At 34.4% G+C, this 72,089-nt stretch overlaps 3 protein-coding genes across 3 annotated transcripts; 2 read left to right on the plus strand and 1 right to left on the minus strand.

Moving 5' to 3' along the window:
- Nucleotides 1–3,986: 3,986 nt before the first annotated feature.
- On the plus strand, nucleotides 3,987–19,293 carry LOC142619557 (receptor-like serine/threonine-protein kinase ALE2). The gene is made up of 9 exons (XM_075792696.1): nucleotides 3,987–4,253; nucleotides 8,226–8,306; nucleotides 10,839–10,952; nucleotides 11,034–11,129; nucleotides 12,306–12,674; nucleotides 12,797–13,057; nucleotides 17,397–17,786; nucleotides 17,886–18,126; nucleotides 18,328–19,293. The coding sequence occupies exons 1-9, from the start codon at nucleotides 4,196–4,198 to the stop codon at nucleotides 19,037–19,039; spliced, it is 2,322 nt and encodes a 773-aa protein (XP_075648811.1). The 5' UTR covers nucleotides 3,987–4,195; the 3' UTR covers nucleotides 19,040–19,293.
- A 5,240-nt stretch (nucleotides 19,294–24,533) lies between these two features.
- On the plus strand, nucleotides 24,534–34,944 carry LOC142618826 (uncharacterized). Its single transcript, XM_075791859.1, has 13 exons — nucleotides 24,534–24,784; nucleotides 24,980–25,040; nucleotides 25,163–25,252; nucleotides 26,177–26,254; nucleotides 26,397–26,471; nucleotides 29,208–29,260; nucleotides 29,997–30,147; nucleotides 31,813–31,923; nucleotides 32,479–32,605; nucleotides 32,747–32,847; nucleotides 33,490–33,628; nucleotides 34,381–34,433; nucleotides 34,541–34,944. Exons 1-13 carry the CDS (start codon nucleotides 24,672–24,674, stop codon nucleotides 34,655–34,657), a joined length of 1,269 nt encoding a protein of 422 aa, XP_075647974.1. The 5' UTR covers nucleotides 24,534–24,671; the 3' UTR covers nucleotides 34,658–34,944.
- A 392-nt stretch (nucleotides 34,945–35,336) lies between these two features.
- LOC142619021 (multiple C2 domain and transmembrane region protein 10) lies at nucleotides 35,337–38,592 on the minus strand. Its single transcript, XM_075792093.1, has one exon. It carries the CDS (start codon nucleotides 38,548–38,550, stop codon nucleotides 35,503–35,505), a length of 3,048 nt encoding a protein of 1,015 aa, XP_075648208.1. The 5' UTR covers nucleotides 38,551–38,592; the 3' UTR covers nucleotides 35,337–35,502.
- Between the last annotated feature and the right edge of the window lie 33,497 nt (nucleotides 38,593–72,089).

The following is a 72,089-nucleotide window of genomic DNA, read 5'->3' on the forward strand; positions in this document are numbered from 1 at the left end:
AATGCCGCATTACGGTCTCCGAGGATCATCCAATTAACTCGGGATTTTAAGGCCCTTAAATCTCTCTCCTGATCCAGAGTGGCCTCAAGCTCTCTGTGTAACTTCCTTTCAAGCTCAAGGAGGAAAGAAGGACCATTCGCCAAGGCTTTCTGGATTCCATTCAATCTAGCTAAAAGAATTTTCTTCTTTACCAGGATATTACCAAAATGCAGCTTATTCCATCGTTGAGCCTCTTTAGTGAACCCATTAATAGCCTTAGGAAGCTTGCAAGGAAGAGACCACTCATTGGAAACCAGGGATGGAAAGGTAGGGTCAGACAACCAGAAACTTTGGAATTTAAACGGCCTTGGCGTGTGGATGGGACTACTAGGCAAAATTTTCAATAACACTTGGTAGTGATCTGAGTGGCAGCGGGTCAGGTGAGTGACTTTGGCCTCCAAATAAATGGCACACCAATCCAGGTTAACTAAAAAACGATCAATTCTCTCTTGAATGAACACATTGACATCTCTCCGATTTGTCCAAGTGAATCTTGGCCCAGAAAAGCCTAAGTCCAGCATGTTGCACTTGTCAAGGCACTCCTTAAACAACATAGAACGGTTGATACTGACTCATCTGCCCTTAAACTTGTCTTCATCATTAAGGGGCTCATTAAAGTCTCCTGCAATTACCCATGACAAGCTATGCATTTTCGATAGGGTGGACAGATTGTCCCATAGAATGGTTCACTCTGCAAACCTTGGGCTAGCATAGACAACAAACAATAACCAAGAGAAGTTAGAGGAACATACCTTAGCAGTAGCGTGGATTTCCTACTTCGTTTTGGGTAAGAGAGTAATTTCCACCCTATTTGAAATCCAAAGCAGCCACAATTCTTCAGCATATCCAATGGTATCAGTGTGGATATCTTTATCAAATGGAAGTCTTTCCATGATTTCTTTAGCGCGATCACCTCCAAACGAGTCTCCATAACCACAAAGATTGTCGGGTCATGATCTTGAGTAAGCTTCCTTACATGATTTTGGAAATTGGGTTTCAGAGCACCATTGTTGTTCCAAATGATGATATTCATGACGAGGCTATGATTGGGAGTAGGACACTCATCAAAAGGTGGAAGGGATTTCATCTCATCTTCCTCAACCACTCCATTGACTAAGTTTTTCTTAGAGACAGAGTTAAACAATGCTAAAGAACTCCCAATTCCATCTCCTATGCAACCGAGTGAATTTAATCCCACTGTGGGTTAGAACACTTGAATTATCTTTGTCGTATGATGGTTGCCCATGAGAAAGGTTGAGATTGGCTGGGCCTCGAGCATTCTCCTCTCCAACAGAACTTCCTAAGGATCCTCTTTGCACAGCAGTGGGGTTGACGCTACTTGAGGAATCGATCTCCAAACTAGCCTCCTTTCCTCCCCTGGGTTCAGCATGTCGATCAAGAACTGCCACCGTGGATTTCACATCACTAGCCAGGTTATGTCTAATAGTGGTAGATAACCCTTCCTCACACTCTCCTCCGTTAGAGGGAAAATAAGCTTCCATGCTTCTTTGAGTTTCGAATTTAACCAACCCATTACATGGGTTGGTCTTACTCTGATTTTTGCAATGATCACTTCAGGAATCTCCACCACCATGCCTTCTAGATTTATCGTCCACCTTTGGCCAGGCCGAGCTTGTGAACTGAAAGTCTGAACTAAAGTTGGGGAAGGTTCCATCACTCAGTTTTGATGAAGGGATGAGACTAATGGAGAACTGGCCTTTGCTGGACTCAGTAGCGCTCTTATTCAAAGCTAAGAAAACCCTATTGCTAGAAATGGCTTTTTTACCCTTAGTTGGTTGCTTCGGGCCGATGTCTTTAGCTTGAAAGTCCGCTAAAGGTTTCCTTGAGCCCTGTGATGGACCTTGCTTTGGGCTGGAATTCGTTTGGCCCACTACCTTGGGCCCATATTCCTCTCTATCCATGGGATTCTTCCTTTTTGCTTCCCCGCCCACTACCAACGTCTTGATTATCCTGGCTTCATGTAGCACTCATCTCGCTACCCGACAGCATGCTTGTGGGCCTATTCCTCCTTGGGGATTTGTTTCCATACTTCTTTTGTGTCACAACCAGTCAAGGGTCGTAGAAGTCCGCTCGTTCTTCCTCTGTATCAATTTGACACCCTTCAGAGTTATTAGTAACATGCCAATCGCGTGATGTGTCCTCCACCACCTTTGGACTAGCCACTTTTGGGCTGCCGAGGCTCCTTCCTTCCTCCTTCATATTGTTAGCCTCTCTCTGCCCACGAATGACATAAGGACAAGTCTCCTTTTTGTGGCCGATCCGACCACAGGAAAAACAGAGGCGTTGAATGCCTTCATAAACTACGGATTGTTCTAGATTGCTAATGAGAATGGCTATAATTAGAGGTTTATCCACATCAACCTGCACGCAAATCCTAGCAAAGTGACCTCTTGTCTTTGAGGCAGTGTGAGTTTCAATCCGGAGGACATTTCCAATGGACTTCCCAATCTCCTTAAGAACCTTTGCTTCATAATACTCAATTGGTAATTCATTCAATCTCACCCAAACTGCAATCGAAGTAACACTACCAATAGATGGTCTGAAGTTTGGCTCCCACAGCCTTATGGAGAGAAAGTCTTCTCTAATAAACCAAGGACCCTTCTCAAGAACAACATTATAATCCTCCTTACTCGAGAATTTGACTAGAAAGAACTCGTTTCCCAAATTGACTTAGTCAATCTTTCCAGTAGGTTTCCATAGGGAAATAATCTTGTTCTGCAAAAAGTTAAAGCCCACTGACCTACCATACACCTTCATTATCAAGGCTCTCAACCATGGGGCTCTAATCCATCACTTGACTTCAAGGGAGAGATTAACAGCAGCCACACCTCCCTTAATGCCGAGATGACATGCTCCTTCTCATGTTCATACGCTGTTTGCTCAGATAGGTTGAAAGCTTGTCTATAAGCTCCTGAGATATCACCCAAAAGATTTTCCTTAAAGGAAACCTTAGAGGAATTTTGGCCATTTCCCAAGAGGAAGGGGCCAAGAGTGTACCCTTGATTGTCATTGAAATTTGCGTGGTCGGCATCCTTGACTTTTTTGTTGCTCCTAGCTAGTTCAGCTTCTTCCTCTTCAGATAGAAAATGAGAGCTTCCATGAAGAGCCATTTGTTATTTTATTTTTTATTTTTTTGTATCTTTTATAAGATGACCAAAAGGCCAAAGAAGTCTTAAAAAAAAAAAAAAAAAAAAAAGGCCAAAGAAAAAAAATGCTATGTTCACAATATTTTCACAAAAAACTTAAGTGATAGGTTATTATGGATAGACAAAGAAGTAATTTAAGTTATGAATTAAAATTTGAATCAATAACAACTAACCACATATAATTTGTTATAAAAATTTTGTAACAATTTTGTAGACAGTAGAACTTTCCGCCAAAGATTCGTTATCATTCACCGAGTTTATTAAAAAAAAAAAAAGATTTAGCTTGTCTCCATGATTTTTAGAGTCGACTTTAACATGACACGTGTTTTACAAAATATATAAGTATTTTCATAAAATCATCATTAAAAAAAAGAAAAAACACACACACTTTTCAATCAATTTTACAAAAAGAAGCAACGGCAAGACCACGCGACAAGACCACGCGCGAAGCAGACAGCCATCATGAATTGACAAAAAGCAGTGTTTGTGTATACACTGAAGCAAAGCAACACACTGTTACAAAGCAATAAATTCTCTCTCTCTCTTCCGCTCTGCTACACTGTCCAACTTCTTCTTCTTCTTCAAGATCTCTCTCTCTCTCTCTCTCTGTTTTCACTTTCTCTCTCTAGGTCTATAGATACATACATACAAAGTGTAAGTGTTGGTGGGGTTGTGTTTGCCTATGGCTTTACGCTAAGATCTTCAACCGCATTTCATGGATCTACTTCCACTACAACCCCACCCACCCACATTGTCTTCTTCTCTCTCCTAGGGTTTTTTCTTCTTTCTCTTCACTCTCCTCTGTCAAGAAAAGAAAAAAGCTTCAGCTTTCTCTGAAAAAAAAGCGATGCACACTTTCGTGGCCGAACAGCTTCGCCGCCGGCGAGTTCTTCACTGGAAACCCAGCAACTCTTCGAGACTCTCCGGCGAGGCTACTGAGCTTGGTTACTGACCATGGTTTTTGTGGAGTTTTGGTTCCGCCTGAGAAAATGCCAGCTCTGATTCTGATTCTGCTTCCTCTACTCAACTTCGTTTTCTCTTGCTCAGGTTTTTTCCATTATTTTTTTTTAAAGTTTGCTTTTTTTTTTTATAAATCTTTTTGGGTTTTCTTTCGGTGTATTGTCACTGTTTGGTTGCTGAGAAAAGTTATGGATACTACTTTTGTTGTGTTGTTTGGTTTTTTTCAATTATTAATGGTGACTAGTGAGTGAGCTCAAGTAAGTCAAATTTGTCTTTATTAGGGTCTACTTAGTGGACTACTTTGTTTTTTGTACATTTTCTTTTCTGGGTTGATCTGCTTTGCCCAATTATGAATAGGATATGGTAAAAAAGTAGTATCTTTTAACGATTTTGTGAGATGCTTTTGTTGATTTTGATAGAAAAACTTGCACTTGGTAAAGCTGTTAAAAGAAACATGTGGCCCTTAAAAGTATACAAGGGTTACATCATCTGGTGGTGTCTCTTTTGGGTAGTATTTTTTGAAAGGGTCATATTTGGGGCTGTTGATGTTGAAAAAATTGAGAAGGAGCTGGAATGGTAGCTCTGTTTGGCTTACATGAGAACAATTTCCTTCTTGTAGTGTTTACTTTTTAGCTCAAAAGATAACCATATGCTGTGGAAGTGGAAATTTTCATTTCGAATGCAAGGTGTTTGTTACACGTGTCATTTTGGCCTTTGAAGTTTTCAATCCTTATCCAGGTTGATTCTAGCATTTAGGAAGTAGTTGCCTCAAAATGTGCCTCTTGTTTTAAGTCTTTAAGTCCAAGTTTGTTACTTACCCCTATTTTCCGGTTGACGCGTTGACGTGATCCTTGTTTTAGCATGGAAATTTGGAAGAATTTGTATAAATAAAGGAGGAAGCTCAATAAAAAAAGACATCATTTACTTGATTGATCTTTAACGCCTTGGTGATTGGTGGCCGGATTCCCTCAAAGAAATCCATTAGTAAATATTTGTTTCCTTCTAAAGATGCCCTCGTTAAACCATTCCAAAATGGATAAAATTACTACCTTGTAGTTATCAAGTGGTATCAGGGCTTGGGAATGGACCAGCAAGTGGAGCAGTTGGAGCAAAAAGTTACGTCCCTCATCTCGGGTTAGCAACAAATCATGGAAAAAATCACTGAGCTATTCAAAATGCTAAGCGTGTCTCCATCGTATTGTCATACAGTGAAGAAGGAAAGTTTGCAAGATTATGGGCCAACCATGAAAAGCACAGTGGCAATGGAAGGTCACAAAATGCTGACACTCATTGATCATATGATTCTATATTGATTTGAGTTGGATTTTTCCGTTCTAATGGCATGGAAGACACTACCCATTGTTGTGTGGGGTTGATATTTTTTCCAAACTTCATGAAATGACCATGTAGCCTTGGCATTGTTTTATCTTGAGGGAGACATATCTTCCCACTGATCAAGTTTCCAAAAATTGGAATGTGCAGCTATCTTTAGAATGGTTTGTTGTGTATTTGCAGAGCACAAGGGTCTACCCCCTCCTTAGGCACATGATCATAAAGTTTCACTTATACCAGGAAATAATCCTGTGTATGTGAAGCTGTATCGATATCCTTATACATCCCATACTTATCTTTGTTCATGTTGGTCAAGAAGCTACTTTGGAGGACTTGGAACAAATGCAATGATAAATCCTGTAGTAGACCCTTGAGGACAAGGATTGACTTCGAGGCAGAAGGAATGTTGTGTGTCATTCTTGTCTTTGAAGTTGTCAATCCTTGTTTGGTTTGGTTCTAGTTTTTAAGAAGTAGTTGCCTTGTGTGAAGTCTCTTGTTCAAGTCTTTGAGTCCAAGTTTGTTACTTACCCATATTTTCTTGTTCACACATTGAAGTGGTCCTTGTTTTAAGCATGTATATGTTGCAAACATGTGTATAAATAAAGAAGGAAACTCAATATAAAAGGCATGATTTCCTTGATTGATCTTTTAACACCTTGGTGTTTGGAGGTTGGGTTCCCTCAAATATTTCCATAAATTTTTATATATATCTTTCCTTATAAAAATGCTCTCATTAACCCATTCTAAAATAGATAAGGATGCTACTGTGTATGTATCAAGTGGTATCAATGCCTAAGCATGGACCAGTGAGTGGAGCAATCGGAGTAAAAAGTTACCTCTTATCTCTGGTTAGCCGGAAATCTTGAAAAGAATCATTGAGCTGTTCAACAAGCTCAACAGGTCTCCATCATATAGTCATATGGAGAAGAAAGAGTTTGCAAAGCTTATGCAAGGGCTAACAATGAAAGGCATAGTGGCAATGGATGGTCACAAAATTACTAACACTCATCCATCATACGCTTCTAAATTTGTTGAGTTGGATTTTCCTTTTTTAATGGCGAGGAAGACCCTACCTATTGAATGTGTAGTGCTGAAAAAAATTTCCAACTCCATGTAGCGCCCATGGAAGACCATGTGCCCTTGGCATCGCTCTATCTTGACAAAGACATGTCCTTCCAACTGCTACTAAAGTTTCAACAAACCGGAGCACGCTGCAGCCCTTGGAACAATTTTGATGACATATTTGGAAGCCTAATGGTCTAGCACATCCTCAAGCACATGGTCACAAATTTCCATATCAGGAAATGGTCTTGTGTGTGTGAAGCTGTATTGATATCCTTATTATAAAATAAAAAAACATAGCCTGAACGTTTAGTGACTATAAATCTTCATATGTAGTCCATCCAACCAAAAACCCATACTTATCTTCAGTCATCTTGGTCAAGAAGCTACTTGAAAGGAATTGAAGTGAATAAAACATAGTGAGTATACGCTTGAGGACAAGGGCCAACTTTAAGGGGGGAGGAATGTTACATGTGTTATTGTTTTCTTTTGAAGTTGTCTATCTTTATACAGGTTGGTTCTAGTTTCTAGGAAGTAGTTGCTAACCTCAAGCGATTGGCCTAGTGGTTCCTTAGGCCTCTTAAGATCCGTGAGATCCTGAGTCCAAAACCTGTAGCCAACAGCTTGGGCCACCCCTATGGTTTTCTCCCTATAATCGTACACCTGGGACAATGGTTAAGTGCTTGAAAAGGACACCCTCATTGAAATGGTCTTCGTTTTTAGCATGTGAACATTACAAACATTTGTAAACATAAGGAAGGAAACCCAATAAAAAGGGCATGATTTCCTTGATTGATCTTTAACTCCTTGGTGTTTAAAGGTCAGATTCCCGCAAAAAAAAAAAATATATATATATATATATATATATATCCATCAATTCACATTTTTTTCCCTTCTAAAGCTGCTCTCATTAAACTATTCCAAAATAAATAAAGATATACCTTGTATGTATTGGTTTAAGTGAACTGACTGAGTTGCTGATATGAAAAAACATATTTAAGTGTAATTTGTAAATATAGTTGTTTACATTAACTGAACCAATAAATGATATTTGATAGGTGAAATCTCTTAAACATTAATATCCACCATCACATTAGAGCATGAGAGTTTCCATAATTATTGTTATCTGATATGTGTAGAATAATTTTCACTTAACGTGTGATACTGTTCTGAAACAAACTTTTTATTTAAATAAAAAACCTATGTCATGTATCAAAGTTTAAAACTAAATTGGATCTCAGCCTAGATTGATACATGTAGAGTGATATGTGTAGTTACAAGCTTATAGATGGATCAAAATATTTGGGTGAGGCATTTGGAATACAATGTTTTGTTCTGAGTAAGACTTATTAGTTATCTATTCACTAGACCTTTGCCTGGAAATGAGTCATCCAGAGCACATTTTGACCGACCACTTGAATGATCTGCAAACTATGCTTAGATACATTTATGATGTGATAAAATTCCTTTTATGAAATGAAGAGAAATTTAGAATAATTTATTTTCTGGCAAATGTCAATAAAAATTTTGTTGTTTATAGACGCTTGACAAGATAAATTTATGATGTGGTGTGATATACAATTTATAGGAATTGACTTTCAAGTATGAAAAGCAATAAATTATGGTTCTTGAATAGAAGATTAACACATTTGTTTTATATTTCAGGCCATCCTTTGTTGCACGTATTTTTGTCTCCTCTTCTACCAACCCGGCCGTTCTCTATGAAAGAAACCTTACTGGAACACGGTAAGGGTGCAAATTTTTATTAGTCAATGTAGATAATTTTTTTTCTTAATCCAAGCCAAGTAACTTGTATGTGAAGTGAATTCTGGATATGATTATGAACCCTTGATAAGCATATTGACATCTATTCAAGGCTTTTGATATTTGAACCTGAGAAAACCTGTAACAGTATGTTATTATGGCCACACTAGTGTCAAATATATTTTGAAATTAGAAAAAATATTGCCAATTTATCCTGTGCTTTCCGCATCTAATATCAGTATTTCCAATGTGTTCTTTTTAAAAGAGAACCACAGCCAGTGTAGTGAAAGGCAAAAGGCAATCTTAAGGCACCAGGGTCTTGTATCGCCTTAGGCAAGGCATGAGGCACCAAAAAAGTGCTCGCCTGTGTGAAACAAGACACCAAATTCTAAAATTCTTATTATACATATAGAACTAAAATCATTGTATCTAATTCATTGGAATATTATAGTGAAGCATGTTTAAATAAAATGAATCAAAATTCAAAAGAGACAAAAAAAATCTACCAAATGTGTGGTGCATGAAGAAATTAGGTCCTAATTAAAGAGGACTTATGTTATTTATCCAAAAAAAGTTTTTTTTTAAAGAAGATAAAACAGAAAACAAATACCTAAGTTTGAAAGATTATGAGATTGAATTTTTTATGGTCTATTTGTAAATTGATGAGGAAGGAAAGAAAGAGAGGGGGAGCACTTTGTGGTGATGCATTGAAGAAGATGTTTATGGTGATACAAGAGAGCTGAAATTTTTTTTTTTTTAAGAAAAAGAATAAAAGGAAAGGGAAAGAGGGCTGTCCAAGAGGTGAGACAATGAATGAAAAATTAGAGAGCTAAATTAAAAAAAAAAAAAAAAAAAGAATAAGTGACTTTACAACATTCTTATCCCAAGACAAAGGAGAGAAACTGTCAAAAATAAAAGATTATTTGATTAAAAAAAAAAGAAACAGGAAAGTGAGAGAACTGCCGAAGAGGTGAGACAGAGAAGGGGAGGAAATAAGAGAGCTGAAATTAGGGGGGGGAGGGGCAGAGCTTAGAGTGAGAAAAAAAAATGAATAATAAGAAAAAAAGAAAGAAAGAGAAAGGGAGCTGCCGAAGAGTTGAGAAAGAGAAAGCAAAAACAAGTGCTGCCTGAGAAGTTAGAGAAGTATAGAATAATGAGGGGGGAAAAAACCCCACATGCCTGACTTGTAGATGTGTCCCCCCCCCCCCCCCCTCCCCCTTCATTAGGTAAGATTTTGACTGCTGAAAATTTGTGGTATAAGGGTGTCGCAGTTGTTGATCGGTGCTATATGTGTAAAAAGAGTGGGGAATCGGTGAATCACCTTCTCCTTCATTGTCCTATTGCTTATGATATATGGTCTATGGTGTGGGCTCTTTTTGGTCTTCAATGGGTTATGCCGCATGGTGTCTCTAATTTATTTTCGAGTTGGCAAGGTTCCTTCGGTGGGCATCGGAGCGTTGATTTATGGAGGGCTGTCCCTCAATTGTGTCCTATGGTGTATTTGGCGAGAGAACTCAAGATGTTTCGAAGGGAAGGAGTGGTCTACTTCAGATTTCAAATCTCTTCTTTTTCATACCTTGCTAGAGTGGAGTTCTTCCTTTAATCTTTTCCCTTGTTCTAATTTTTTAGAAATGCTTGATCTTTGTAATTTATGTGTTTGATGTTCTGTTTTCCATGTTCACCCCCGGTGTACCTGGGCTTCTTTTTAATACAATTCGGTTATTTATCAACAAAAAAAAAATGTTTGTGGTGGCTAGCTCAACCCCCACTTTAATAAAATAAAGACTACCTGCTTTTACTTTGGGATTATGCAGAATATATATATATATATGTGTGCGTGTGCGCGCACGCACGCGTGTGCAGAATTGTTTTTAGGCGTCGCTTCATGCGCCTTAAACATTGCTTGAGGCACTTGCCCAAGCACTAAATGGTGCGTAGGTTTATATGTGTGTGTGTATTTGGAATTTGTTTTATTGCCTCATGTGTTTTAAAGGGCGCCTAGGTGCCTAGGCATTAGGTAACATCTCACTAAAGGTGCCTTGCCTAGACTCTGAAGGTGAGCACCTCACTAAAGCCTCCTAGCTTCAGAGCTTTTGGAGGAGACCTTAGTGGCAGCTCATCTCACCCGAGCACATAGCTTACTTTGGACCACACTGACTTTAGCTACCAAATCAAGTTATATTGCCCAAGCCCAACATAATACACCAATTAGAAGACATTTGTTGCTCATTTGCTTATCCTGATACAAAGAAACACTTTATAAGCTTTTTTTTTTTTCATCTGCTTATCAGCTGAATGCCTTACATATCTCCTTTTGTTAACATCTCTTGAGAACATATAATTCAAATTTATTTACCCTCTCTTTCCTTGAGTGCCTCACTAGTGCATTCAATGTGGCCACTTAATGCAATGCGTCATTTAGTAATAGTTTAGATCCATTCCAGCTTTTATTGATAACTGTCCATGAATATCTTCAGTTGTGCTCAACATATGATGTTCCTTTACTTCTTGCAGAAAGGTCAATTTCGATGGGTGTGTCATATGCTGCATCAAAACCGCCCAAAACATGGGTGGTTAAGCCCTCTTTGGGACCATCCACTGCCCCTGCACCTTCTCCACTTTACCAAGGTATTACTGTGCTCATAATATTAACAGCTTGACATTACGTTGTTGTTAATAGTTTTCTCTATCTTTACTTATATATGTCAGGTCCTAGCAGTAATCCCTCACCAATACGCGGTCATCATCATCATCATCAGCATGTTAAACCTGATGCAATTGCTCCATCCCCTTCAAAAAACCATGGTAATATCCATCTGTCAAATTGAATCTGTCTATTTGAGAGTCCGTGTTGCTCACACGCACATTTGTATTATAAAAAAAAGATATTGAGATATCTACAATGAAATAGGGCCATACCATTGTTTATAGTGCTTCACAACTTTACAAGTGAGAATGCATACCTAATATAAGAATCAAGACATTTCAATTTTGGACATGATATGTTCAGTGGTAACTAGGAGAAGTAGATGATTTTTTATATTGATCAATAGTATTAACTTGTGGTATGCGTCTCTCGTGTGCCCAAATGTCTGTAAATAACCCTTATGCAAAAAGCATAAGTATCAAGATATCAAGAACACTTAAAATATGTATGACATATATTTGATAAGTAACCCGTGAATAACATTGTTTTTAATTTCTGAGTGTCTGCTGTCAAAATTTTTGCTTGTTGGTAAGGTCTCTGATGGTTGTATAAGAGATCTGGAGTTCAATCTCCGCCTACACCAAAAACTTATTGGTGTCTTGGTCTGATGATAAAGAGCTATCATCAGGAGCAGACGTTATAAGATGAAACTCTCTCAAAAAAAAAATCAATTTCTTTGCCTTGAAATTTGCTAGATTAAAAAGTTACCACCCTAAAAGGTTAAGCTGGCACTCATGCCTTTTCTTTTTTGTTTCAGATGTTATAATAGGCTTTTTTTTTTAATTTATAAATTCAAATAAAGCCAGTGCATATTAGGAAAGTCAATCAGTGGCCTTTATCTTTTAAAAGAGGAGCATGTTTTGGGTGGAATACAGGATCAACAAAATGTTAGAGAAAAAAGTCTTTAAAAGCTGAAGTCAAAGTGTTCTTATGGTAAAATAGAAACTATCACTTAACAAAATTGGTAATTGTACCATCGCTCTCTCTCTCTCTCTCTCTCTTAATGCCTTAAGTGTGTGTTTATACTAGGGAAAATGGTTTTTTTTTTTTTTTTTTTGCTTGGGAAAGTGACTCACCCTATGGAATAGAAATCGCGTAACATTAATGCCTTAAGGCTAAACACAGTTGGTAGTTTGAAATTTTGAACATTAGTTGAAAGATCGATCATTATATCTTATTCATCTCAAAAGCTACAATGAAAGTTAAAGGTCTTTTTCTGTTGCTCGTTTTGAGTTTTTTAACCACTCATGACTTGTTAATGGATTTGTTGGCAGCTTGTGATCAAATTTGTATAGAGCCACTTACTGCAACTCCCATTGGTTCACCTTGTGGTTGTGTGTTTCCCATGCAAGTCAGACTTCTTCTTGATGTAGCCACTTTATCTGTTTTTCCTGTAATGAGGGAGCTAGAGATTGAGATCGCGGAAGGCACCTATTTGGAGCAAAGCCAAGTTAAAATTATGGGTGTTATTGCCAACAGTCAAAATCAGGAAAGTACTGTTGTGGATATTAACTTGGTTCCACTGGGAGAGAAGTTTGATAATACTACTGCAGTACTGACATCTGACAGATTTTGGCATAAGAAAGTGCCTCTAAATACAACTCTTTTTGGTAACTATGAAGTGCTATACATTCGTTATCCAGGTACCTACCCCGATTAACTTTAAATTTCTAGCAAAAGGGGAAAATAACAAAAAGGAGTCCTTCAAGTATCCTTCTTTTTTATTTTATTATCATGTTTTAGTCACTGAAATAGTTTTCATCAGGGATTCCTTCTTCACCACCTTATGGGAGTTACAGTGGCAATGGACCAACAGGAAGTGTTGGAGACCTCCCAATCACAGCAAATTTTATCAACAAGAACCAGCGGATGAACCTCAAAACCATTGCCATAATATCTTTGTCTGCATTTGTGCTCCTATTAGTTTTCATTGGAGCAGTCTCTATCTTTTTGAAGTGGAGGAAGGTTAGAAGACCGTCAAATGCCGTTGGTCCAGCATTTACACCCTCTGCAAACAAAAGATCTGGTAAGTTTATGAATTATTATGTAGATGCTTTTACTCAAATGCAATGTCATCAAATGTTTTGTAACTTTTTATGTTGTACAATGCTCCATCATGACTGTATATGTGTTAGTTCCCCCTAGCTTGAAAAGTTTGGTCCCCTTGCAGCCACCATTTATTTTATATGCCTGCCTAGTGCCTAATTATTATATATAAATAAAATATCATGAATATTTTATCATAATATGTCATTTTTGGTTGCGCAAAATCTAGTCATGCCTGGTGAATTATTACTCAAAAGTATGGATGTTGGTCTTGTGGCTTGTGGTCATGATTTAATTCCACATTTGCATTATATTTCCTAGATATTCCATTTGTTTTAAATCATGCTTCTTCTAAAAAATTTGATAATAATATTCTTATTTTTTTGTTAATAATGTCTGAAGCAAAGAGGAAAACTCTTTCAAACACTAATAATTTACCAGATCAGTAATATGAACTTTGATGTGGTGAGGAGAACTTAGGTCTAGTGTAGTAGAAGGGTTTAAGAAGAAATTCCAATAAGAATAAGGCAAAGAAAAAGGATAATAGGAATGAGGTTGGATCTGAATTGCTTTTTCTAAGTAAAGAAATCATTGCAAAAAATAAAATAAAAAACGAAGCAAAGGGCAGCAAACCAAGTACATGATATGTAGGAGCAAAGAACAAAAAAAGGAGGGGTAAAAAAAAGCCTTCAAAAGCATGCTATAGAAGAGATAGGATATGTCAAAGTCCATTCATATAAGATCTTCAAATGCAAAGCATAATCTCAAGGGAGTTCATGAACTTCGGCACTTTGGCCCCTCAAAGTAACATGCATTCCTTTTTCTCACAAGACACCACATTAGACACGGAGGAACCACTCTCCAAATCCTCCCATTACTTCCCTTGCCAAAGAGCCTAGTACAACATGATAAACCCCCCATCACATAATAAAGCATTACCTAGGAGACACCAAAGAAGCATAATATCATAAACAACTCCCAAGTCATCACAAAATGTGGAAAGAGATCAAATCTGAAATTTCTTGAAGGCTATACAAAAAGGATGCCCACGATTTAAAAAATTCTATGTATAAAAGACTTTAGCAACTCTAGAATTCTAGTCTTTCATCTTATGTATAACAATTAAATCTCTTCTTCACTCTCTTCTGGATTGGCGTGCTTCTGTTAACTCTTTTCCCTGATCTAATTTATTAGATATGTTAGAGCTTTGTAATTTGAGTGTTTGATGTACTGCTACTCAAATACACCACCAGTGTACCTGGGTTTTCTTTTCTTTTTTTAATCAATAAAGTTTTGGTACTTATCAAAAATAAAGAAATAAATCTTAACCTACCAACTTCATTAAAAGTCACATGCTAGTCAAATGACCTTTTAGTATACTCAAGACATAAAAATAAATGAAACATGAAATATAAAAATAAAAGACAATGGACTGATGGGCCTTTTTTGGGGGGCCTTAAATTTTCCTACATCAGTTCTCCTTGGGTTGGAGAAAATTCATCCTTAGTTGGGCTTCAATTCTCCACAATTTATTGGAGTCCCAAATAATATTTTCTATCTTTTCATTCTTTGTCTTCTTAAATGCATCAAGAAATAGTACTTATCCAAAAAAAAATAATAATCAAGAAATAGCTACTTAGCCTTAATATGCCAATAAGAACTTCTGCATAACAAGGTTTGGAGCATTTCTTCAATTTGTAACATGAACAAGTCACGTAGAACAAAGTACACCATACAACTTTGTTCTAAAATTGGCTTAACCCCATCCATGTATGTCTTAGAGCTTGTCGAATTGTGTCTTGCAGCTCTTGCTCCATAAAGTCCTCCTAAACACAATCAAATCTTGTATCTTTATCTTCATAAAAAGAAAGATTATCATGATTCAGCATTATGCCAATAGAAAAATTATTAAACATCACATCATTCCAGGTAAAAGTATCCATCTTCACTAAAAATTTTCAATTTTGAATTCCATCAAACAGTACTAGGTTTTTCAAATCGTGTGTATGCAAATCTTCCATGTCCAAAAGAACACTCTTAGGACTTGCATTGAACTCTTGATGTGCATTACTTTAATTAAATAATTTCTTTAATCTGTATCAAGTACTCTCCCCTAAACCATCATAAAGAGAATCCCAGTTTGTGGCGCAAACTCTTTCAAAAATTTTATCCTTCAATTCAACTACACGCACCAACTGATCTTCCAACCTACCTCATGCTGCATACTCTACCTGGTATCATGAAAGGAGTTTTCATCTTCTATATCATGACCACTTTCCAATATGTCCAAGGGGTTGTAGTCCTTCCAAAATCTTCATGTGAGTCTCCCACTGGTTCCCATTGCTGAAATGAACAACTTTTTTTTTTTTCATAAGTAATAAAGTTTTATTGATATCAAAAAGGAAACACCCTAGTACACAGGGAGTGTACAACGGGACAACAAATCAAATACAAAAATTACATGAATCTAGGAAATCAATAAAGAAGGGAATGATTGTTTTTGCAAAGCAAACAACCAATCCAATAAAGTTCTAAAAAAGAATAGCTTGAGGTCCGGAATAGATCTCTCAATATCTTCAAAACATCTACTATTTCTCCCTCCAAAGATACCACATTAAGCAATGAGGAACGATGGACCATATATAACCATTTCAATGATGACCAAAGCTGCCTTGCTAACACCCTAACAGCCCCAAAACAGTATGCGGCATAACCCAAGTTACTCCAAATAAACCCAAAACCATAGACCATAGATCCATAGCAACGGGACAGTGAAGGAAGAGATGGTCAACCGATTCACCATTACCCTTTGATAAATCTTCAATAATACGCCTTATCTCATTATTTTTTTCCTACTAGCCTTGATTTCCTCTATCCTCATGATCTCTACCACGGCCAGCCATAGCTTAAAGTTACTATCTTTGACTCAGATATGAATTTTTTTGGCTTAGATCTAGGATCTTTTGCTCTAATATAACTTGATGTGGTGAGGATTTACGTTTAGCATAGAAAAAGAAATTCCAGCAATAAGATTAAAAAAAGAGAAGAAAAATAGAGAGAATAATATTAAAGTTGGAACAATTAGATATCAATATCTAGGCTCGAAGCTGAAGAAATATTCAAATATGAAATTTCATAAAATGGATAAGAAAAGGTTACCCGCAACAATTAAAAAAAAAATGCTATTTATAATTAGTGACTCACCAAGAGCCTTGTAGCTCAACTAGCATCATCTGGTGTTTCCAATGGAGATGTTTAGGGCTCAAATCCCTCCATCCCCCCAGTTATCAATTTATCAGGAAAAAAAAAAGCATTTGGTGACTTTAGAAATCTTACTCTTCATCTTACATATAATTAATAAAATCCTAGTGATCCAACTTCATTGAAAGTCACATGATCTATAAAATACGCACTAATTGGCCTTTTTTTTTCTTTCTTTCTTTGGGCTTAAAATTTCCTGCCTGAGACTTTCACCACTGATGGATCCCATGAAAAGCACACATACCATGCTTTGATTCTGAAAACCTTTTTTTTTAATCTTTTTTTTTTTCACACACCATGTTGAAAATATTCATTTCTTTGCAAACTGCCCAGTAATTGACAAAAAGGGAAGAAATAACGAGTCTCTTTCTTCTGGCCCAAAAACATGGAAATTGTACTATCAAAGAGGCAATTCTGTGAAAGGGGGAAGCTAGTCCCATTTGTTTTATTTTATTTTACCTTTTTAAATAATTTGTGCATTATAAGAAAATGCCCTTTCAAACCCTAGTAATGTATCACCACCACCCAGTTGGCGAAGTTGGTACCTCCCAAAGGGGTGTGGGTTCAAGCTGACAGAGTCACAGCATCTATATCACGTAAGTGTTTCTAACCTTTAAAAAAAAATGAAAAAAAAAAAAAAAAAAAAAAAACCCTAGTAATGTATGACATCAGTAAATAGTTCTGGACATTCACCACTGATGGATGATGAATATCCTGTAAGGTCTAAGTTGTGCCATGTCAAATGCTAGCAAAAGAATCATATTACAAAATTTAGTGAAATAAATAAATATTTTATATCAATCACAATACCTTTATTAACATTTAAGTCTTGCAGAGCTATCATTTAAAACTGATACTGCATCTTCTTAATCCATGCTGGCCAGTCTTTTAAAGCTGGGTTATTAACTTTTGATGTATCAACACACTGGCCAATCATGGAAGATTCCTATTGCATGAACAATTGAATAATAAGCTTATCAATTTGAGTGTTACCTAATGAGCTGCATCAACACACTTTATTCTTAGTCAAAATAATTAGTCCTCTGCATTTAACACAGGCATAGGGTCTGTATTATCAAGTAGTATTGCAAGCTCAACATCAGTATCCCTGATGTCCACCATGGCTAACTGTGTTCTCTCTGCTAAAACATTTTCACTTGCTGAGCTTGAGAAGGCAACAGATAAGTTCAGTTCAAAGAGGATTTTGGGTGAAGGAGGATTTGGACGTGTTTACCTTGGGATTATGGAAGATGAAACTGAAGTTGCAGTTAAATTGCTTACAAGGGATAATCAAAATGGGGACCGTGAATTTATTGCAGAAGTTGAGATGCTAAGTCGATTGCATCACCGTAATCTTGTGAAACTGATTGGTATATGCATTGAAGGGCGGACACGGTGCTTGGTGTATGAGCTTGTTCACAATGGCAGTGTTGAGTCCCATTTACATGGTATATTTTCTGCATTACCTCTTATTTTATTTTGTTTGTAATTATTTAATGGAATATAAGTTGGAAAACTTCCACATTGCCCCTTTATTGGTGTTTTAGGTGTTGACAAGAACAAGGGCCCTCTAGACTGGGATGCACGGATGAAGATTGCCCTTGGAGCAGCAAGAGGATTGGCCTATCTTCATGAAGATTCTAATCCTCGTGTAATACACCGTGATTTCAAGGCTAGTAATGTTTTACTAGAAGATGACTTTACCCCCAAGGTTTCAGATTTTGGGTTGGCCAGGGAAGCAACCGAAGGAAGTTGTCATATTTCTACTCGGGTCATGGGAACTTTTGGGTAATCATACTATTTTGAAGTCATTGTCTCACAATTCTATAAATTCGAGTAGGTTCTTGATTGGACATGCTCTCTCTCTCTCTCTCTCCACATATTCTGTGAAATACTTTGGATTAAGAAGTATTCACTTGTATGTATACTACTGTATTTCCAGTCAGCAATTCCAAATATTGATGAACTTTGAATATAATGGGTTTGCAGGTATGTCGCCCCAGAATATGCAATGACAGGGCATCTACTTGTCAAGAGTGATGTCTACAGTTATGGGGTTGTGCTCCTTGAGCTTCTCACTGGAAGAAAACCTGTGGACATGTCCCAACCTCCTGGACAGGAGAATCTGGTAACTTGGGCACGGCCACTACTGACCAGTAGAGAAGGTTTGGAGCAGTTGGTTGATCCTTCTTTGGCTGGAAGTTATGACTTCAATGACATGGCTAAGGTGGCAGCCATTGCTTCCATGTGTGTTCACCCAGAGGTGACTCACAGACCTTTTATGGGTGAAGTTGTGCAAGCTCTGAAACTAATATACAATGACACAGATGAGACTTGTGGAGATTGCTGTAGTCGAAAGGAGTCTTCTGCTCAAGAATCTGACTTTAAAGGAGACTTTGCCCCTTCTGATAGCAATTGGTGGAATGCAGGTGGGATCACCCCTCGGTTAACTTATGGGCAAGCCTCTTCCTTCATCACAATGGATTACAGTTCTGGTCCACTTGAAGAGATGGAAAACAGACCGTTTTCAGCTTCAAGTTTGTTTGGGGATGAGATGTCTTTACCGATTAGGCATGGGAACAGATCAGGTCCCTTGAGAACAGTCCGAAGCAAGGCGGCCTTGTATAGATTTACAGGAAGTAGGAGTGAGCATGGGGGACTGCTTCCAAGGCGTGCTTGGAATGATGCGTATTGGGTATAAGATTTCTTTCTAGTGTTTCGAATTGTACAGTTCCAAAGAATCAGAGCTTTTATTGAGAGGATATGATTGGTTTAGTGTAGGTATCTGGGATTTCTGCGGTTACCGTGTTTGGAGAGAGAGATTGATTGACTTCTGATTTTGGAAATATTTCATTCGTTAACAAATACAAGTTGGAGATACAAGTTGAACACTCCCTGTATCATATATGTTATAATATATTTTTGTGGTTCAATCTTCTATTGAATTTTTTGCCATTTGCCTCCCATTTGTTAGGCTGGAAATGATCTCCATTGGCAGTCCATGCTTTTCAAATGAAATTTTTTACTGAGATCATGTTTCTGCTTTGTCTGCTTCAGATTCTTCCAAATTTGAAGATCTGTTTTTCATTGAGATTGAAGTGGAGAATATGCGAAAATGTTTAAAGTAGGATATTTGTTTGTGTTATTCTTGTATTATCTTGAAATTTTCAGGTTGTCTTGATTAATTAATTGTCTAATATATAAAGTAAGAGTCCAAATCTTTTGTCTCACTTTTCCTATTCCACTTTAGAACATTTACCATATGTCAGCTATTTAATTTAGTCATCTTTGAATGCCTTTTCATTGTCACTAACCTAAAATAATAATAATAATAAATTCCCACACATCTCAGCACCAACTTCTACGGTTCTACCTACAACAGTTCCAACACCACCAATGCCAATCACTGGCATACCTGCTGCCGCCACAAACCTCTTCACCAGACCCCACAACCTCAAAATGACCCACGCAAGTCATTTTTCAAAATCATATTTTGAGCTAAAATGTTGTTGAAAGAAATGGGTTTTGTTTTAATTTGATAATGTCCAAATGAGTTAGGACTTCGCAAAAAACTTATATTTTTTTGTTACATCTCTTCATCATGTACCTGTACTATACTGATATTAGTGTTTATGCCCAAAATACCACAGCAAGCTCTGCCCCCCCCCCCCCCCCTCTCTCTCCCCTAGTTTATCCTTGTTTAATTTACTTGGATTTGTTCATTCCAATTCCATCATAACTTAGGGAATTTTTTAATAAAAAAACGATTTCTTAAAATGACTGGTGTTAGTTTTTGGAGGTTGTGGGGGTGGTGACCAAGTTTGTGATAGCCACATTGTTAATGCCGGTACTGGTGCTGGTGGAGGTCAGTGGTGGTGCTGGGATGTGTGGAATTTTTTTTTTCCCTTTAATTTTAGGGAAGTGAAATATGATAAAAGCAGTTTTTGGTGTAAGCAGAGATAGAATCTCAAATCTCTTATTCAACTGTCAGAAACTTTACCAGTTGAGCTAACTAGAACTCACAAAATAAGTTCTCTTTGGTGAAAATAAATGAGTCAATCTCGTACCATACTATATTTGCCATACCAACACCTAAACTGGTACAAAAATAGGACTGAAACATACAGCTTTGGAAACCAAAATGTACATACAGATACCTAGATTGGTACAAAAATATGGGTAAAACATATTGCTTTGGATACTAGAATCTACTGGATTGTTTCAACCATATTTTGAATTTTGGCTGGTAATTCAAAACCAAGTTAGTACAAAACTGAGGGTGATAACACAAGTGTCATGGGTTCTATTTTGTATCCTGGTCCTCAGTGTTCTCGGCTTGGCCATGTGCTTGTTGACATCCAAGCGCTTCTTGCCAATCTCTATTGGTTCTCAATCTGTAGTATTTGCCACGATGCTAACTCTGTGGCCCATGCTTTAGCCCATTATGTTAAACATTTTTTTTTTTTTTAATGTTTTTTTGGATTGAGGATTCTCCTCCCTCTGTTAGAGCATCCACAGCAGTAGAGCTAAAAATTTAACAATTTAACTCCACCAAAAGTTATTAAAAATTTAGCAATTTAACTCCACCAAAAGTTACTTTATCTATTTTACCTACACACATGCTGCAACAGTGGATCTATTTTAGCTTTCAACACAATAAAATAATATAAACATTACAATAAAATAATATATCTACCACAATAAAATAATACATCTCACTATAATAAAAATACCACAATAAAAAGGTAATGTGAACACAAAATATAAAATTAAATTTTTTTTTTAGCTCTCATGAACAGTGCACATCTATAGATAGATGTGCACTGTAGCAATGAGCTAAAAAAATATAAATTTAGCTCCACTGCTGCATGCTTCTTTTTGGTGTTTTGGTGGAGCTAAAATAGCTATATAGTTATTTAGCTCCACTGCTGCAAGTGCTCTTATGGAGACTTTGTATTTTGATTAGGCTCATTTACAATTATAAATGATAATTTGGTTCGGTTTCCAAAAAAAAAAAAAAACTAATTCAGTACAAAACTGATTGTTAAAAGTGGAGAGAACACTTTTTCTTCGTGCACAGCACCAGCAGCCCTTAAACCCATTTATTTTCTTTCTTTTATTTATTTTATTCTATTTGTTGTTTCCTCTTCCCTCAGTTTCTCTGCACAGCACCAGCAACCTCTAATTTGGTTCTTTCTTTTTACCCTTCTCCTAGCCCTACCTAACATCACTCCCCCAATTTTTATCTCACCATCTATCCATCCACATTGGTTTTTTTTTTTTTCTTACAAACTATTAAAAAATTTATATATGATAGGGGTATGAGAAGAGAATAAATTTATACAAATTACATTTTTTTATCTTCTCAACCAAAAAAAATGGTCTTTCATTCTCTCCACTTTTCTATCATTTTCAAAAAGAGATTAAATTGGGTCAGGAGCTTATGTAAAAGGTGTGTCAATCCTGACCTGACTCGTCGGCAAATAATAAAAAAATATTTTTTTTTTCTCTCCCTCTCTTCTTTTCTCATCTCCCTCACTTTGTTTCAAGCCTTTAATGTTTCTGGATCCTAACTTGACTCGTCGGCAAATAATAAAAAATATTTTTTTTTCTCTCCCTCTCTCCTCTTCCCATCTCCCTCACGTTGTTTCAAGCCTTCAATGTTTTTGGAAAAGTGAGGGAGATGGGAAGAGGAGAGAGGGAGATAAAAAAATGTTTTTTTTTTATTATTTGCTAATGTGTCAGGTTAGGATTGGCTGGAGTAAAAAGTGGCGTAAAGAACACTTTTTACGCCAACTCCTAACCCAATATAATCTCTTTCAAAAAAAATGAATCAACGTAAAAGGGATGAGGTGGACAAATCTCCTCTCCCTCTCCCATTTTCTCTCCAAATCAGGGAGACTCCAAAATCAATCAATCAATTAATATATATATATATATATATATATATATATATATATATATATATATATATAAAAGCAGACTCCAAAATCAATCAATCTCTTTGTATGAGTACTTTTTCGTTTAGTCTTTCACCTCCCATCTTCTTATTAATGATTAGTTTAAGCCATAAATGCAGAAAATTAAAAATTTTGGTTCTACTCCCTTTTCCAACTTCTTGAACTCTTTCACTTTTAATTTCATTAATTTAAAAAATGAAAGGTTTTCTCTATTCAATGTTAGTTTTCATGTTCTTTTATATATTCCAGTTTCACAAAATATCAAAAGGCCAAAAGAAAAGTAGGACTGGAGAGATAGTAAGACAAAGAGTGAGAAAATTAGTGTAAAAAAAAGTATGAAATTGGCTTTGGTTTCGGGTGCATATGATCTAAACTTCTTAACAACACAATCAAAGCTTGATACAATGTTTTAACAACATATGGGGTTTCTAAAGGTATGTGTTTTTTGTCTTTATTTATATTTTTGAAAAGTATTTAATCTTTGTAAGTGATTAAGGTACTCAGATGTAAGTAAAATCAAATGTGAGATATGAAATAATATAAGTTTATATTTCTCTGTTCAATTATTTTTTTATTTTTAATCTCTTAGCATGTATATTTAGTTTTGCGAATTAGAAATTATAAACCTTAAATCTTAAAATATTTAGCCTTCAAAATTTCACGTGTTTTCTTTTAAAAAAAAATACTTCTAAAAAAAAAGAAAAGGAAATAATAAAATATTTATATTGGAATCATCAAATGTAAGAACTAAATATACATATACACTTAATCCAACAAAAAAAGGCATATAGTGGCATTTTTAGAGTCTAATTAATTATGGTTACTTATGAATATATTGTGTTACATTTTTTTTTATTCATTATTTTAGTGACGTATAATACATAATCGAAATTAATTTTTCAAATATTATAACACATAACTATTATAAAATAACTAATAGCGAACACGCGCATCGCGCGGAACATCCACTAGTCACTCCTAATGGTGGGCCCAAGGAGAAAACTCCCAGGCCACCATCAAAATTTCTATCATTTTCCCCCTCAACTAAACACCCTCTCTCATTATTTTCTCCTCACTTTTCTTTCCCTCATTTTTCATCCCCCAATTTTTGCTCCAACCAAACGCACTCTAAACTAGGTCAATTAAAATATCACCCTGTAAGAGAAAGGCACCAAAAATTTATAGATAGATGGTTTGTTCTATTTCTCACCACAATAAAGTTCTCAATTTTTTAGGTTAATAAAAATGCCTAATTGAAATTCTAACATGTTCTAGAAAAATTGTTGTGTCAAATCATCATTGATGATTAATTTTTTGTAACAATTTAAGGCTTCATTTTAAAAAAAAAAAACAAAACAAAACAAAAAAACAAATCTCATAAACGGTAGATTATCAATTTTAGTCATCCATTATATCATGATATTGGAAAATGTTTATTGTCCAAGTCAAGTCAATTCACAAAAATATCTTGACAGTATGAAAGGAAGGATTTGAACCTTTGAATCTAATTATTGAACAACCTCGACCCCAATAAATCAAAGGAGTGTGAAAAGTAAACATTTTAGAAATGTCACCTTTCAAACAAACATGAAAAGGGGGTTCCTTTTCCAAAAAGCATATTGTGCCCTTTGAAATTCAAGACAATTTAGTTATTTTTGGGTTCCACTAGTTCTTTTGTCATTAATAGATGACCATTAGTTGTTGGCTCATTCCTCTGCATAGTAATAATACTAGAATCACAATGTTTCGACATTACAATTGGGAAAATTTGTGATTTTAGTATTTTTAATATTACATCAATATAAAAATAATACTCCAATAAACTACTCACAATTTGCCACGTCAAAGTTGTGTCCAAAAAAAAATTATGTTTGTTGATACATAGTGATAGGCTGGTTCAACATATATGAGAACTATAAATAATACTATAAATCTTACATGGTAAGAGAGAGAAAAGGATATTACTTTTTGAAATACAGACATCATCTGTAATCTTCTTTTGACCACACTTTCATATTTATGTTGTTTTTTTATTTTTGGTCATAATTACTGAGGAAAAAAAAATAATGAATCTTTGTGAAAGTGGTATTAAAGTTGGGAGGAAATTTTGGTTAAACAAGTTGTGGGGTTAAAAGAACTAAAGAATATACTTCTTGTATTGGAGAACAGGAAAATGGGACTCCTAATCTCAAACACATACATACATATGACATATATAACCATAAACTACTTCATCTTGTTCCTGTTGCTCCTGTTTCACACCCAACTACCTATGCCAAGCTTTTTGTCTTTGGGTGTCCCAATCTAATTCAACTCAGTCTCCGACTCTTCCTTTCCACGCGCCTAGGCCTCTCAATTCTCAACTTTGCAAATATGCTGGGACTCCTCTCACTCTCCACACTTCACAATAATGCTATAAAGCTAGTGAGCTCTCAGAGCTTTGTATCAACCTCGGCCACAGCAACAAAGCCCACCTGCTTCGTCAGGTCTTCTTGTCTTTTCTCTCTCTTTTTATTTTCTTTCGCCTTTTACTTTCTTTCTTTTCAATGTCTTTTTTGTTTTGAAAACCTTCTTTTCAATGACTGTTGAATGAATTATCGCAATATTTCTCTTCTTTTTTTTTTCTCTCTCTCTCTCTATATATGTAACATACACACATCTGTGTGTACGTATCATTGCAGAAATTTGAGAGTGAAAATGTCGTCTGATACTCTTCCTCCTCCTCCTGAAAAGGGCATTGTTGTAAGCTCTCTCTCTCTCTCTGTATGTATGTATATATAATGAATGCATGAAATGGAGGTTGTTTTTTATTTATGTGAATGTGAATGTGAATGTGAATGTGAATGTGAATGTGAGACGTGCAGGTGGGGTGTGGTGGGGCGTCGGTGGATTTCTTGGCGGCAGTAGCAACCTATCCTACGCCTGATGACAAGATCAGAACCACCAACTTGAAGGTTCTCTTCTTCTTCTACTACTTTTTATTCTAGTATGTTATATGACTGATGAAATGTTCAATGTTATTTGATAAATTATCAATTGTCGCAAAAGTTTTAATTAGTTAGAAAATTACGAATTAATAATTTAACCAACGTTTTAACACTCTCTCTTAATAAGTGGAACTCAATTACCCAACACATTTTAAACTTTATAAGTGACGGTTAGAGCAAGGACAAGATTCAAACTCATGATCACCATAAATTATCGATTTTTAAATAGATGGAACGGTTTGAAAATAATAAATTTAATAATTTAGTCAATATTTCAACATAATTATTAATGTTTTTAGCTGTGCCTAGATCCTTTACAGTTCCATTTTTTTTTTCTGCAAATTATCTTTATTAGTGCCTTGCTTTGTTACCCACTATTGTTATTGGCTTCTGCTCACTCGCAAATTACTCAATTTACTACTCGAGATTAACTCACTTGAATGAATGAATGTGATTGATGTCACTTCAACAACTAATAAATACTTATCTAACTTAGCTTTTTATGATAACTGACATCAGTTTGTAAGACACTGTTGAAATAGTGAATTTTAATAAACTCATTAAATGGCAGCAGAATATATTATGTTATTATATTGTTCAATGAACACTAGAATCAATTTTGAGTGGAGTTGTGGTTTGCCTTTTTGTTAGAACCCCTTTTCCTCTCCCTTGTTTGTGTGTGCGTGTGTTTGTTTCTCAACAACAACAAAAAAAAAAAATCAATTTTGATGACTCACACCAGAGTGGGGATCCAATTAGAGAATGCCCATCTATGATCAATATCAGTAGCATAGTTAATAAAGAGTATTGGCAAATGATAGATAGATAGTATGGCAACATTATCACAATATAGAGATGTTATAATTATGTTTGGATGCATTGATTTGTTAGGTTCAAGGAGGTGGAAACGCAGGGAATGCTTTGACCTGTGCTGCTCGTTTGGGCTTAAAGCCCAGGCTAATTTCCAAGGTATCACCCCTTGCATGTTTCTCTTGTTCTACATGTTCATTTTCCAAATTTGCAGGGGACTGAAAAAGTTCAAAAGTATTTTATGACTGAGTATTTAAAATAATAATTTTTTTTAACCTGTTTGTCATTTTATAACCACTAGGTTGCAAATGACACTCAAGGCAGGGATATATTGGATGAGTTCAAAGCTGATGGTGTGGATACTTCTTTTATTGTGGTAAGCTTCAGATGATAAACCTACTTCTTAATCATTTTTTCTTTCTTATGATTTTCAATGCTGAAATTTCTCTTCATTAAGTATTGCTGCATTGTGTTAATTTCTTTATATAAAAAATTTATCTCTAAATATTTTTATGAAGCTTTATGATTTGAATAATCACGCTTATGGTAAATACCAAAAAAAAAAAAATTAAGACTTAGCCCCAAAATTTTAGGGTCAGCCGCTAGATTCTCAACAAATCAGTTAGGGTTGGCCATATATATTCTTTTCAGTCATTATATTCTATTTGAAGTTGGGCTTTATGTTGCACCCTTAATAGACTTGTCTTTTTTTACTACTATTAATATTATTTTTGGTCTTCCTCTTATCTTTTTTTCGTTTGCTTTACTTAAATCGACTCTCACTTTTTCTCAATGGTTAATTAATTACTCTTCTCTAAACACGGCTTGACCATCTCAAGTGACTTTCCCTAATCTTTTCATCAATAAGGGTAATTCCTATCTTGAAGTGAATTTCCTAGTTTTGAATCCAATCTTTCTCTAAATTTTCGCTTATAAATATCTTGCTTCTTTAACAATTCAACATTCAACACCATAGAGCGTAGCTAGTTTTATAGCAATCTTCTAAAATTTGCCCTTTAACTTAATAGGTATTCTACAATCACACAATACCCCTAATGCGATTCTCCACTTTATCTACCATGTTCTTATCTTATGATTCACATTCTTTTCAGTCTCTCCATTCTTATAAATTATTGATCCAAGATATTGAAGGTTCTCACTCCTTAGTATCTCTTGACCATCAAGTCTTACAAACCCCTTACTTTGTTTCTACTTTTACTAAACATATATTCTATGTACTCTATGTTAGTCCTACTTAACTGAAAGCCTTTAGATTCTAAAGCGTCTCACTAAATTTCTAACTTGACATTTACTTCTAATTTCACCCACCAAAACTTTACCATTTGCATAAAGCATACACCAAGGGACATCCTCTTGAATCGATTTAGCGAGCACGTCCATCACTTGTGCAAACAGATATGGACTAAATGTTGATCCTTGAAGCAAACTTATAGTGATAAAGTTTTCATTGCACTTGTGTACTTGTTTATGGATAGTGTGGTAGTCTAGTTTTATGCTTTTGTTCCATCAAGACTCAAACTAAGGTTTCTAGTGCTGTTAGCATCTTTACATGATACAAACCCTTTATGCAGGGCCCAAATGGAAATGTAAATAATGCAATTAGTTGCATGAGGTTCAGAAATCAATGAACAGTAAAAACTAGTCGCCACTAGATTTTAAGTAGTGACCAAAGGAGTGGAGAAATTGAAATATATGTTGTCCATAGAATCATAAAACTATCTTTTACAAAATGGATATGAGAACAATAATAATCAAGAACAGCAACAAGGGATGAATTCATTCGTGAGAAGTTAGATGTAGCAGTCATTGAGGGCAGGCTGAAATGTGATGTTCGTCAGACACATTTTTCTCTGAATCATAATTGAAGAATCATTAGTTAAAGTGAAACTCAATCATACTTTTGTCATGAGAAATTAAAATTAGAGTAGTTGCATCCTGCATACTTTAAAGTCCACAGAACACAAAAGAGATCCGGTTCATGGTGAAAGTGCTACAAGGACAACGAAGAAGACAAGCAGAACTTAAATTGGTTTTAATAATGAATATGATATGTGTGTCTTAACAGAAAACCATAGGGGCTTGAGGCAAACTTTAATGGCAGATAATTTTATACATCTAGGAGTGAGTTGATTTGACTTTGGCAACGGGTTAATGCAAAAAATAAGATGCATTGTCTGGTTGTAATGGGGTCACATCAACTTGACAAAATTTTCTTTTCAGCAGTAAAACATTTTCAAATATTATGTTTGTTTTTCTTCAGTACTCCATTATAGTAACTTCTTTGTGTAGTTTTGCACTTCTAGTTTTATTCTCCTTTTCTCTTCGCATTGATAGTAAAAGGCAGGAGATGGTAGATACTAAAACGAAGGAAATGAAGAAGTCGTCACATTTTCAAGGGCATAATTATTTAAAGGAATTGATACAGGATTCAAACGTTCAATATTGTAATCTGTGGGAGATAAATGCTATTCTTGATCATTGCTCACTCTCTCTCTTCTTTGCTTGCTTAAAATTTTGGGAGTTCAATTGGATTTGAATGTGTTTAGAGTTATATGAACCCTTCCCAAACCAGATGAATGTTGCTTGGAAATGTGGAGTTAGCACATTTGAAGTCTAATTGTCCATACTTGTGTTAAGATTGAAGATACAAAATATTAAATAACAATCTAACACAAATTTTGATGCTGAAACAACCAAGAATAATCAAAAAATAAAAAAGCAAAATTTAAATCATTGGAGATAGGTTGCATTCATATGCTTTCAAATACTGATAACTCAGCTTCCAACTGTATAGTTTCTTCTAAATGTAGATTCTCAACCTGTCAGCCTCTGATTGGTAATTTTACAAATTTATCCCAGTTTTTACACTGCAGAATTTCATGCTTGTATCTTATAGGTACACTCAATATTCAAGTACAGGAATTAAGAAAACTTGTTTCCATTTTCACTCTATTATTTGCCAATAGCGTTGCTCCGGTAGCTATATTGCAATTCTATGGATTTTTTTTTTGGAATTTGGCTTTGACAACTAAGGTTGAATTGCTATGTGATCTTATATATTTATGTTATACTCAATTTGCCTTGTTTCCAGGTTTCAGAACAGGGCAATTCACCGTTTACGTATGTCATTGTTGACAACCAAATGTGAGGGCCTTTTCTTTTACTCCGTCCTCTCTCTCTCTCTCTCTCTCTCTCTCTCTCTCTCTCTCTCTCAGCACAAGTGACCTCCTTTCCCACTTTGTTAACAATATGAAGGAGGAATTTTAATGCCTTTTTTTAAGGTTCAAGGATGGCCTGAAGAGAAGTTCTTGTTTACAAAATGATCTTGGTGTTTATCTTTCATCTTTAAGTGCTTTAAATTTGATGTAATGTGAACAGATTTGACAATAGCATCTGCTCAAGTTTCTTTTTAGAGATAAATTTTAAGGAAAAAAAAAATTATGGTTGTACTTGTTTTGAGATATGACCACCCTATCTCTTCTCTCTATTCCCTGACTTTCATCCTATTCAAGGCATTCTCCACTGGGGAAAAATCCTGCTAGAGACCTTATTGTACTAGTACATCTACTGTTTATGAGAAGATTCTTTTAGTAAATCACGTTTATGAAACATGACTCTCTTTTACTTCTAGTTAGGTGACCACTTCACACACTACTGTTACAGTGAAGACTTTGGGAATGCCAAACAGTACAATTTTTCCATTGGCAGCACTACATCAAAACTCATTTGTTATCTTATCAATGATTTGCTTTTCATTGGCTGAAATCATATATCATAATTAGAAATTTATGCTTTGAATCAATATAAATAGTGAACATTTAGAGTCTGTTGGGATTTTTTGTTTAATTGCCAGTTAATTAATCTTAAATGATATATTCAGGAAAACCCGTACTTGTATTCACACCCCAGGAAATCCTCCCATGGTACCAGATGACCTTTCTCGAGAAAATTTATTGTCTGCATTAGATGATGCAAGAATTGCCTATTTTGATGGAAGATTGCCTGAAACTGCTTTAGTTATTGCACAAGAGGTGATTTTCAATAGTATTTCTTCTAGTTTCTTTGATACTTCTAGTATTGAGCTAATATTGATTCTGCCGTTTGAAATTGTATGACTAAGAAAGCAATTCCACATTGTAAGTTATAAAATCTTTTTTTTTTTTTACTATCTCATCTTGATGATCTAAATGTTTCTTAATAATGTGTCCTTTTGGCTATCCTCCAATTTGGCTAAAGGCATCCATATATATCTGCATGTTCTGCTTTAGAAACTCTATTGATAATGTTGATTGCTAATTTCTTCCTCTTCTACTAACTATATTTTGCAATTAATGAAGATTCTGAGTATGAAATTCAATATTACTTCAAGTCAGGCATACTGAATCATTCCCCAATATTTTGTTAAGTCTTCATCTAGGGTAAACTTTTGTTTTGATTTCATCTGAAAACTCACAGCTCCAAGAACACCAACAGACCATGGGTACACTGGCAGCAGAGGGGGTGGAGTAAAAAGGAGGGAGGTGGCAGTTTGCACTAGATTTCATTGGAAAATTGACAATCATCAATTAAAGATATCATAACATTCTATCCTTGAATTCTAACACATATTTCCCATAACCAACATCAAGTCCAAATATAATAACCTGGATTATATGGTTTGTGTGTGGATTTTAATTGTGAAGGTGTTGCGCTGGTATGTGACATTGAGCATTTATAAGGATCCCCAATTGTGACCAAATTTTAAGGTATAGTGTAGTCGTGGCTTGCACTTTTCTTGGATCATGATAAATGGTATTGGAGCCAACCTAGTAATTCCATTTGGCTTGAGTGCAATGAAGAGCAATGCAAGCCTTGACAGAATTTCAGGAATTTAAGTGAAGGAGATTGTGATATCCTAGATTATATGGATTGTGTGGATTTGGTTTTTTTTTTTTTTTTTTTTTTGATAAATTTATTGTGTGGTGTGAAAGTGTTGCTTGTGCATACATTGAGTCCCATATCAAGAAATTTCTAGGTTGATCTTGGGGCTATATAAACAATTACAAAGGGTCCCTTTTGTGATTGTGACCAATCCTTTTAAGATATACCATAGAGGTGACTAACACTTTCCTTGGATCATGACCCAAACTTACACTTCTCACACCCCTTGTATCAATCAAAGCATTTAACTCAAAAAAGGGAGAAAAGAAAAAGACTTTTCTTTTTCAAATCTTAATAGTTAATAATTCCCAAAGCTCAATCATTGAGGCTCACATTCGCACCACAAGTCATCAACATCAACAAGCTTGGATATGAGGTTGACAATGTCTATGTGGTCAAGGTTGATCAAGTTGACAAGCTCATGATTGAGAGAGCCCAAGCAGCACTAGAGCCCAAATTGGATGGAGGTTTGAAGCTTCAAGATGTAGGATTCAACCTAATAGGTAGAGGAAGAGGGAGGGTCGAACCAGAGAAGACAGGCACCAAGTACAACCTGAATACATTTCCTACTATGTTGTTGCTGTTTTTTTTTTTTTTTCTCTCTTTGACAGCTCTTGGCATTAGGTAATGCAGTGTACTTATCTTCTCATATCATTTCATGAATTAGATGTGCATAAATATTAGAAATACAATTTTTCATCATGCAAATACTCCCACTGTTTATAATATTAACTAGCAAATAAGTAATCAATATTTATTGGATCTTTCCAGTGCAGGCTGTGCAAAAAAGTATACCTATTTTAATTGATGCAGAAAGAAAGAGGGAAGGGTTGGATGATCTCCTGAAATTAGCAGATTATGTCATATGCTCAGAAAAATTTCCAAAGGCAAGTTGACTATTCTTCAGAATTATCATTGATGGGAGGAACTTATGAATGGGGAGTCTTTGCATCAGCCAATTCATTGGCGTGCATAGATTTTAAGTTATACTAGCATTGCATCTTTGCGCAGATTTTCGAATAACAATTTAAGCCAACACAGATTTCTTGCCACATACTTACCTTCTTTTTTTTATATACACATACATACTTACACTCTATTTACAAAACATCCCCAATTAGGGATCTGTTTTTTTTTATTTGTACCTAAAGCATTTTTTCTGTAACCTCTAATACCATATGTATACATTATCAAATCTATCCATCTGTGGGGAAATATTTTTTGTTCAAGTTTCATCTTGATGTGATTATTATTATTTAGTACATTTGATCAAATTCAACGTGTTTGTTCTTCATATCAGATTTAGACATTATCAGATACTTTGGCCCGTAAGGATGGACTGTTTTATTTAAGAGGCATAATACACACACACACACACTATTTGCTGCTCTAGTATCCTTGGTAATATATATGGAACAATATTGAGGCTGCCTGTGTGACAGGCATGGACAGAGGCACCATCTCTTCCAAGTGCACTAGTTTCCATTCTGTTGAGATTGCCAAACATCAATTTTGTGATTGTGACCCTGGGTGAAGATGGATGCATAATGCTTGAGAGAAGTGTAAATGGTGAGTAAGCAATTGCACATTTTTCTTGTGAAGGAGAATGAAAAGCAAGCAGAGTCAGATGCTGTGTCTTAAAAATTCAAACCCTTTTTTTCTGTTTGATTTTCTTTATATATGCTTTTCATTGAAGTGTTTCTATGGCAGAGAGTTCTGGGACAGAAGAGATTGATGTAGATGTCTTATTGGAATCATTAAAGCAGCAGCAAAAGGATGAAAGCACAACCAGCCCAACATATATTTCATCGGTAAAATATATTCTATTGAACCTGAAAACTCTATTTTACTCTCTTATTATTAAGGCCTTGTTTATTGTATACCTCTATGTCTTAGCCGTAGTTCATTATAAGAGAGAGGTACAGTTGTGCAGCGTGAACTTTAACCAATTAATTTTTGTTTTGGTTTTGAAAAACTAATCCAGTATACAGAAGCCTTTGCTCAATTTAAAAAATGCTTGCACATGTGTAGCAAGCAATGATATAGACTGAGGACTTTCACCAGCCCTTTCTTCTTGTCCACCATGCCACCAGTAAACTCAATCAAAGCGCCATAGCTGTTACTTTCAGCCTATTGAGACCAAAGAACTATGCAGTTCTATGAATGATACTGTAATCTGGACTTGAAGGATCTACCTATAGTGAGTTTGTAATGTACCCATTGGGTGCATGTGTAACTTACCAAGAAAATAAAAGTAAAAAAACAAAAAAAATTTAAAAGCATGATTATAATTATATAAGTGCTTTCTTTTTTAATCACACCCTCAGAAATTCTGATAGTATTGAATATAGAGAAGCATTAGTCAGATAGAATTCTAGCAGGGTTTAGTGGAGGTAATGTGTATATATATGATACATCTTTACTGTTACATATTTTTCCTTTCAATTTTCCAGTCAGAGACAAGATTGAGAGCGAAAGGGATAGGGACACTATGTGGGAGATTATTTCTGGGAACGGCTGAGAAGATACCGCCATCAGAACTTATCGACACAACTGGTGCTGGGGATGCATTTATTGGAGCTGTTATTTATGGTAGGTGTAACCATTCAATCCATATGTTTTTTCGCTGTAGCCTCTGTCTCTGTAAATTCTCTTGCTTTTCAAGATGGTTTTCCCAGATCATTTGTCCTGAAGATTATTATCATTTTACATTCAATATCATCCAACAAATCACATTTGCCATGTCAAATCTGCTATCGTTTCAGATTTAAGACCACATATTTTAGAGTAAACTATACTAGGACTACTCCATATAGGCGGCATCAGTTGGATTTAGTTCACATTCGCGCTAGGATAAGAGCAAGACTTGGTTGATGATTATGATTATAAGCGTAGAAAGAATTTTATGCCAATGTGGATTAACTTCTGTTCCATGGGATAAGGTGTTCATCTCCTGGACTATTAGCCATCAACTCTGCTGACAATTCAGGCTACATTTTACCTTACTCGAAATAACTAGTCCTGACTTCCTTGACTGAATAAAAATTATTAGTTGATGCCTCAGCACTATTCAATGGTGAATATAAAAATAAATAAATAAGAGAAGCAGGATTCAATGTTTTCTTGACATCTCACCACTTAAGGACTATAGGCCTGCAATTTTCTAGCAACTTTGCCATAGTATCTTAATTACTAGATTAGTTTATTCACCATTAATAATAAGTCATCACTTTACAAAATTCCTTTCCAGTTTGTCTTGCAAAGCTTCATGCCTGCTGTCTTTCGCATATTTTTTTGTGGGTGGAAACATTGATGACATTCGTAATTATTCAATTTCCTTGTAGCTATATGTGCTGACATGCCACCAGAACAAATGTTGCCATTTGCAGCTCATGTGGTAAGTGGACTTTTTTCCAAGGGCCAACTTAACTTAACTGTGTTTATCTGGATGAAATGGGGAATTGAAAGAAAATTTTTTTGTGAATTTTGATGTGGTGATTGCAGGCAGCAGCAAACTGTAGAGCTTTGGGAGCTCGAACTGGTCTCCCATACCGCACAGATCCACGCCTGGCTTCTTTTCTAAAACAAAGTTCCCAAGTGATCACATCTTTGGCAAAGTAAATAAGAAGCATGAGAATGAGCATGCAAGATGGGCTCTTTTATCCCAGCTGTTAAAAGGGCTTCTACACGGTCCCTTGTTCAGTATAGATACATCTTGTAAAGTGATAAGTCACAACAAATTTCACAACTATTTGAAGTGGCATGTTGTAAATAGTGGATAACCTATATGAGAATTAATAACAACATGCTAACTCAACAGTTGTGCAATTTATTGTAATAACTTTTGTGTCTATAACCTTACTATTTATAAAGCAGTGACGAAGTGCCACTTTTAGTAGAGAGCAGCAGATTTGATTAATTGATTGCTTGTCACTGTGTTTGTTGATATTTAGCGATTACCTGCACTTTCTTAGTAATGATGATTCATTTATGGTCTTAAGAAGTGACGTCCCGAAATTCATCTGTTTTTGGGCCTCGTGTTTAGGATATATTGGTAGGGTACTTTTGGATTTAAAATGGGTAAACATAGCTGGAGTCATAAAAATATTGTTAGGAACATACAACCCTACTGGTTCTCTAGGCCTCAGAAGGTCTTGGGTTTGGAACTCTTAGCCAACCCTTAGCTATAATCTATTGTCTGATATGGCAAGCTGAATTTTCGTTAAGGCAAGTACCAAAATAACCAAGTTAATGAACACATGGGTAGAAGTCAATAAGCGTGATTACTTTTGCACGTTACACATATATTTGCTTCTTGAATGGGCAGAGAGGCACCTTACACATAAGCAATATTACTAACCACAAAAGGAAGGCTACCCAAAAAACAAAAGAAAAGGCCTTCCACTATGATCACATGTCCATTCCAAATAACCCTAAACAAGAACCTATGCATCAATGCCTACAGCCTACAACAAACTATCAGCCCTTGTGGGCAGCCTCCTGAAGAAACTCAAAGCTGGAGAAGGCATCTTGCTCCTAAACCTTGGAGGCCTCAGGACATACAACCCCCACAAAGCCACCACAACCCGAATTGGTACTGCATAGAATCCAACAGCAGCAATCAAGCAAGAGAACACAAATATGAATGTTGCCCTGGGGTCTCGCCAACTTAGCAAGTGTTGAAGACGTTCACCTTGTGTTGCCATATCACCAACAACGGTTTGAATCCTTCCTGCCACACTTCTTAGCCTATCATACCTCAACCGAACAACCTCAGCACTTCGACTCGTTGGGAATGAATCGAATTCCTCATCCAATTCATCAGGAAAAACACTCTCAGCATGAGAGAGCCTAGTATCCATGTGGGGTGGGTGACGAGGTCGGGACCTATATCGCCAAAGTCCCAAAAAGGCCATGTAGAGCAATACGCTAGGGATAATAAGCTCCGGAAATATGACAAGCAGTAGAAACAACACCAGAAACAGGGTTGAGTACACAGGCCTGTGCCAATTGCGCATTGCCTCCACCCAACGGCCCATGGCAACAATGCCAGACACAACATTCATCAGCCTGAAAAAGTTAGCCTTGCTCCTCCTCATGCTCCACATGTGGGAGTCATGATCAAGCATATACTCTACCACCTCTCGTCCCAGTGGTGGCTCTGACCGGCTAAGCCGGGATGACACTACATTCATAGCCTGGTACCTCAAACTCTCCAATTGATTCACACCCAGTGGCTGCACATAATGCATCTTTGGCAGCAATGGCATTGTGTACATGTGCAGCATATTGGCCATGTTAGCACATGAAAATCTCACTGCCAAATGCAGCTCCCCCATTTTCTTGACACCAGAAGGGTGCAACATCAGGAGAGGGTACGAATGAGTGTAAACTCTATCCGATTCTAGTGTTGACAATCGAATTCTAACTTTCCCAATACGGTTATCACGAATTCCAGCAATGTTACTTGTGTTCTTGTCGACCCGGGAATTATCAAACACCCCAATTGTGATCACGGTGCAGGGATCAAACACTTCCCATGTGTACTGCTCATTCCATTTGGGCGACAAGCTATCAACCACAGTGCGTGTCCTCACCCATTTCTGCCCATACTTTGCAACACAATAAGAATCCGTAGACCCTCCTTTCCCTTCCTTGATTTTGGTTGGCATAAGCCCAGTCGCACCCAAAATTCCTATTTCAAGCACACCAATGTGAGGCTTCCAAAGCTGCTTAGCCGTAGGCTTAACATCACTACTATACAATGTGGCCTCATCTAGCACATGGTAACCCCCATCAAGTGAAACCCGAAGATGAATCCTAGACCCAAATCTAGTCACCATCTTAGACTCCCCTGCATTACCAAGGTGGCTATCAAGATTAAACCACCTTGAAGTCACAGGCTTTTCATCATTTCTCCTTTCAATCGCCATTACAGGAAAAAGAACTCTGCCAACAACCTCATCCCGCCCCTGCGCAACACGATCCTCTACTGAAACCAACAAGTAATCCTCAAAAGGCTCAGCCACCACAAATATCATCTCATCATTCCAGTAAGGATTTGACAAGCTCCTATTTGGGCTAGCAGCCGCGATCCTAGTCCTCAAAACCTGATTTCCCACTTGGACTTTGGAAGAAAGCTCAGGAAACCTCATCACCGAAGACCCTTTCTCCCCTAAAACAATGTCTTGTGCTTCAATAACTGATACCCTCAAATACCAGAGCTTTGGGGAGAGATAAACCTTGGATTTAATAGAACACAAGCCATCAAGATGCACATTGGCTGCCTTAGAGTGCCACGCCTCTGCAAAAGCCTCATCTGCCTGAGTCCCAAACCATATTGAAAGCATGACCTCTCCAGCCTTAGCCTTTTCACCTTTCTTGTCTTCCATTCTATACCACTGTGGAGCCAATGGACTATCTGGTGGAACCCGCCGAGGAACCTCATTCAAATCAAACCAAACACGGCCCAAGTAGTCATCTTTATTGCTCTCCTTCACTAAAATCTCCGCCATTGATGACTGAATACTATCTTTGGAGAAAGCAAACACTTGGTCCCATTCAACATTATTCAAACTCACCCTCTTCGTGATTCCTCTATAGTTTCCAAGCTTCACTTCAGCCACCAACTCAGCCCCACCAAAAGGCACTGAAATTTCTCTGCCTTTCACTACTCTCACATACAGATACTGCACTTGCTCAACAAGATCATAGGTAGAGCTGGTTTTGTCTTTCTGTAAAGACTCACCTCCAAGTTGTGGCCGAGTCTCCTTGAGAGAAAACTCGCTTAACCCATTTGAGAATAGACTCACTCCACCACTTGAAACACTAGGAATTGTTGGACCAGGTCCTGTAGTGACCACCACAGGTTTCATCTCAGGGTTTTGCTCCAAAGACTTTGAATGTTGTGTCTGACTATGACTCTGCTGCGTTGGCTTGTTTTCTTGAACCTGACAAAGTTGTTGCTGTGCCGCCATGGCTGAACCTGAACTCAGTCCCTGAAGTTTCTTAGCTTTCTTTGAAAACCCAGAAGAAGTAGCAGAAGAGGCAATAACATTTTCTACTATTCCATTAGTAGCCCTTAAATCTTTAACCTCTTCTTTGACAGAAAGATAAAGTTTCAAGCTTATTTCACCTCTGATATGTGAAAACAAGCTTCTTTTGTCAAGGGTATAGAGCTGCGCCACTTCTTCACCTTGTTTGGAAATGCTGGAACCAGAGACTCTGACTTTCCCAAGAAAGTTTCTACTGTTGCTGGACCTTCTCTCGTTGAAGACATTGATCTCTACAGTTCTGTAAGGAAGGTCAGCTACATCTTTGACATGAAACACAAGCTTTTCGTTCCAAATGGGGTTTAAGTCTTTGTATTTGACTTGGGTTCGGAGCCTTTGGTTTTCAAACTCAACCTCTACAAATGGGGATGATGAACCTTCCCCATCTTTTGGCATTAGGTTGTGAGCTGCTACAACTTCAACTACTAGCTTTTCTTTGCTGTAGTTGGTGCTGTTATTCATGGCTGTTTTGGTAACAAGAATCTGAGAAATACAGAGAGAGAGAGAGAGAGAGGACAAAGTGAGAGGCTCAAGGAGGGAGAGCTTTAAAAGGCAGTGAAAACAGAGGAGCGTGCAGCAGAGTTTTATTGTACAGAGAAAGTTTTATAAGAGAGAATGTGAGTGAGAGAGTACGTACAATACACAGTCCACAATCTCAATTCTCAAGAATGTGTGAAGAGATTGGTGTGCACGCACCAATAACTACGTGAGAAATCTCTTTCACTGTTTGGATATGCTGGGACCCAACAACATTCTTTAACGTTAACTTACCTTGTAAAAACCAGGTTTAAAATTAACTAATTTGGTTGTGTAGATTGGTTCAAGAAGAGGGGTCAACTCAGATTGCTTGACCTTTTTTTCTTTTTCTTTTTCTTTTTTTTGTATAGGGTATTAATGTCCGGTTATGTCACATTCTCAATGATATATCATTATCACACATGATCAGTATAGATTAGAAACAAAAACAATTATGGTATACAGAAGAGTACCTGTTAAAAGATGGTACTTGGAATTCCTTTTTCATTCTCTCTCTCTCTTTCTCTCTAATTCATTAATTGTTGATGACGGTTGAGTTGTTTGAGTGCACAGTTTTACTTTTGCTGCTGCTTCTTCTTCTTGCTCCTCTCGCTGACTCTCACTGTCCTCTTATATTGATTACTGTGCGCCACCATTATTATGAGTTCCCCTTCGCAAAAATATCCAAATTCTTCATTTGTCCGTGTTTAAATCCATATATAGATACATGCACGATTGCATTAATTAAACGAAAATGTTAATCAGTACCGTGTGTTAACCAGCATTGTATAAACCAGCACCGTACGATGCTAATTAACATTTTCTCTCTCGTGTTTAACTTTAAAAAAAAAAAAAAACTGTCAAAAAAAATTGTTAAAAGAGATAAAACAAATATTACCAAAAACTGAAAAATTGTCAAAAATTTGAAAAGCTATACAAAAAATTACCTAAAATGTGTTGTTAACGAGCACCTTACGGTGCTCGTTAACACAACCCTTAATTAAAAGATGGCTTCCATAACTATTTGAGACTACTTATTTTCTCAACAACTATGAGTTCTGTGACTGTCAATACTTATTTATCTAATCAGGCAAAGGATACTAATAATCAAGTTATTCATTATTAAATTGAATTTCTGAATTCCTTTTATATATATATATATTATGTTTCTCCCATCTTTTAAGTTAAATGTCTTTTAATATCCATCCTTTCTATATAATATAAAATAAAGAGATTATCTTCAACTGAATTTAGAAATTTCTCAACAAAAAGAAAAAGAATTTAGAAAAAAATTTCTTAATATGGTAAGAGATAAAATCATCAACGTATATTTTTTGTTATATAAATTAATGAATTATGTAATATATATATATAAATAATTGTATAAATTACAATGTAATGTTTACAAGATAATATTGCTAGACAAGATTCCTGATAACACAATCAAGATGTTTAAGAATATAACTATAAAGTGAGACTTCATAAATTATTATAAAATTCGTATGTTTTTATTTAGATTAACAATCGTATTAAAAGTAGCGGTTGTTGTCTTACTCGTGACCCCAGACCAGAAAACGAACAAAAAAGAAGCTAGTTAGTGTTATTGCCACACAACCTAGTACCTACTAAGGCTACTATACATATAGCATACAAGATAGTGTTGCCATGGTCTGTCTGCTTCATGACAACTCCATCTTTGTGCTTACTATAATGTTTGAAGTTTTTTTTTTTTTTTTTTTTTTTTTTTGGCTGAATTTATAGGTCATTTGGTAATATTGTTCGAATAATATTATTTCTATTTTTTAAAAATACGTGTAGGTGAAAAAGTATATTTTTTAAAAATACGTGTATGAAAATACATATAATATTATTTAAAAACTGAAAACTGTTGTTTAAGTGGATGTACCAAACAGGCCCTGTAATATTTGAGGTTGATCTCTAATAACATTATCTAATAAAAAAAGTAGTATTATAATTGTGGGAAGTAAAAGGACCCAAGCAGGCATTTGGGCCTTTGGGCTCTAGTAAGGAGGGCCGACCTGCTCTAAAATTAAAAAACCTGTTAGTACTGCAAATCGGCCCATACGCCGAGGGTCCGAGGACACATCTGAGAGTGAGTTTCTCCTCGGACAGACCCAAGAGAACTCAGAGATTCACTACGAAGGTCAAGGCAGAATTCTGAAAAGACTATTGGTTAAGAGAGGGAAACCCTAAACCTTTTAGATACACCGGTGTTAGAAAAATATCATGAGCAAAGGCTGTCACTTCCACATTAAAAACTCTGCACATAACTCCCTAGCCGCATTAATGGGAAAGTGACCCCTGAACAGTAGAAACTGAAACTTTTGGTTACTATTCAAAGGCACTAAGAGAAGAAATATCTAGAAGGGAGGGGATTTGAGTAACACGTGGATAAAGTATCAAGAGAAGAAGTATTAAGAGAAGAAGTATTTAAAGGGGGTGAAGGCCAAAGAAAAAAGGGGAGATCAGTCAAAAAAGAAGAAAGAAATTAAGAATTGTAACCTTTAAGAGAGAAAGAGAATTAATACAGAAGTGGTCCTCGGCTCACATCTGAGGAGGTCCATTTACAATTATCATTTATTATTTACAAGTGTTTTCACACCTTAGCCTGTCATCAAGTTCTCAGTACATCTAACTTAGATTTCAAACCCACACTCTACAAATTTCATTGTTTAAGGCTCATTGGGCCTGAGCCCATAATTGTTTTTGGGTCCAGGTGCAATTGTGCACTTACAATAATGATGATCAAGAAATTAAGTTATAATGTAATCTTATCACCCAACTTCTTTATTGCTTGTTCACTTAGATTTTTTTGAAGGAGGTTATTAACAGAGGTATGTTTGGGCAATGTCTTTTTATTATGAATGGTTAACAAATTTCTTTATTTTTTTGTAATAATACATATTATTAAAATGAAATTCCCAAGAAAATTATAGAGGAATGAAAACAGTCTCATTTGACTTTAGAAAGCTTGAAGCAAAATTCAGGGATGGAGAAGATTAGGATCTTTTACTCTTATTATGCAAAAGGACCAACTTAATAATAATATTGCATACAGAAAAATCAGATTTTCTATCAATATGAATATCAAACCACTCAATTAATTAGTTTAAAATTTTGTTTAGTACTCTAGTCTTCACAGTTAACTCTTCAATAGCCTAGTGTGAGGAGGTTGAGGGTCTTTGAAGCTGTGATATCATATTTAAAGTGTCACAATCACAAATTACAAATTACAAATTTATTTTAAGTTGTTAAGAGAGTTTGATTATGTTTGTGACCTTCGACCCCTATTTATGGGGTTTTGATATGAAGGTTGAATTCCCTAAATTTTCATTTTCGCATAAGGAAAAGAGATATGTAGTAGAGGACTCATGTTTGGTTAGCAATTGTTTAGAAGAGCTTATTTACATTACAATATGGGTTGAAAAATATGCTAAATAAAAATAGAACTATACCTAGCAAATTACACATAAACCTATTGAAATAATCCCTATAGCAGCTTCACTGAAGAGACTGAAGTGATGTATTTAAAGTAATTCAATAAGTTGGAGAGATAGAACTAGTTGAAAAGGAGGTGAAAAGATGGTAAATAAATAAAGGAATGAGCAGTTAAATAAATCATAAATGTAGGGAGAATTTCAGTTATTTTCAGCTGCTCCAGTTCTTCTCGGGGCTTGTGACTGATTAGTTGGTGATGCGATGGGTCTCTTGCCTCTTCTCTTCTTTCATTGTATTTTGGAAAATCGAGGTGATGCAAAACAAAGATATTTCCAACTAGTTGGACCAGAGGGAACTAGTGGATAAAAGAAAAAAAAAACATATGAGTTTGCAAGGAAAGTTTGACACATGGGAAGGAATTTAAAAAGAAAATAAAAAAATAAATTTTTTTTTTTTTTTAGATAAGTGAAAGTGGTTTTATATTAGAGGATATGCTATCAATTTTGAAATTGTAGATTTTTTGTTATTAGTTTCCACCATAAACTGTTTTTTTTTTTTTTTAAATAATAAGCTTAACTGAAGTAAAGAGTATTGTATTAGTTTTTTATTTAAAATTTACTTATTTATTTGTTGAAAACTGTATCTAACAAATAAATAAAATTCTAAAACATTAAATATACCTTGATAGCTATAAAAAAACAAAAAACAAAAATTCATACCATTAGAAAGTAAAATAAATTATTGGAGATAAATGAATACAAACATGTTTTTTTAAGTAAAAAATGTATGGCTTTAATGTTTATACTGCTCTCAGCATGCCTATTTAGTTTTAGTGTTTCTTTAAAAAATCAAGTCACTAATTATAAATCAAAACAAACTCCAAGCCCCTTAATTATCAATGAATTTAGGAACACGCTATCTTTACTTTTACTACAACTTGTTGAAAAATAGTTGATTGTATCATGAGAAATCACTTCATATGTAATGTACCTGTTACTTTTTCTTTTACAATTCATAAAGAAATACATCATAATTGTGACAAAAGTTGTAAACTTAAATTTTCTTCCTAATTAATGACACTAAGCATGACAAAGACGGTCATTAACTCATAAGCCAAAAAAATAAACCCCATATGTTCATCTGAGCAATGAATAAATCTTAGTTCCTTTTAACAAGTATTGAATTGCACACGTTAAAGTGTATATTAATAATCCAATAAAGTCAAATCACTTTTAATGGTAGAGCTACATTTGCACTAAGGGGAGTCATGTAAAATCTCCCCCTAGTCCCAATAGATTTTATTTTTTCTTGATAAATTTAAATTTTTTAGAATTTGACCTTCTAAAAAAGTGAATTGGACTACTTTAAAATAATTCTTTTAAAGGAATTTTTAAAAATGTAACATCTCCTGAAAAATAATAAGATTATAAATAGATTTTTTAAAAGCTTATAAAAGCCCTACTCAATTTTGTTAATTTTTTTTTCTTTCTCAAAAAAAAAATCGTTAATTTTATGACTATACCACATGACAATCTTTAGTGGTTTTAACACTTTTCTCCCAAAAAAAAAAGTAGTTTTAACACAATTCCATTTAAGGCATGTGATAAAGAAAAAAGCGAAATAAAGTACCTATTTAGCATGAATAATAAAATATTATCTAAGGATTTGTAGGTTTTGTCAACCTAATTTCAACAATGCACTCTCAGATTATGCGGTTAATATCTTTAGTTTTCACAATTTTCTTTGAGTACCCAATATTTTTTTCTCTAATATATTGCTCTTTTTTAGTATTTAATATGTTGATCTTTTACCATGGAAATAATGCAAAGTCACATAAAATGACAATTGAAAATGATATCGAGGTTTTCTGAGAGATTGATAGAAATGATAGTTTCTTGAAATAATTAGTGATTGGTGTATTGGTTGTTGCTTTATTATTGTGGGTCAAATAGCTGTTATATATGCTAGGCATCTAGTGTATTCCACAAGTATGCAGTATTATGAGTGGTATATAAATTAAAATATATTTTAATATAAAACTTGTAATATATGACTTACTTAATCACTGAATAATATATGGATTATTTAATTTTATAAGAAATTAATTGTTTTTATAAGTTTAGTTATCTCTAACATAATACAAATTTTTTGGGGAAAAGTATATTATTAAAAAAAAACTATAGTTTTACTCCCTTGACATATTAAACCCCCCAAAGTTCTAATTTTTAAATGGAACAACTAAAACGTTAAACCCATATTTCACTAATATACCTAAAAAAAAGCCAGAATATGGAGTTTAAAAATGTTGGGTTCGGAAGTATCCCATTAAAAATATGGGCGTGTGCCAAGTATTATAGGATTTTTGACGTACTTCTTCCCAAATTGTTGCATACCTTATCAAAAGTAATGTCAGTACCATCAAAATTGACATGATTTTGTATCATACCTCGCCACATGGTGAATTATGATTAGTAAAAAGTGTCTCCACTGACACGCTTTTATCGGTCATAACTCACTACGTAGCAGATTATAATACAAAATTATGTCAATTTTGATGGTACTAGAATTACTCCCCTATCAAGCAAAACAACAATTACATAATCATAAAAAGAGTCACAAAATTTTAATAACTTTTTTTTTTAATTTTCTCATAATTAAAAAAAATTGTACAAAAAAAATTGTAATTACTTTTCTCATTATAAAAACAAAAAAAACAAAAAAACAAATTGTTGGGTGACTCGGGTCACACACGGCGCGTGATTGACACGCATTGTTACTCAAACCCAAAACATGAGGTAATAGCGACAGGTCAGTGAGAGCATGCCGCAGAATCTACAGAAAGAATCCGAATTTTTTTTCTTCGATGATCGATCTGTTAATAAAGAGAGAGAATAGAACCACAAGCTCGAAGTCCGAGGTTTTTAGGAATCACCTATTTTTTATTATATTCTATTCTATTTTATTTTAGTTTTTTCCGTTTTTAAGAATGTTTTGTCGTTGCCGTATCGAGGCGCGTGTAACACGGTACCCATAATAGTGCAACTGTGTAATCGGCATGGCTGTCATGTGGGACCCACTCTATCTCTCACTGTAACTTGAAATTTGCACCCTGTCAATTTTGACGTTGGGTCCCACTAGATTTTTTTCTCGACTCCCCCAAGCCTTTTACACTACTTCACACGCGTGCACAAATACTGTTACATGTTTGCTTTTTTTCAATTTGATTTCTGTTGGTTCTTGTTGCTACAAAAAAGGAAGAGCAATCTGTAAAGGTTTGATTCGTTTGAATGAATACACTGCCTATTGGGTTGGTGGTTTAGTGGTAAGGTAAAGAATTAGATTTTTTTTTTTTTTTTTTTTTTGAGAATGTAAAGAATTAGATTTTGGTTCGAGATATATTTTCATTATAAATTCAACGTGATAAGTTGTTATTTCTCTGTTCCACTTAGTTTATCCTATATTTTATTTTGGGATATTCCAAAATATTGTCTTGTTTATTATAATAAAATTAATTAATTTACTAATATTCATATTAAGGGTAGTTTTAGAAACTAATACATTTTTAAAAGTTAAACAAGACAATAAATGATGTTCCTTTAAAAAATTTAACTTTTCAAACAGGACAAACTAAATAAGTCGGAGGGAGTATTTATTATTTTTAATAGAAAATAAAATAATTCCAAAGGTAGATTCAAATTAAAAACTTGTAATAATCTATCAACTATAATTTGTTGCGATGGGTTCCGATAAAATTTTTACTGGTTGTATAAAAAATTTAGGATTCAATCTCTATCTATACTAAAAACTAATTAGTGTCTTGGTTTGATGGTAAAGAACTATCATTAAGAGCGAACACTATAAATTAAAACTCTCTGAAAAAATTATGATTTGTTGTGAATATATTATAAACATAATACTTCTCTTTTGGTTGTGAGTTTGAGTTATGCACTAACAATTTGTCGGTGTTTTTTGTACTCAATAATGCATACACAACATAAGTCCAACCCAGTTAGGATGCTATTATAGTAATGGCAAAATAGGAAAATCATACTAGTCACCCCTAATCCCTCTTTTACTATAAAGAAAAGAAGAAGATTGGTTTGAATGAATAATGAAATGGGAAGTCCAAGAAGTATTTGAATAATTGAACCTTATTGCTGAGAATTCATTATGCAACATGTCACATCCACAATGCCTAAGGACCTTGATTTGGAGTAAGTGATTAGTGTGTGTGTGTTTTATTTTAATGGAAAAGTGATTAGTGCGTTATTAACACCTACCTCTTATTAATACAGCAAAAGATCTATCTCCAATTATCATGTAGCTCCTGTGTCATGTGTACTGGGGAAATGCAAAAGAAACTTTGATCCGGAAGTGAAGATATAGGACTAGGATTAGGAATATGTACGAATTATTTATGTACAATAAAGAATATAGATTCCACGAATTGTTGTCCTCTCTAATTGATTTGAGTAAGGCTACATTACTTTGCACTGCCAGCCCCACCTGAGCTTGTGTTTTGGAGGTCCTAACCTAACTTGGTCCTGGTTGGACATTACTCGTCGGCAACTTTGTGCGCATGCATGATTTTGCGGACAATAAAATAATTTTGAGTTTTGTAAATCAATTTCTAACTTTTAATGTCTTTATTTAAGATATTTATAGTTCAAAATCTGTCGGTAAAAATAACCTCATACAAAGGAATTTGGAAAGTCTCATTAATAAGAAGAAAAAAATAAATAAAATAGTCAAACAAATCTAGGAGACAGTGAGTGCCGGCTCAAGGCTTAGGATCCCAAAAATTTATTAAGAGTCCCCAAGCCCCATAATATAAACAAAGGTCATGCTAATGAATACTCTTAGGACATTGCTTAAGAATCTATATTAGGAAATTTTGACATCACTTTTATGGAGAAATGAAAAAAGTTGTCAAAATATTATTTATTTTTTTTCTTTTCCAATAAAAACTTTCTTTAAATGGATTATTAACCAATGTTCTAAGGGCATTTGTTAGCATTTCCCTATAAACAAAACAAAAAACTCCCAGAATTGTAACAAAAAGAGTTTTGTAAAATGGTGATCAGTTTATTTTGGTACCTAATCTATTTCACCCAAAAAAAAAATTTGTTAAGAGTGTGCCAAAAAATCATTGACAATTATTTTTCTTAATAACTTTGTAAAAGATATGTTAATAAAACATAAATACAAAAAATGTAAGAAGAAAAAATAAAATGAGAAAATACCAGTGTAATTGACGGGTCTTGCAGTTTTGCCATGTGAATCAAACATGAATAGGTCTCCTCCGGGCCATCAGTAGAAAGGGAGGAAGCCACAACAGTAAGATTGGCAACCGATTGAATGGATGCCATTGCCAAAGAGATGGTGGCTAGCTTTTCATAGCCACCACCTTAAAAGCTCTGTTTCAACTCTTCTTTTGTCACTTTCCAAAACACTAAATTCTCTCTATTTACTCCGATGGTAACACACCCTCTATTCACTGTAGTAGAGGTCTATACGGATACTTCAAGTCCATGGAGGAAATGAAGTATTCCGTGCACAGCGCCGGCGGAGTGAGAAGAGAATCTTTTCATTTTTCTAGGTTAAGGTTAAGAATGCAGGAGAAGCTAATGTTTTCAGGGTTTCAGCTTTTGGTGTTTGTAAGATTTGATCTAAGGGTATCAACTAAGAAAGCAAAATGAGAGAGTAAGAGAGAAAAATAAGGGAGAAGTTGATAGACTTAAAGCTTACAGAGAGCAAGAAAATGAGAGAGAATGTGATAGAATTAACAGAGAGCAAGATAAGAGAGAGTATGAATATAAAAGATGTTTAAGTGAGGAATAGAAAAGAGAGAGTATAAGCATAAAAGATGTTTAAGTGAGGAATAGAAAAGAGAGAGTATAAGCATAAAAGATGTTTATGTGAGGAATAGAATGTGGGACTTTCAAAAAGGGAATATTGACACCCAAACTGCTACGCTGAGCACCTTCAAAAAAATTTTATGGTATCTATATTTTATTTATTTTGAGTTTAGAGTATAATTTTTGAATTTATCATAATACCTCTCAACATCAACTCCATTCGGGCTCATTTCAAAACTTACTAAGCCTAACAGTCCTAATAAGCTATTTTTTTTTTTTTTTTGAAAACCATGTGAGTCGCAAAGGTTTTCTGAGGAATAGAGGTACGTATATGTGCTTTAAAATCTTTTGGGCTTATTTCAAAACTTACTAAACCCAATAATTTTTTTTTTTTTTGAAAACCATGTGAGTCGCAGAGGTTTTTTGAGGAATAGGGATGCATATATTTGCTTTAAAATCTTTTGTGCTCATTTCAAAACTTACTAAGCCCAGTAGTCCCAATTATTATTATTATTTTTTTAAATCATGTGAGTCGCAGAGGTTTTCTGAGAAATAATGTAAGAAATTATTCAAACTACAAGCTAGCTTCTTCCAAAACTTTGGGCAAATCTAGTAGGGTAATTACCTCGGCTAACAACACCAAAAATTTAATGATTAATAGGAAAGCATTTAGTAAGGTTAAGGTTGTGGAGCTGCTAAAATAGCATTAGGACTGATCCAAATATAACCATACATTTCCAAGAAATCAAATTACAGATTTGCTCATATTGAAGTATCCAAGCAGGAAAACGACTTTCACAAAATTAATAAGTATCCAAGGGACTTTATCTGCAAGAGCTTTAAAAGCATCTATGCACACTTTTAAGTTGCTTTCTACCACAAAATGAAGAGCATAGATAGAAGCGGAAGACAACTATTCATGCTCTTAGAATGCCTAAACTTTTGATTGATTTAAAGTAGAGTAGTTAAAAGAAAAATAGAAAGGCCAATGTATTCTTAAAAAATTCCTTAACAGATTCCCAAATACCCCATATGATCGAGCTACAATCGCCATTTCCATTGTCGTTTCCAACTTCATTGTTCTCATCCCCACCTCCAACTCTCATTTTCTTTGTATCTCCATCACCTACTTTCACCACATTTCTCTTCATTTTCTCTTCCATCACTAGAGTATAGAGCACTTCACTAGCATGAGTTAACATAGAGCTTAGGATAACATCCCTTTTTAGCTTGAAGACCCCATGAAGCAAATCAAAAGAAGCATCCTTATCCATATGGTAAAAATAAAAGGTTTAAAAATGAGTTTTTTGAGAAAAAAAATGTAACAAGAAAAAATAAAATGAGAAAATACTAGTGTAATCGATGGGTCCTGCAATTTTGCCATTTGAATAAAACATGAATGGGTCTCCTTCAGGCCATCAGTAGCAAGGGAGGAAGCCACAACAGTGAGATTGGCAACCAATTAAACGGATGCCATTGCCAAAGAGATGGTGGCTAGCTTCTCATAGCCACCACCTTGAAAGCTCTGTTTGAGCTCTTCTTTTGTCAGTTTCCTAGCCACAAAATTCTCTCTATTTACTTCGATGGTAACACACCCTCTTTTCACCGTAGTAGAGGTCTATACAGACACGTCAAATCCACAAAGGAAATGAAGTATTCCGTACAAAGCGCCGGCAGAGTGAGGAGAGAATCTTTTCATTTTTCTAGGTGAAGGTTGAGAATGTAGGGGTTTCAGCTTTTAGTGTTTGTAAGATTTGATCTAAGGGTATCAACTAAGAAAGAAAAATGAGAGACTAAAAGAGAAAAATAAGAGAGAAGATGATAGACTTAAAGCTTATAGAGAGCAAGATAAGAGAGGATATGAGTATAAAAAATGTTTATGTGAGGAATAGAAAACAGAGAGTATGAGTATAAAAGATGTTTATGTGAGGAATAGAACGTGGGACTTTCAAAAAGGGAATACTAACACGCAAACCACTACGCTAAGTACCTTCGGAATTTTTTTTTATGGTATCCATATTTTTTTTATTTTGAGTTTAGAGTATAATTTTTGAATTATCATAATACCTCTCAACATCGACCCCTTTTGGGCTCATTTCAAAACTTACTAAGCCCAACAATCCCCAAGAAACTTTTTTTTTTTTTTATAAAACCATTTGAGTCGCAGAGGTTTTCTAAGGAATAGGGGTACGTATATGTGCTTTAAAATCTTTTGGGCTTATTTCAAAACTTATTAGGCCCCCCATATATTTGCTTTAAAATCTTTTGGGCTCATTTCAAAACTTACTAAGCCCAGTAAGTTTATTTTTTATTTTTTTTTTTTAACCATGTGAGTCGCAATGGTTTTCTAAGGAATAGGGGTACCTATATTTTCTTTAAAATCTTTTGGGCTCATTTCAAAACTTACTAAGCCCAATAAGTTTTTTTTTTTTTTTTTTTTTGAAAACCATGTGAGTCGCAGTGGTTTTCTAAGGAATAGGAGTACATATATTTTCTTTAAAATCTTTTGGGCTCATTTCAAAACTTACTAAGCCCAGCAATCCCAATAAGTTTTTTTTTTTTTAAAACCATGTGAGTCGCGGAGGTTTTCTGAGGAATAGGTATACGTATATTTGCTTTAAAATCTTTTGGGCTCATTTCAAAACTTACTAAGCCCACGTATATTTGCTTTAAAATCTTTTGGGCTTATTTCAAAACTAATTGTGCCCAGCAGTCCCAATAAGTTTTTTTTTCTTTAAAACCATGTGAGTGTCAGAGGTTTTCTGAGAAATAGTGTAAGAAATTATTCAAACTACAAGCCAGCTTCATCCAAAACAATGGGAAAATCTTGTAGGGTAATTAACTAGGCTAACAGCACCAAAAATTTGAACGATTAATTGGAGAGCATTTAGTAAGGTTAAGGTTGTGGAGCTACTAAAATAGCATTAGGATTGATCCAAATATAACCATACATTTCCAAGAAAGCAAATTACAGACTTGCTCATATTGAAGTATCCAAGCAAGAAAACGACTTTCACAAAATTAAAAAGTATCCAAGGGACTTTATCTGCAAGAGCTTTAAGAGCATCTATGCACACTTTTAAGTTGCTTTCTACCACAAAATGAAGACCACAGATAGAAGCTGGATACACCTATACATGCTCTTGGAATGCCTAAAGTTTCAATTGATTTAAACCAAAATAGTTAAAAGAAAAACAGAAAGGCCAATGTATTCTTAAAAAATTCCTTAAAAAATTCCCAAATTCCCCATATGATCGAGCTACGACCGCCATTTACATTACCATTTCCATTGTCATTGCCATCTTCATTGTTCTTGTCCCCACCTTTTGCTCCCATTTTCTTTGTATCTCCATCGCCTGCTTTCACCACATTTCTCTTCATTTTCTCTTCCATCATCAAAGTACCAAGCACTTCACTGCCATGACTCATGAGTTAACATAAAGCTTAGGATAACATCCCTTTTTAGCTTGAAGACCTCATGAAGCAAATCATTAGAAGATTCCCTATCCATACGGTAAAAATAAAAGGTTTAAAAATTAGGTTTTTTGAGAAAAAAAAAATGTAAGAAGAAAAAATAAAATGAGAAAATACCAGTGTAATCAACGGGTCTTGCAATTTTGCCGTGTGAATTAAACATGAATGGGTCTCCTCCAAGCCATCAGTAGAAAGGGAGGAAGCCACAACAGTGAGATTGGCAACCGATTGAACGAATGTCATTGCCAAAGAGATGGTGGCTAGCTTCTCACAGCCACCACCTTGAAAGCTTCATTTGAGCTCTTCTTTCGTAACTTTCCTAGCCACTAAATCCTCTCTATTTACTCTGGTGGTAACACACCCTCTTTTCACCGTATTAGAGGTCTGTACGGACACTTCAAATCCACGGAGGAAATGAAGTATTTCGTACATAGCGCCAGTGGATTGAGGAGATAATTTTTTTTTCATTTTTATAGGTTAAGGTTGAGAATGCAGGAGAAGCTAATGTTTTCAAGGTTTCAGCTTTTGGTGTTTGTAAGATTTGATCTAAGGGTATCAACTAAGAAATCAAAATGAGAGACTAAGAGAGAAAAATAAGAGAGAAGGTGATAGACTTAAAGCTTACAGATAGCAAGAAAATGAGAGAGGGAAGGTGATAGACTTAACAGAGAGCAAGATAAGGGAGAGTATGAGTATACAAGATGTTTATGTGAGGAATAGAAAAGAGAGAGTATGAGTATAAAAGAAGTATATGTGAGGAATAGAACGTTGGACTTTCAAAAAGGGAATACTGACACGCAAATCGCTACCCTAGGCACCTTTGATTTTTTTTTTTTTTTTTTTGTGGTATCTATATTTTATTTATTTTGAGTTTAGAGTACAATTTTTCAATTTATCATAATACCTCTCAACATCAACTCCTTTTGGGCTCATTTCAAAACTTACTAAGCCCAACAGTCCCAATAAGTTTTTTTTTTTTTTTTTGAAAACCATGTGAGTTGCAAAGGTTTTCTGAGAAATAGGGGTACATATATGTGCTTTAAAATCTTTTGGGCTTATTTTAAAACTTACTAAGCCCAGGTATATTTGCTTTAAAATTTTTTGGGCTCATTTCAAAACTTACTAAGCCCAACAAGTTTTTTTTTAATTTTGAAAACCATGTGAGTCGCAAAGGTTTTCTAAGGAATAGGGGTACGTATATTTGCTTTAAAATATTTTGGTCTTATTTCAAAACTTACTAAGCCCAGCAGTCCCAATAAGTTTTTTTTTTTTTTTTTTGAAAACCATGTGGTTGCAGAGGTTTACGTATATTTGCTTTAAAATCTTTTGGGCTCATTTCAAAACTTACTAAGCCCAGCTGTCCCAATAAGTCTTTTTTGTTTTTTAGTTTTTAAATCATGTGAGTCGCAGAGGTTTTTTGAGAAATAGTGTAAGAAATTATTCAAACTACAAGCCAGCTTCTTCCAAAACAATGGGCAAATCTAGTAGGGTAATTAACTAGGCTAACAACACCAAAAATTTGAACGATTAATAGGAGAGCACTTAGTAAGTTTAAGGTTGTAGAGCTGCTAATATAGCATCAGGACTGATCCAAATATAACCATACATTTCTAGGAAAGCAAATTACTGACTTGCTCATATTGAAGAATCCAAGTAGGAAAACAACTTTCCGAAAATTAAAATGTTTCCAAGGGACATTATCTGCAAGAGCTTTAAGAGCATCTATGCACACTTTTAAGTTGCTTTCTACCACAAAATGAAGAGCATAGATTGAAGTTAGAGACAACTATACATGCACTTAGAATACCTAAACTTTCAATTGATTTAAAGCAGAATAGTTAAAAGAAAAACAGAAAGGCTTATGTATTCTTAAAAAATTCCTTAACAGATTCCCAAATACCCCATATGATCAAGCTACAATCCGCCATTTCCGTTACCATTTCCATTGTCATTGCCATCTTCATTGTTCTCGTCCCCACCTCCAACTCCCATTTTCTTTGTATCTCCATCGCCTTCTTTCACCACATTTCTCTTCATTTTCTCTTCCATCATTGGAGTATCCAGCACTTCACTGGCATGAGTTAACATAGAGCTTAGGACAACATCCCTTTTTAGCTCAGAGACCCCATGAAGCAAATCACACTACGAAGGAAAAGACATAATACAACAAGTATTATTGTAACCAAAAAAATAATAATAGATGTAATATATATACTATTACATCTCTAGGTTGATTTTTTCCTGTAATAGTAACTTAAATTTATTACATCAATATGAGATTATAACAATAATTATTATGTTACATTCAAATGTGTTATTATAATTGGTAACTCTTATTTTACATTGAGATATGTTGTTGCAATAGGTAATTTTTTATTCCACATTGAACTATATTATTGTAATAGGTTAAATCTTTATTTCACATCAAATTTTGTTGTTGTAACAGAGGTGAGTAATTGAGTAGCGGCAAAATTTGAGAAATTGGCGCTATTTTTTTCATTAATTTCCACTCTCTCACCCATGTCTATTCCTTTTTTTTTTTTTTTTTTCTCATCTCAATATTTCTCTCTCACCACACATGTCTTCCTTTTATTTCTCATCTTAATTTCCCACTTTCTCTCACCACATCTATCTTCCTATTTTTTTCTCATCTCAAAATTAACACACACATATCTCTTTTCTTTTCATTTTTTTTTTCATCTTAGTTTCCTTTTCTCTCACTCACATTTATCTCCATGTTTTTCTCATGTTTTTTAATTTTTTTTTTAAATTTTAATAAAAAAAATAACCTATTGCAACGAGATTTTCAAAGTAAATCGTTGCAATTTATGGAATTTATTGCAACAAAAATCTAGTGTTGCATAACCCGATTGCTTTTTTTTTTTAATAAAAAAAAAAACTATTACAACTAGATTTTCAAAGTAAATTGTTGCAATATATAAATCGTTGTAATATATAGAATTTATTGTAATGAAAATTTAGTATTGCATAAACCTATTACCTTAGAGTTTATTACAACGGCTTATATCGAATTTTTTGTCATTACAATAACACCTACTACAACGACGTTAGTTGTTATTGCAACGACATTTTTTATTGTATTAAGTCTTTTTTCTTGTAAGGGTACGTATGTTTTCTTTAAAATCTTTTGGGCTTATTTCTAAACTTACTAAGCCCAGCAGTCCCAATATATTTTTTTCTTTTTTAAACCATGTGAGTCGCGGAGGTTTTCTGAGGAATAGGGGTACGTATATTTGCTTTAAAAATTTTTGGGGTCATTTCAAAACTTACTAAGCCCGCGTATATTTGGTTTAAAATCTTTTGGGCTCATTTCAAAACTTACAAAGCCCAGCAGTCCCAATAAGTTTTTTTTTTTTTTAAACCATGTGAGTCGCAGAGGTTTTCTGAGAAATAGTGTAAAAAATTATTCAAACTACAAGCCAGCTTCTTCCAAAACAATGACAAATCTAGTAGGGTAATTAACTAGGCTAACAGCTCCAAAAATTTGAACGATTAATAGGAGAGCATTTAGTAAGTTTAAGGTTGTAGAGCTGCTAAAATAGCATCAGGACTGATCCAAATATAACCATACATTTCTAGGAAAGCAAATTACTGACTTGCTCATATTGAAGAATCCAAGCAGGAAAACGACTTTCCGAAAATTAAAAAGTATCCAAGGGACATTATCTGCAGGAGCTTTAAGAGCATCTATGCACACTTTTAAGTTGCTTTCTATCACAAAATGAAGAGCATAGATAGAAGTTGGAGAAAATTATACATGCCCTCAGAATACCTAAACTTTCAATTGATTTAAAGCAGAATAGTTAAAAGAAAAACAAAAAGGAGGTGTTCTTAAAAAAATCCTTAACAAATTCCCAAATACCCCATACGATCGAGCTACGGCCGCCATTTCCATTGTCATTGCCATCTTCATTGTTCTCGTCCCCACCTCCAACTCCCATTTTCTTTGTATCTCCATCGCCTGCTTTCACCATATTTCTCTTCATTTTCTCTTCCATCATTAGAGTATCAAGCATTTCACTGGCATGAGTTAACATAGAGCTTACGATAACATCCCTTTTTAGCTGGGAGACCCCATGAAGCAAATCACACTACAAGAAAAAAGACACAAAACAACAAGTATTATTGTAACAAAAAAAATAAACGTAATATATATACTATTACATCTCTAGGTTTTTTTTTTTTTTTTTTTTTTGTAATAGTAACTTAAATTAATTATATCAATATAAGATTATAACAATAATTATTATGTTACATTAAAATGTATTGTTGTAATAGGTAACTCTTATTTTACATTGAGATATGTTGTTGCAACAGGTAATTTTTTATTTCACATCAAACTATATTATTTTAATAAGTTAAATCTTTATTTCATATCAAATTTTGTTGATGTAACAGAGGTGAGTAATGGGAAAATTTGAGAAATTGGCGCTATTTTTTTTTTCATTAATTTCCTCCCTCTCACCCATGTCTATCCCTTTTTTTTTTCTCATCTCAATATTTCTCACTCACCACACATGTCTTCCTTTGTTTTTTCTCATCTCAATTTCTCACTTTCTCCCACCACATCTATCTTCCTATTTTTTCTCCTCTCAAAATTAACTCACACACGCTTATCTCTTTTTTTTTTCTTTTTTCATCTTAGTTTCCCTCTTTATCTCACCCACCTCTATCTCCTATTTTTTCGCTTTTTTTTTTTAATCTCAATTCTCTCTCTCTCCTACAACTCTTTTTTTTCATTTTCTTTTTTTAACTTAGTTTCCCTTTCTCTCACCCACATTTATGTCCATGTTTTTCTCATCTCTCTCTCTCTCTCTCTCTCTCTCTCTCTCTCTCTCCATGCCTCTCTTTTTTTTTCTTTTTCTTTTTCATTCTAAATTTTCTCTCTCAAATTTCATAGTCTTCTTGGAGAGACTCTTTCTCAGTTTAAAGATTTTCTCTCTAACTTTCAAATAATTTTTTGGTTCTCTTTAAATTTTAATTTGATTTTTCTTTGTTTAATTGTACAGTGTTCAAGTAGTATTGTTTTGTATGTGTTTTTTTTTTTAAGAATCAATGACGGTGTATATTGCTGTCATTGTGTTGTATATATATGATGTTTTTCAACTTTATACTTATTTTCTTATCTTTTTTTCCAAAATAGGTGGTAAGTCAATGAAATGGTCATGAAGCATGCATGGATAACACCTTCGGGAAGAAACTTTTCTTTCATGTTGTATTGATTTTTGCATACTTTTTGAAACTATGTGTTTGAATGTAAATTCAACAAGTTGTGTATATATTTGTGTTTTTGACATATGTATTGAAATGAAGTATTTTGAATTTGTCATCTTTTATGCATGTCTTTAATTTGTTAGTATAGTACCTAGATATAGTTTTTGAATTGCAAAACAAGTTAATGAAAAAATTATTATTGAAAATTGATTTATTTATTTTTTAAATTTTAAAAAAAATTAATTAAAAAAATAACCTATTGCAATGAGATTTTCAAAGTAAATCGTTGCAATATATGAAATTTATTGCAATGAAAATCTAGTGTTGCATAAACCTATTGCTTTTTTTTAATAAAAAAATAACCTATTACAACTAGATTTTTAAAGTAAATTGTTGCAATATATAAATCATTGCAATATTTGGAATTTATTGCAACGAAAATTTAGTATTACATAAACCTATTGCCTTGGAGTTTATTACAACAGCTTGCATCTACTTTTTTGTCGTTGCAATAACACCTATGACAATGACATTAGTTGTTATTGCAACGACTTTTTTCATTGTATTAAGTCTTTTTTCTTGTAATGTCAGAAGCTTCCTTATCCTATACGGTAAAAATAAAAGGTTTAAAAATGAGGTTTTTTGAGAAAAAAAAATTTAAGAAGAAAAAATAAAATGAGAAAATACCAATGTGATCGACAGGTCCTACAATTTTGCCATGTGAATCAAACATGAAAGGGTCTTCTCCGGGCCAGCAGTAGCAAGGGAGGAAGTCACGACAGTGAGATTGGCAACCGATTGAACATATGCCATTGCCAAAGAGATGATGGCTAGCTTCTCATAGCCACCACCTTGAAAGCTCCGTTTGAGCTCTTATTTTGTCACTTTCCTAGCCACTAAATCCTCTCTATTTACTCCGATGGTAACACACCCTCCTTTCACCGTAGCAGTGGTCTGTATGGACACTTCAAATCCACGGAGGAAATGAAGTATTCCGTACAGCGCTGGTGGAGTGAGGAGAGAATCTTTTCATTTTTCTAGGTTAAGGTTGAGAATGTAAGAGAAGCTAATGTTTTCAAGATTTCAGCTTTTGGTCTTTGTAAGATTTGATCTAAGCGTATCAACTAAGGAAGCAAAATAAGAGTCTAAGAGAGAAAAATAAGAGAGAATGTGATAGGCTAAAAGCTTACGGAGAGCAAGAAAATGTGAGAGAGAATGTGATAGACTTAACAAAGAGCAAGATAAGAGAGAGTATGAGTATAAAAGATGTTTATGTAAGGAATAGAAAAGAGAGAGTATGAGTATAAAAGATGTTTATGTGAGGAATAGAACGTGGGACTTTCACAAAGGGAATACGGACACGCAAACTGCTACACTGAGCACCTTCGAAATTTTTTTTATGGTATCCATATTTTATTTATTTTGAGTTTAGGGTATAATTTTTCAATTTATCATAATACCTCTCACCTAATCTTTTATTATTTGATTAATTTATTATTATTTGATAATTTTATTACTTGTTTAAGGATTATTCTTACATGGGAATATACAATTTATAACTTTATGTTGAAAATGATTTAATTTTAGACAATTTCTATTGAAAGATTACTAAAGACAAATATTTTACACTTGTTTATGCTTTATTATTTTCTAATAATCTTGTGAAAATAGTGAATCTTTTGGGCTCATTTCAAAACTTACTAAGCCTAGTAGCCCCAATAAGGTTTTTTTTTTTATAAAAAAAAAAACACTATGTGAGTCGCAGAGGTTTTCTGAGGAATAGGGGTACGTATATTTGTTTTAAAATCTTTTGGGCTCATTTCATAACTTACTAAGCCCAACAATCCCAATAAGGTTTTTTTTTTTTTTTTTTTGAAAACCATGTGAGTCGTAGAGGTTTTCTGAGGAATAGGGGTACGTATATTTGCTTTTAAATATTTTGGGCTCATTTCAGAACTTACTAAGCCCACGTATATCTGCTTTAAAATCTTTTGGGCTCATTTCAAAACTTACTAAGTCCAGCAGTCCCAATAAGGTTTTTTTTTTTTTTTTTGAAAATCATGTGAGTCGCAGAGGTTTTCTGAGGAATAGGGGTACGTATATTTGGTTTAAAATTTTTTTGTCTCATTTCAAAACTTACTAAGCCCACTTATATTTGCTTTAAAATCTTTTAGGCTCATTTCAAAACTTACTTAGCTCAGCAGTCCCAATAAGTTTTTTTTTTTTTTTTTTTTTTTGAAAACCATGTGAGTCGTAGAGGTTTTCTGAGTGATAGGGGTACTTATATGTGCTTTAAAATCTTTTGGGCTTATTTCAAAACTTACTAAGCCCAATAAGTTTTTTTTTTTTTTTTTTTAAAACCATGTGAGTCACAGAAGTTTTCTGAGGAATAGGGATACGTATATTTGCTTTAAAATCTTTGGTACTCATTTCAAAACTTACTAAGCCTACGTATATTTGCTTTAAAATCTTTTGGGCTCATTTCAAAACTTACTAAGCCCAATAGTCCCAATAAGTTTTCTTTTCTTTTTTTGAAAACCATGTGAGTCGCAGAAGCTTTCTAAGGAATATGGGTACGTATAATTGCTTTAAAATCTTTTGGGCTCATTTCAAAACTTACTAAGCCCAGCAGTCCCAATAGGTTTTTTAAATAAATAAATAAATAAATAAAACCCATGTGAGTCCCAAAATTTCTTGGGGAAAAAGCAAACACAAAATTTCTTATTAGGCCGAGCAGCCAGAGCCATTTAATTACTGCTACAATAACTATTAACTTCTACCAACGCATGCTAGGAGAAAACGGAAAAGATCAAATCTCTATGCTTATATCAGCGTCGTCATTATTGTTTCTGGGGAAAGATAAATACCCTTCACAATTCCATTGATAAAAAAATTCATATTTATATAGGCAATATCGAAAATTCTAAAATAAACCATTATTTAAGAAAAATCATCACCATTTCATTGACTGATTTTCTTGGGAAAAAAACAAACACAATTTCTTATCAGGGCGAGTAGCTAGAGCCAGAGCCACTTAGTTATTAGTACTACTACAATAACTATTAACTTCTACCAACGCATGCTAGGAGAAAAAGGAAAAGATCAAATCTTTATGCTTACGTCAGTGTCATCGTTATTGTTTCTGAGAAATGATGGATACACTTAACAATTCCATTGATAAAAAAATTCATATTTATATAGGCAATATCAGAAATTCCAAAATAAATCATTATTTAACAAAAATCATCACCATTTCATTATGATTATAATAGAAATTCTCTAGAAAAAATATGTGCTCTTTTTTTGCAACTCAAAATATAAGAAGAATGATTTGAAAAAGAAAAAAAAAATACTTTAGAAAGTTGAATAATTAATATGTAATGGATAATTAAAATTAGAGCAAAATACTATCGGCTCTCCTAAGATTTGGGCTATTGCCAAACAGGTCCAAAATATTTAAATAATGACTAATTTGGTCCCTAAATCATATGCTCTTGGAAATTAAATTATTGTATGTTAGCATATGGTTCAAGGACCAAATCGATTAATTTTGGAATGTATTAGAACTACTTGATATCAGCCTAAACCTCAAAGATGCCAATAAAATAGATTTCCTTAGGCCTAAAAAAGTATTGAGTAAACAATAAAATATCTATGAATTATTGAAATTGGTTTGGGAGTTTTTTTTTTAATGAGTGGTGCTAGTTAGGCACCCTCACAGTATCCATTTAGTAATGTTGATCACACCACCGCACACTCTTGGTGCGATGGTCACTTCACAAGTATAAGTACTTGTGGGGTGTGGAGGGCAAAGATTGGGGTTCAAATCTTCAGGAGGGAGCTTCATACACATATACACTTAGATTAGGCTAGAGCAGAATTCTATCTTGTATTAAAAAAAAATAATGGTGATCACATTTTATCAATTTTTTAGTTCTAACAATTGAATGAGAGTTATGAAATTCCTTAACATTATTAGTATGCTTGTGTTATAAATTAAATGTAAATTAAAGAAAATATTTTACAAATATCATCAAAACAATCTTAATAATAAGCAAACCACTTGAAACTTTAATAATTAATATAGTTTCACCTATAGTAAATCAACTTTCTTAATAATCACCGCAACATCAACTATCTTAATAATCACCCTTCACTACAATTAGAGATGTAAATGAACCAAACCGTTCATGAACAACTCGGGCTTGGCTCGATAAAAACTCGTTCATATTTGTTTGTTTATAAACAAATCAAGCTTAAGATTTAGTTTTAGGCTTGTTTAATAAACAAGCCAAGCCCAAGTAAAAAATATTATTCATGAACAAGTTTGTGAACACAAGGCTCGATACAAAGTAACAAAACAAGTTGAGTCTAGGTTTATTTATAAGTTTTGTAATAAAAGTGATATGAGCTTGACAAGTAAACTCATATCATTCTAAGACTTTAATTAATTATAAGTTAAGACTATTCATCCAAAGCAAATAGACTAGATAATAAACTTGATATAGACTTGATAATATATTTGTGTTGGATCTCAAGCTCAAAAACATGATATTGAGCTTGAGTTTGGGCTCGGTATTGAGCTCAAACTTGGCTTGACCAATGAATCAAGCCAAGCCAAGCCAAGCCAAGCCAAGCTCAAGCTTTTATACTCAATAACAAGCTCAAGCTTGAAAATTATTTGTAGGTTCGTATCAAACTCAAGCCAAGCTTAAACATTCTACTTTTGTTGTCGAGTCGAGCTTGAACATTCACTACTCGACAAAGCTCGGCTCGTTTACAGCCCTAACTATAACAACCCAATCTAGATTCACAAACCACAATCAAGGACGGCTGAATATAGTTTGAAGCATAAGGTGATAAATTTAAGTAGAGATTTTATATTTAAATTTTAAATTTATTTAATACTATATAAACCAAGGTTAATTTGATATATTAGACACATAATTGGATGAATTAATACAAACCAAACTTTTTTATAAAAAAAATACTAACCAAACTAAGGTTAATTTCATATAGAGAATGAAATAATATGGGTCAAGCATAATTTTTTTTTTTTAAAGATGAAATTTTATTATTTTGTTAAGATTAAATTGCAAATTATACCCTTAAATTTTGGGATAATTTTAATTATTTCCTTCAAAATTCAAAATTTTGATATGCTCCCCTTATGTTATTAACGTTTTGATTGGGAGTCAATCCTTCCATGTCAATGTTAATGTGTCTATTAAGTGTTAATTAAGGCTATTGAATGTGCTAGTTGGCTCAATAAAATCATGCCAAATAAATTTAATTATTCCATGTAATTAAATAAATTTAAAAACTTTTAAAGATTAAAATAAATCCTAAAACCTAATAAATTAAATTAAATTAATTTATATTATATTCAACATTTTCTCAAATCAACAGGGATGATTGCACCCCTACATGGTCTTCCTCAAAAAATATTTTCCACATTCCATTATCAATCTACCAAATTGTTCTTAAAATTGGAACCCAAAAATAGAAATTGAAAACTTATACAAAGAATTAGATCAATAGTTAGAAAAAAAATGAACATAACAAAGTTTCACCAATCAATTCCCCTCTCAAACCTTTTTCCAAATCAATCTTTATACAAAGCCTTCACCAAAATCCTATATTTAAAACCCTAACACCAACCCACTCCTGTACAAATAATAATAATAATAATAATAATAATAATAATAATAATAATAATAATAATAATAATAATAATAATTGCAGGGACTGAATTTGGCTCCGTGGCCCAAACGATTGAAGGACCCAGGCACAAATAGCCTCACACAATGAATTTGTAAAGAATGGGCTGTAAGACTGGACTTCTAGGAGTTAGATAACATTCACTATGAGCCCAAAATAACAATGAAATAAGGAAAAACAGAAGGCAACCACAATACTATAACAGAGAATTCTCCTCGGCCAAGTCCGAAAAGATGGGTTCTTGAATATATTGCTATTAGGCCTGTTTACAGTTTCAATTCTTTAAGCTACAGTGTTTTTTCCTGCTATTTTTTCGGTCCCCCTTCCCCCCGGGAGGGGGGCATTCTATCTTATATAGACCCCTTTAGATGATCCTGGCCTTCCCTTTGTTGATCATGTAGATCACTAATCAAGTGCTAGTCCCATAAGGCACCTTCCCTGAATAAGGCTATAAACGAGATGAGCTTTATCGAGTAGTGCATGTTCAAACTTGGTTCGTCAAGAAAAATAAAAAACTTGAGTTTGACTTGAGCTTGTGACAAGCCTAAAAATAGTGTTTGAGCTTGAGCTCGTGGGAAAGCCAAAAAGCTTGAGTTTGGCTTGGATTGACTTGATTAATTAGTCAAGCCAAACTTAAGCTTAATATCAAGCTCAAACTTGAGCTCAGGTCAAGTTTTTGAGCTTGAGATCTAAAAAAATCACATTATTAAATGCTTAAATCTCTAAAATTAAGAAAAAATAAAAAGAAAATAGTATACTCATTTTATCATGCATTTAGTCTTACTTATGATTAGCTATTATTCAAATTAATAATTTACATAATTAAATTCATTTATTCATCATTCCTTGTCCACAGCTTCAGCAATTGTTCAAAATACAATTTTTACATTCACGTTAGATGATGAAGGACTAGAATAATACCTTTTTGTAACTATTATGAATGAGAAAATACTAATATGTTTAATAACTTTACTTTAAATGATTAATAGGGAAGGATCATATGTGGCCTACTTAATTATTTATTTATTTTTAAATCTAACTATAGTCTAAAGTGTTTCTTGATCAGTTCAAAGGAAAAAAAATTAAGGTAATATAGGTAGTGGTCTCATGTTGGCCAAGTTATTAATTAAAATATGAGCAATGAGTATATTTAGCTAACACATATAAACTTATAAATGAGTCTATCCTTGAATTGTTGTGTATCAAACTTAATAGCTCACGAGCTTGTTCATGAACAATTTTTTTTTTTTTTTTGCTTGAGCTCAGCTTGTTTATTAAATGAGTCTAAAACTAAAGCTCAAGCTTGGCTTATTTATAAACAAATAAACATGAACAAGCTTTTTATCGAGCCGAACCCGAGTTGTTCATGATCGGCTTGATTCATTTACAGCCCTCTGAACCCTTGTGAGATGCGACAACCAAGGCAACACTATTCAAGAGTCTTCTTCACATAAATGAGACCAAGAGGTTTGGTGGGATGCATTAAATGTGGTGGTAGTCACCAGCTCTTCAATCAAGTTAGTGCTGGTCCACTTCTGAAAGCTCTTTCCGTACTATAAGGCCTCCTTTTATAACATATTGATGGCATGATCATAGAATCCGAGGACGTAGACTCCTCGGCACAGTAACTTCCCTTCTCAGTCATGCTATGACACATGGCGTAATTACCTTATTCGAAATTCTAGTACCCACAATGATGATGATGTATTCAACTCACATTGATTTTTCATACCTAAACTTCATTCTACCAAAATTTTCATACAAACCACTGCTCCCCCTTGGTGCGGTGGTCACTCTACAAGTATAAATGCTTGTGAGGTGTGGGGGGTAAGGGTCAAGGTTCAAGTCTCCAAGAGAAAACTTCACACATATATACACTTAGATTAGGTTAGAGTATAAATTCTATCTTGTATAAAAAAAAATAAAAAAAAAATCATACGAATTTTCATAATCAACCCAAAATTTTTCATGCTTAACTCAATGCTAGGATTGCAGTTACAGCAACTGGATATGAGAGATTCAAAGCCGATGGTGATCTTTGCTTTCATCATCATCATCATCGTCATAGTCCTTATCCTCAACTGCCACGAATTGTTGATAGGAATTGTCTTCCCTATCAACCAAAGCCCTACAACCCAACCACCAAAAAACTCATAAAGCACCATCACCCAACCTCCACACACTGCCATATGCGAGGGCCTCACCAAGCTAAGGCTTGGTCAACTATGGGTAATTTACATTTTTTTAAAAAGGTTTACTTTATCTTACATAAGGTGATTCAAGATAAAATAAAGTTGTAATCTAATTTTCAATTTGATTTTTGTGTTAAAAAATAGATATTGTTTGATTAATGTGTTGCCGTATGAGAGACTAGGTAGCTAATGTTGACGAATTATCATATATGATTTTGGTTTACATAAATTTAATCAGCAAGCCATTAGGGAAAGTTAATCTCCATTGACAATTCAACACATTTATAAATTTGTTTTCAAACAATTTAGGATCTCCATTAGGTTGAGTTTCTATTGGCCTAATATTTTGGAGGCCTTTTTGGATGTGAAAAAAAAAATTGTGCACAACCCTTTGTAGCTCTTTAACAACTTATTATCAAAAATTTTCGAGTATTTTATGATAGGTGTGATACCTTTTTTTTTAAAGGGGTAAGACCTTTTTGGAATATGGGCCTTAGGTCTCAAGACCCTCAACCAAATTACATAGATGAAATGTATATTGAGGAAAAAAAAAATACTAGGGACAATTTTATGTTTATATTTTTTTATGAACAATTTCACATATATATGAGTTGACTATTAAGGGCAAAACTTAGATACAGTATTTAAGTGCAATTTCATATGTTCTCAAAATGATTCTGCGATGTGAATTTTTTTTCATGTGATGAAAGTGTATTTATTAATTAAGTAGCCGCATAGCTGAATCTTAAAAGATAAACCTGAGTAATAGCACCTAAAATACTATACTTAAGTTTTATCTGACTATTAATATCACATTTTATTATTATGTACCAACTATAACAAACATGCTAATATTTATGAAAACTTGTATATATTTTGACTTATTAATTATGGATATTTTAAAAAAATTCCTCAAAAAAATTTATTTAAAAACAAAAGAAAAAAGAAGAATGCCCATGCGCAACTTGGGGTGATAATGCAACGAGCGAACGGTCCCTCAACGAGTCAGCCGTAAGTTCAAACAAGTCCTTTCCCTTCTTTTGGACTGGCATTGCTGCCTTTTCTGTTCCATTGGCTGTACAGAGTGACACAAAGTGAGTTTTGGTGTAAATTCTGACAGCGTGATAGGCCCAAGAGAGAGGGGGTAGACACAATATAGAGAGAGACATCAGAGGATCGTTTTGCAGCAAGAAACATACTACTTATAACTACATACTTTTACTGATACAGTACTGTAACATTCACACCCATCCTTTCCAGACATATACCATTCGAACCTACTCTACCCTATAGCTTCACTAACCCACTCCCACTCTACTCTATTCTCTGTAATTTATATCCTCTGAAATGTGAGGTCCACATCATCAAAAACGGTCCCTGCTGGCTGGTGTTTCAGGGTGGACCACCCGCTTCTTCTGGTGTTGGCAATGGCATCACGAAAAGATCCACCAATAGTTATCCACCACTGAATTAGTGAAATAGTTCATCTCAGACCCAGAAATGAGAGAAAAGATTTTATTCCAACTCTATCATTCCATTGATCAACAGGGCACTGATGAGTGTAGTCAAAATTAATTAGTTGGACAAGATTTAGACCATGTTTCTTAGATGCACATATTTCTTACTTTATAAAAAAAATTAAAGTTATAATTTACAACTATGTTTTATGTTAACTTTATTCTATGACAAAATGTGTTGTATTTGCTTTAATTTGTTCCTTATATTTTGTGAGATTTTATTGTATTGAGTTTAGTATTAAGTTGGTAAAGACTCAAATTTAATTGAAGATCAATGCATTTCACGACTAGCTCGCGAGAAGTTCGCGAGAAGGGTTCCTACGAAAAAGCCACGTGAGAAACACATGCTGGAAGCTGAAGAATTGTGCCAGCCTGGAGGATTTCGCAGGTATCTCGAGGGAAGGTCAGGCATTCCCGTGAAATACCCGCGAAACTCTTTGCCTAGAGGTTTTTTAAGTGTAACTTTCTTACCCTTCACCCATACTATATATACCTTCATTACCCACAAAAGTATGAGAGGTCATTCAGAGAGAAAAAACCCTAGATAGGTTTTCAACAACACACGCACCCATCTTTTAGAGAGAGAGAACTACTAATCCTTAGTGAAAAATCATCCTAACTTCTTCTCATTCCCTCTCCCATTGTCATACCTTGAGAGGAAATTTGTATTCAAACACAACTCACACTTATTCAAAGTGTAAAGAGTGTTTTGGAGCTTGGAAAGTTTTGGGGATTTGCTAAAAAAAGCCGGTATGGCTTGGCAAATGCAATCGGATGTATTGTGAGATTCGAAAAACTAGAAAAGATATAACTCCGTGAAGTTTGTTGGTAGCAGGAGCTTGGAGGGCTCAAGTACATTGGGTAAACTAGACTTGGAAAGTCTTTTGTTATTCGTGTACTCCAACTTTTTTCTCTAGTAGATCAACTACCGCTTGGAGGGCGACGGAGAGGTTTTTTACCGAATTTTTCGGTTTCCTCTTCGATAACACATCGGTGTGTTATCTTGTGTTTGCATCATTCTTCCCTTACTCTTGTACTTTACTTTTTTTGTTTGTGTTATTATTTTTGCACTAGAATAGTATCGATTGTTTGCGCTTCATTTATTCTTATTTCCGCATTTAGTTTAAGTTAGAGTCAAATCAATCTAGCCGTAATTTTATTAATTTGGGGGTCTAAACAGCTATTGTGCTTTAAACACAAATCCGAGCTTTCCAAAAAAAAAATCATATATTTCTTAGATGGCCACATGTGGATCCAGCAGTACCCTATCCAATGCATGGGTACACTCAATGGAACTTTCAGTCAACTAGTTTGATAAAAAATTAGAATTTATTATTTATTAATTTTACTTTGCAAATTAAATATAAAAAATTAAATTAGAAATAACTCTAAATGGATTCTAGTTTGGTCAATTGGTACAATTTTTGTCCTTAAATAAGGAGAATAAGGAAAAAGAGCACTGGTAGCCTTTTAGCTCAAATGGTTAGCACTTTTTGGTGTTTTTGACGTAGGCAATTAAGATTCAAATCCACACTTTCCCACCTATTGAACTGCAAAAGAAATAATAATAATAATAAGGGAGAAGAGCAATAATCATGGAAGTAACACTATAAATAACCAGTGTTTGACTTTCTACTTACTTATTATTAACACAAGCTTTTGAAAGCCTTTTTTTTTTAGATTTAGGTTAAAATTTACAAGGTTTCTCATATGAAACCTTCCATATTTACTTCCTCCATTAGAATATTTTCACACCATACTTTCTTTAAACAATGGGTTTGGCTTGACTTTAGTACTTTTTTTAACTAGAATCTCCTTTTATTTTAATGAGAAACTACCACATCACCTATTAACTAAATAAAATGTGGATATTAAAACTCACTACTACTTGTTATTATGTATTTAAAATAAAAAGAAACCTCCAGATAAAAAAAAAATAGAAGTAAGCTAAATCCTTAAATAATTGCATGTACAAATAAAATCTTAATAATTACCTATTCATAACTATCATAATCATCAAATTCTATGTGGGGGGTGGGAATACAACATACAGAAGGTTGTACTTTATCTTTATTTGCATGAGCTATTGACTAGTGTGTGTGTTTTAAAGTGAATTCTTTTAGTCTCTAATGCATCTAAAGAAATAGTGTCAGTCACTTTAAACTTTTTGGACTAAATTCATTTATAGACTAAAGTATTTTAGATCAATTGTGTACTTCATCTAAATTTTATGACGAAAATCAGTTTGATATGAAACGATTTTTTCGCAAGTTAGTTTTTAATGTAAATGGGTTTAACAAGTCAACACAATTTAACATGATTAATAAAGGGATCAACTTCATGTTAACATGCTTAACTTGCAATTAACCGAAAATGGCCCAATTTATATAAACAAATGTTATTTTTTTATATAACAAAAATTTGGATTCTAAATCTAGTAGAGTAATTCTAAAATCCTTAACCCTTATACTAAAAAATAAAATAAAAATCTCTTTTCATTTTATTTTTCTTAGACTATGTTTAAAGGGATGGCAATTTAAGCCCAAACCCGCACCCGCGAGTACCTGCCTCACCCACCCTTAATGGATGGATAAAGGCGAGGATGGGGGTTAACATTTTCCCCTGCACCCGCTATGTTTATATTTAAATAATTAAAAAAGATTTTTATAGGCTTTTTATAAGACATACATGCGTGTTTTTAGCCTTCTAACTTTAAATTTATAATTTTTTATGTAGGGTCTTGGGCTTCGGCCGAGAGCGTGGGGCTTTGGCCGAGATCGTGAATAGTTCGAGTTCGAGTCTGAGGAGGAATATCTCCTCGGATAAGCTAAATGCAGATCGGGTATAGATCCTAATAATCAAAGTGACATTCCAGGAGGTTCTAATGATAGGGACGAGCATTATGAACGTACAAGAGGGATAAGGACTCAAAAATATCTAAGGGAAAGTTGCTACACTGTATTGAATGCCCTACAGCTAACTTTCTGACCGCATTTATGTGGAAAAGACCCCTGAACAGTGCTACCTTAGCAACCACAACTGATAAAAGGCCAGAAAGGGTGTCTGATGGGACAAGCACTCGAGTAGTGGCTCAAAAGATCAACAAGTGTAGGATTAAGATCATCCAAAAGGAGCTATATAATGGAAGAGGCCCTTCATGAAAAGAGGATGGAAAAAGAAGAAGAGAAAGCACTGTAGCAATTTCAACAAATCCTGTAACCATTGTCATCCAATATATACTAGAATAGAGCTCCTCGGACTGTGCCGAAGACAAACTTTCTCGCATAAACTGGGTTCAATTTTTGTTGACTCATCATCCAAAACCATATTAACTGTTATTCATGCACTAAAACCTAGCACTTTGACCCACTCTTTACAAATTTATTGTACTGGGTTCACTGGGCCAAGATCCCTTACCTTTTGGGCTTGGTCTGAAAATCGTGTCCCTACATTTTATATTGTATTATTAAATTTATTCTTTTATATTTTAATATTTATGTTATTTATATTTTTTTAATCGTTGTATTGTTGTGTTTCAATTGTTTTTGTATTTCTTTTTACTTGAATTGTTGTATTGTTACGCTTTGAGAAGATTTTGTAATGTTAGAACATGTTTTTTTTTAATATTTTATGAGTTTTAATTTAATGTGTTCAAAATAGACTTTTAATAAATTATATATATTTATTTATTTATTTATAATTTGGATATAGCGGGTTGGGTACCTGCAGGTGCTAGAACAGGGCGGGAAAAAAAGACTTGCCCCAAAGCGGAAGTGGAGCGAGAGTGGGGAATAGGAAACTCACCCCATACCCGCCCCGTTGCCATTCCTTTTATATTTTCAATAGGTTGATATGAGTTGTGTCATGGCAACCTGCTTAAAAAACATGTTGTGTTACGATTAAAAGGTTTTGACGCAATTATTAATTGGACAAATTTAAAGTCGAGCTATGTATTGGAATTTGGAATACTTACCTCAACATGACGTGAAAATGAATTGCCACGTGACTAACAGTTCTTGATATTCTATTTTAGCGTGAGGATATAGCGGTTTCTTAGGTGCATTTTTTACAAATTAACCTAAAGAATCAAAACTAAGTTTTCTTTGTATTCAAAGAACCCAAAAAAAAAAAAAAAAACTAAAGTTTTCTTTGTATTGTCGATGATAATTCATAAAAATGGTTGAAGTTTTTTATTTTTATTTTTTACATTTATTGAACTAAATTTTGGAGTGTGTATAATTGCTTTTATTTTTATTTTTTTGAATTTGGATGTATTTTTTTCAATTCATTTTAAATTTATTTATACTTTTAATTAAATTAAAATTAATTATGAATATTGTGGGGAGTGGAAGAATCCCCCTCCAGTCTTTAGCCCAATAATGGATTAGGCTGCGAGAACAAATTGGGCCAAACTTGTTTGCATGAGTGGAGTCCAAGAAAGAAACAGGCCGTAAGAAAAAGGAAGTTAAACGAGCCCTCATACCCGAAAAAGGGCAACACCACGAGAAAAAGGTTCTCGTGGAGAAGGTGAGAGACAAACTTTATTAGAAGCAAAGTGCATGGACGACGCACATGTAGCTTCTAGATGGTACTCATGACCGCAGGAAACTTCCAGAACATGCAAGAGGGTTGAAGATTTTTACTTCTACATCAATTTGGGAGCCCTTACCTAACCTCTGCCGCATTAAATACATCTAAGACAATTTGAACAGAGAAAATACCCCCTAGGAGACATAGCTCAGGGATAAGGGAGGGAAGGAAAACAATAAAGTAAGGAAAAATATCCCTGAGTGCTTAGCTAGCACCAGGACAACTGTAGGGATATGATTGAAAAGTGTGCCTATAAATAAGAAAAGAGAAATAGAAGGAAGGGAGGATTTGGAAGGGTGGGCATAAAAGAAGTGAGACAACCTAGGAGAAGGGGAGAGTGCATAGCACCACGGGGACAAGTGAGGGATAAGGAAGTTATACAGGTCATACCATTGTAATATGTATTTTGTTAATGAAACCAAATTGTTTGAGCTTCCTATTGTAGAGTGATTATTCCCAGTCTTTCAACTATAAATAGATTGTGTAAGACTTACCAACTATAATTCGTGGAGGTCCACGGGGGACTAATTTTTGTCCACCCACAAATATTTATATGTAGAAGTAAGGTTTTAGGGATAACTTTGTGTAGTCTCTAAACTGTAACATCTAGTACATTTAGAAATGTCATTGTCTAGGAATAAAATGATATTGTAACGCTAAAGGATTAGGGCAATAAAACTATAAAAAGAGAATGCAAGCAAATATACGTGAAAAACCCTAAGAAAATGGGAGGAAAAACCACGGTGGAGTAAGGACTAAAATTCTTACTCCGGAGAAGATTTATTTGATGAATATTATGAAGAATACAGGGTATTACTTCTTCTCTCTAAAACACTATTGCTATTATTTCTTAGCACTTTTCCCTTTTTCCCTGTTTACCTGGTATTATCAACTTCCCTTTCTTTTACGGTATAAGGCAACTGAATTCATTTCAAAAAAAAAAAAAGGGCAACTAGATTAAAAAAAGGAAAGAAAAGGGCAACTGGATTACATGCAGATGTCATCACCTCATTGCAACATGAATGTGCAAAGGCTGGTCCAACCATGCACTTATACCACTGCTGCTGCTGCAGAGAGAAAGAGAGTTGGGCAAGGTTGTGCTCTGCATATGTAAAGAACATTAACAACGGGAAATGTAAAAAAGTGTCTATTTTTCATCCTTATACACCATTTTATCTTCTTTTTTTTTTGGTAAACTGGAATTTGCATTAACAAAAACTAAAGGCAAACAGCAAGATCAGGGATAGCCTTGTTACAAAACACACCCTCCTTGTCCGCACTAATAAAATCTAGAAGATTTACAAGTGGATCTTGGTACACACTAAAACAACAATCTTGAAGCGCCCCTTTCCTAGCTAAGAAATCAGCACAAAAATTTGTCTCACGATAGCAATGCCCAATCCAAACTTGGCCAAGTTGGGATATCAGCTGCCTACAGT

The sequence above is a fragment of the Castanea sativa genome, chromosome 12 (assembly GCF_040712315.1).
Source record: "Castanea sativa cultivar Marrone di Chiusa Pesio chromosome 12, ASM4071231v1".
Lineage (NCBI taxonomy): Eukaryota > Viridiplantae > Streptophyta > Magnoliopsida > Fagales > Fagaceae > Castanea > Castanea sativa.

Coding starts and splice junctions, on each gene's coding strand:
- LOC142618826 (XM_075791859.1), top strand. CDS start 24,672: ATGCTGGGACTCCTCTCACTCTCCACACTTCACAATAATGCTATAAAG. Junction 24,785..24,979: donor AAGCCCACCTGCTTCGTCAG/GTCTTCTTGTCT, acceptor GTATCATTGCAG/AAATTTGAGAGTGAAAATGT. Junction 31,924..32,478: donor GCTCAGAAAAATTTCCAAAG/GCAAGTTGACTA, acceptor CCTGTGTGACAG/GCATGGACAGAGGCACCATC.
- LOC142619557 (XM_075792696.1), top strand. CDS start 4,196: ATGCCAGCTCTGATTCTGATTCTGCTTCCTCTACTCAACTTCGTTTTC. Junction 8,307..10,838: donor AGAAACCTTACTGGAACACG/GTAAGGGTGCAA, acceptor TACTTCTTGCAG/AAAGGTCAATTTCGATGGGT. Junction 10,953..11,033: donor ACCTTCTCCACTTTACCAAG/GTATTACTGTGC, acceptor TATATATGTCAG/GTCCTAGCAGTAATCCCTCA.
- LOC142619021 (XM_075792093.1), bottom strand. CDS start 38,550: ATGAATAACAGCACCAACTACAGCAAAGAAAAGCTAGTAGTTGAAGTT.